The sequence below is a fragment of the Tasmannia lanceolata genome, unplaced genomic scaffold (genome assembly GCF_043159265.1).
Source record: "Tasmannia lanceolata isolate RefF3 unplaced genomic scaffold, GAP_Taslan_0.1 ptg000019l, whole genome shotgun sequence".
In the NCBI taxonomy this organism is placed as follows: Eukaryota; Viridiplantae; Streptophyta; class Magnoliopsida; order Canellales; family Winteraceae; genus Tasmannia; species Tasmannia lanceolata.
The window spans coordinates 20791429-20863517 of record NW_027518696.1 but is presented as its reverse complement, the minus strand read 5'-3'; the positions used below and the strand labels follow the sequence as shown (position 1 = coordinate 20863517).

Below are 72089 nucleotides of genomic sequence, written 5' to 3'. Positions count from 1 at the left end.
TGTTTCTGGGTTTCCAGAAACACATCCACGGTCTCCCGGGAAGCCCAGGTTGACCGGCCCACTTTGTATCGGTATGTGCTGGATTCCAGTCACCTTACCGCGATCGACTGGCCCTGCTTTGAAAACTTGATTTTAAATAAAAATTCAAGGACTTGGGCCATGGTCTTTGGGCTTTTGTCCAAAGTTTTCTAACATATTTTGGGGAGTGTTGATGGTTATCAAAGATGTTAAATTTAATTATAAAAACCATTTGAAAACCTTTGAAAGTGCAAATACATTTAAAACAAGAGGACTTAATGCAATCTAAAAATGTATAATGTTGAGTCTTCTTTGGATTGCTTGGCTCCTTCTCACTTTCTTGGACATCTTCGACTTGGGAGTGAACTCTTCAACTTTCTTCGGATCGTGTGTCTTCCTCCATCTCTTGGAGATCTTCAATGTTGTATGAGAAGGCCTCCAATGCTAGTTCATCTCACCTTGTTAATCAACTTGTGGGATCTTTGTCTTGAGCTCTTGACTTGAACATCTTCCAAGGTTGATGTCTCCAATATATGTGCAAGCTCTTGGTCCTTTGTGCATGTTGATCCGCAAGCCATGTGTTGTGTTGTGTAATGGCGATATGACATGTCAAATTCCTGTCTAAGGCACAACACTCAAAGACAACACATTAGTCCATAAAGACTAATCAATTTAGGTTTGCTAGCATGGGAACCCTTGGGCTTACATTCTCCCCCCTTTTTTTTATAGCAAACCAAATTGATTAGGGAGGTAGGAGATATCAAAAGAGTAGACAAATAAGCATTAAATGATATAACCATAGAGCGTTTCTCCCCCTCACTATGTGCACAAACTTAATATAACAATGTAAAGCAAGAGATGCATATAGAATATGGACTGCCTAATCATTTTTAAAATTCTCCCCCTTTTGGCAACAGCAAAAAGGAAAAGTTTTAACAGTTAAAGTCAAACTTAGTGGCATGATTACTCCCCCTATCTACTTATCATGGATATGAGATGATAAAAGTGAAATAAGCATGATAAGACCAATCAAACATAGACATATGAGATGACAGTGTGAAACACTTCTATGTTTGTGGATGTACATAGGTAAAGGGTATATACTACAAAATACTTCTATGGCCGATGAAACTAATGATGATGTGACATTTAAGCTCCTCTAATGATTATCACAAAGGTTTAAGAAAAAAAATCAACTATAGTGCATGATAAATAGTTTTTTTTTTTAAATCTAAAAGATATACATTCTAATGCAACTAATTGGGCAATGGACATTGTGAGCACATCATAATAGTCTATATAAGTTTACAAATGATACAATTAGGCTCTCCCCCTAAGTATTTGTCATTGGCCTTAGGTAAAACCTATAAGGCAAGGCACGACAATACAAAATGGCTATAGATGAGATAGTAAGTGCATAGCCAATAGATCTTATTATGGAGAATGATGTACTTATCTTCAAAAGGACATGATAAGAGAATGAATTTATAGGCAATGAGATAATCAACTCAAGCACTATCCTATGAATGGTTCTAGAGAGTTTTCAAAAGTGAACTCTAGAACAAGATACTTATCATTGGAAGAGATGATACCATATGAGTCCATCCAAGATAAGTCAGAAGCCTAAGATGATGTGACACTGAGGCTCAGGTTAAGGGAACTTGTCATGAATGAGAGATGATCTCATAATGAAGGCATGAGATAAACCCTAACTACAACACAAATGGAGCAATGTGGCTCCAAATGAGTGTACTTATCATATGTAATGTAGTATACATATCAAACATATTATGATAAGATAGAAGGATAGATATTTACATGTGTTGCTCCCCCTTTGTTAAAGACTCATACAAAGTATGAATCCAAAGGGCTGTCCAACAGAGTCACCAAGGGATTGAGAGGTGAGTAATTGAACACCAACCCTTGGGCTACAATTGCATGATTGTTAGGGGTAATCAAATAATACCAAATGAGATGATAACCTAGCAGACCATGCTCCCCCTAACTATGTGCATATAATATATATATATATATATATATATATATCAATACAAGGCACATTTGGCTTATCATGGTTAAGATGCTGGCAAGAAGCGAAAGAGATTAGATGTTTTAATTAAAGGTGAGGGTACAGTCTCCTTCTTAACAAGTATGAAGGCTAAAAGCACCAATTGAGTAGCTTTTAACTTTAAGGTTCTACGTCTTACCATTCAGCTAATACCATACAAGGGGAATATCACTATAGATTACATATATATATATATATATATATATATATATATATATATACTAATTTAGCTCAAATCTATAGAACTCAGACATATGAAAGATGGACTATAAAGTACCATGTCTGAAAGAGACATCCATGGCTCATGTATATGAGAGTATACCACTATGGGTAATCATGAGCAAGATATGATCCATATTGGAACATCCATGGATAGTCTACCAAGTTTGGACATAAAGAACATGACACATAAGGTACATGGTCGAAACATCTACATCTACATCTACATCTACAAACCACTTATCTAAAGATAAGGCATTAAGCACAAAGTGCATAGGCCCATAGAAATCCAAAATGTGAGGGAGACAAGTGTTCCCATCATAATGTATTGTATGCCAACCACCACAATGAGTAAATGCCCAACAATGATACTAGATTCTTATGATATTTTCAATTTTACTCAGATGAGTTTTATACATTGAATCTAGACACATTTTTAACTTCCCTACATAATATATCCTTATATGAATTAGGGAGAGATCCAATGACTCTTAGAATATATATATATATATATATATATATATATATATATGAGCTTAGTGTTTCTAGTCGGTAGAGCAGATAGCGTTATCTACTCCACCCTTCTTAAGGGCCGTCTGTTTATAAGAAGGGTGATCCCAACCGTTGAAGAATAAATATACAAAACCTCCCTCTCTCTACGCACGGTGGGTTTTCCGACAAAACAAGGTTTTTGTTCTCCCTCTCTCTACGCACGGTGGGAGTTCCGACGCCTCCCTCTTCTCTCCCTCGCTGGGTTTTTCGACGGCTACCTCTTCAACACCTTGCTGGAGATCACGCACGCTCTTCTCTCCCTCGAGGTATGCTTTGGATCACCACTTTTCTTCTCCGTTGGGTTTTTTTATTTTTAACCCAACAGAAACCCATTTCTGTTGGGTTTTTTTTAATTTTTAAACATCTTTGGGAGGCAGAAACCCATTTCAAGTGTTGGTGAGCTATATATATTCTGTTGGGTTAAAAACTTTCCATTTTTTTTTAAAATGAAACCCATTTCAAGTTTCTGTTGGGTTTCTGTTGAAATGGGTTTCTATTGGGTTAAAAATAGAAACCCATTTTAAAAAAAATCGGTTTTTTTTTTAAATGGGTTCTACCGACTAAAAACTTTCCATTTTTTTAAAAAATGAAACCCATTTCAAGTTTCTGTTGGGTTTCTGTTGAAATGGGTTTCTATTGGGTTTCTATTGGGTTAAAAATAGAAACCCATTTAAAAAAAATCGGTTTTTTTTTTTAAATGGGTTTTTTATTATATACCCAAAAAAATGGGGTTTTTTTTTTAAATGGGTTTTTTTGATATACCCAAAAAAAATTGGGTTTTTTTTAACCCAACAGAAACCCATTTCAACTTTCTATTGGGTTAAAAATAGAAACCCATTTCAACTTTCAAGTTTATGCATAAACAGAAACCCATTTCAAGTTTTTTTTTCACCCAACAGAAACCCATTTTTTTTAACCCAACATAAACAGTTTCCTCATTTATTTTTAACCCAACAGAAACCTATTTCTGTTGGGTTTTTTTTTTTAATTTTTTTTTAATTTATCATCACCCAACAGAAATGGGTTTTTTTAAAAATTTATCTTCACCCAACAGAAATGGTTTTTTTTTTCCATTTATCATCGGCCAATAGAGATGTGGGGTTGTTCATTTTTCATTTATCTGAAAGTATATTGTTTGTATGAGTCTTAAATCATTGTTGTATTTGTTATTAAAAGGTGCTGAAGTTGTATGTATGTGATGGATAGTAATGTGTCGCAAATTTGTGGGCATTTGATTGATGAAGTCGACTGTAATGGGTTAGTTGTGGTTGATGACAATGAAGTTGATGGCAATCAATTAGATATGTTGAATGAGGGGGAAATTCCGAATGAGGGTGTTGTAGGTTATGTTGATAACGAGGAGGGGTGTAGTGGTGCCGTTACTACGCCTAATAAGGATGATGGAGGGACAAGTGTAGCTAATGAACCCTTTCTTAATCAGCAGTTTGAAACCCCAGAAGCTGCGTACGAGTTCTATAATGTTTATGGTTTGGCTGCAGGGTTTGGTGTACGGAAAGCCAAGACCAATAAGTCAAAGAAAAATTTGGAAGTGATAACGAGGAGATTTGTACGTGAGAGAGAGGGTTTTAAAAATACTAAAGATAAGAGACAGATAGGAAAAGAAGTGAAGTTACGCCGCTCTGTAAGAGAGGGCTGTGAGGCACAGATGGAGATTAAAAAGAGAAAAGAGAAGTGGGTTGTGACTAGTTTTGAACCCAAACATTGTCATGATCTGACCTCTCCTACCAGAAAAGGAATGCATCGCTCACATAATAAATTCGTGAAGAATATGGTTTGTAAGAATTTGATGGAGAAGCTCAGTGACCATGGGGTTAAGCCTTGTAACATTGCTAGGGTGTGTACTTCGGCATCTAGTGGTGGCAGTGGCGTCACAGCAAATCAGGTGGTGTCCCATTTGAGGGTACGTAGGCCTAACAATATGGGGCAAGAAGCATTCCTAATAGCTCGACAGTTCCATAAGAAACAAGCTGAAGATCCAAATTTTTATTTTGCGATGGAGATGGATGACATTGGGAACTTGAGATCTATGTTTTGGGCAGATTCAAGGGCGAGGAATGCTTACCTCACCTTCGCTGACGTAATTGTATTCGATGTCACATACCAGAGGAATATGTTTCTGATGCCATTCGCACCATTCACTGGAGTTAACCACCACAGGCAGTCTACTCTATTCAGATGCGCGTTGCTAGCAGATGAGAAAGATGACACATTTACATGGTTATTTCAACAATGGTTGAAATGTATGTTTGGGGTAACTCCGGGTTGTATAATTACAGATATGGATGTGGCGATGAGAAATGCTATTAGAAATGTTTTTTCCGAAAACCCGTCATAGGTTTTGCTCATGGCACATTCATAGGCATCTGATTGAGCATTGTGCAGGCATGCGAGATTCTGAATCTGACTTCTGTAAGGATTATAATAAGTGGTTTTATAAGAGACAAATACCCGATTGTGAGAAAGAATGGGAAAATTTTGTGGATAAATATGGGATTTCTTAAAACAATTGGCTAGCGAAAATGTGGGAGCTACGAAGTCATTGGGTGCCAGCGTATTTTAGAGAGACTTTCACTACTGGCATGACTTCTAGTTCACGTAGCGAAAGCATAAATTCATTCTTTGATGGATATGTTAATCAGAGAACTACTCTACCAGAATTTGTGAAACAATATGCTAAGGCGCTTGCTGATCGTCGTAAAAAAGAATCTGAAGAAGATTTCAGGACTAAATCTTCAAATGCTGTATTGATTTCAAGGAACAAACTGGAAGCACAAGGTGGGAAATGTTATACGGGGACAATGTTTAACATTTTCCAATCGGAGTTTAAGGATAGCAACGACTGTTGGTATGACTTATTGGGTGAGAATGGCAATGTCACAGAATACAGTGTTGGATTGAGTGATGAGGAGCCTTGGAAATGGTGCAAAGTTGTCTATGAAGAATCTGACGAAGGTGTAAAGGCTACATGTGCGTGTGAGAAGTTTGAGACCGTAGGGATTTTATGCAAACATATCATTCGCATAATGTCCCTGAAGCATTTAAGTTGCATTCTCGAGCGATATATCCTAAATAGGTGGACAATTGGGGCAAGATTTCATGTAGATGGTAGGGTGGCCATAGGCGAAGATGATAATGATGAAGTAACTCCAGTTGAGAAATGGTACATACTATCAAAGTGTCAGAGAGTAGTAGAAGTACTTGAGAGCAGAAAAACTGTTTACAAGAAGATGGATGAGACTTTAGATGCGTGGCTGGAGGAATGTGAACAAGAGAAGAGAGAGAAGCAAAATGCGTTGTGAAGTAGTGGCAGCAAAGTGCAATCTAATTTTATAACTGAATCCCTTGATATATCTATTCGCGACCCCCTAGTTGTGAAAACCAAGGGTCGGCCGAAAGCTGCATCATGGTTTAAGTCTCCGTTGGAGGTCTCCCAATCCGAATTAAATAAACGGACGTGTAAAAAATGTGGAGGAAAAGGCCACTATTCAACAACCTGTAACAAAAAGAAAAAGGTTTGGACTTCTGCTTACTTATGTATTCATTTTTAAATCACATGAGTTAACATATATCACTTATTTGTTCTTACTGTGTGTGTGCCAATAGATGACCACACCAAATTTTGAAGGCGAAGAAGGGGACCAACAACACGAAGAGGAGCGTATGGAAGATTGAAATAGGTTAGTGTATTTTCACATTGATCAGGGAGCCCATTTATCTCTGTCACATTGTAAGTTTGGATAAACATTGTCTTTCAACTAATACGTACCTTTCTAGAAACATGAACTTGACTTGCTCTTTTCATTTGTACCATGCTTGTGGGTGGTTCGTGTTACTAATTTTGTCTTGTCCATGTAATATATTCAGGGAGCTTTCGAACTTGACTGGAATCGTAGAGAAGATGGTTTTTGGAATTGCTTTGGAATCGCAGAGGAGAGATGGTGCCATCAATGTCATGCTCATGCTCAATTGGGAGTTCTATTTGTTGGAAACATTGTAATGGTGCCATCAGTATTAAAATTCTGTTTTAATATTAATTTAGTTCTTCTATAATTTTAACCAATTCGAAGGAATAAAGGTACTATGCAAGAACCTAGTCACTGGTTTGTTGGGATAAAATTTCATGGTTGATGTTGCAAATCCCCTTTATGCCTCTCCCCTTTATGCCTCTACCCAATGTAATATGTATCTGTTTATTATTTTCTTTGTAATCATGTGGTTACCTCTATTGCACTAAAACAGAAAGGAAAAGGTGTATACTTCTCTATCAAGAAAAAGGAAGAGACTTTCAGAAAATGATTCCAACAGCTGCTGTTTTCCTTAAGAGAGCAAGACCCCTCTTTAATGGGATTTAAAGAGTGGTGGGAAATGCTTAAATTTATGGTTGTTATGCGTGCATGTATGCTATATTGGTGCACTTAAAGTGCGTGCATTTTGTTGCCAGTTGCAAGATTCATCAAATATGTACACATATTAATGGGATTTAATCTGCGAATGCTGCTAAATCTTGATGCCATTAAAGTAGTGAAAATGAAATGCTACTGTATGATTCCTTTAAAAAATTATTGTTCAGAAAAATTGAATTTGTGATTTTTGCTTCCTTGAAATTTTGTAGCCCCAACACTCACAAACTCGGTTCACTGAAGAATTTGATTTTGTAGCTATGAATGAGAAGTTTAAAAAGGATGAATTATGGGGGCATCTTGGTAAGGCAAAGCTAAGGGATAAAACAGGTAGTGAGACCAAAAATTATCCAATTGACTACAATGTGGAGGATGGAGAGCGTTGTGGCCAGGCCTCCAAGATTAAAACCAAAGTAGGTCAGGGGATATTGCTATTTGTGAATGTTTAGCAGGGACCTTGTGTAGACACCCAATTTTGCTCCGCTTTAATCAACAAAGAGGTTAGTGTTTCGTTATGCGTTTTTCAGTGTTTCCAGTTCCCGTGTCCGTCCCTTATGCTTTCTCAATCTTTCCGATCATTTCCGCAATGTTCCACATTTTTCTTTTCACCAAGTGTTGAGAGTGGTTATTCATAAGAATCCGAGCACGAGGGAATTTGGACTCGTGGGTGGGCCCGCATTGAGCATTTTGTTGAGATTTGGATCAAGCAGGGGGGCCCGCACATTGTTTTAATGAGAAATGAGTCTTGAATCTACTTCGATCCAGTGAATAAAGATGTCCATCAAGGGAGCAGTCAAGATCTCAGAGACGTCGTTTTAACAACCAATGTTGTTACGATCATCAAGTTGAGTTATTCGGATAAGCCTACAGAAACAATTTTTGAGGGGCAACCTGTTCACATTGCAGCCTAGCAAATGGATGGTTCGGATCATTACATGAAAGAATTTGGGGTGCCACCCTATTTTTAGTGTGACCCATCACATGGGCGGTCCGGATTATCCTATGGGAATAATTTTTAGAGAACAGGTTATCTATAGAAGGGCCTCATCCATTTGGGTAATTTTGGATCATCTCATGGACGGTCATGATCATATGAAAATAATTTGGGGTACATCAAATTTGCATGGTGGCAGATCAAGTAGACAGCGGCACATCCAATTATAGCTTCAGCACGATGTGGGCCCAATATATATGCATTCTATTTTGATTCAGATTACATTCGATTGAATCATTTTATTCATATAAGGAACGCATGGCAGGAATGAGGCTTGAATGGCCGGTTGTGTCTAAATATATGTGTGGGCCCAACTTTATGCTCAAAGCAGCAATCTTGATTGAAGAGAAGGTTTTCTTAAGCAAGTATACCGAAATTAAAGCATGCCCATGGTGCTGTTCGTTTTTTTTTAGGCATTGAGAAAAGCCAAAAGCAAAGTTGCTGTATTGAGTGGTCTTGAAAATAGCAAGTGGGTAATTTTAGATGGGATGGTATGGTAACATACCACTGGATCAAGTTGAAAAAGGAACGTTCCCATTTGTTTTTCCGGAAGGTAAAGATATAGAGACTGCGGTGGAGGCAAGAAAAAAAGAGGGGGGGGGGGATTCTAAAGAAAAAGAAGAACAAAGAGATAAGAGAAAGGAGGAAAAGGATCTATCTCTCTTACCCATCTCCAGCCCAGAAAATCACGATGGCTCTGTTTGTTTGAAACAAAAGAAAAAAAAAAACCTCACAGCAGCAGCCCTTGCTTTGATCCCCCATCTCTCCCTCTATATTCAGATCCCCTCCTCTCACTCTCTCGGATTCCACTCTGCTCTTGACCTCTCTCTGTTTTCAGCTCCCACTCTCTCTCACCCTCTTCAGCAGATAAGAAAAAGAAAAAGAAAAAAAAAAAAACAGCAGCTCCTATCTGTTTATACGGTTTTTTCATCTTTCCCAATCATCCCTCTGTTTCTATCCATCTCACCCTCTCTAGCTTAGTTCTTCCCCGCTCTCCCTTTGTTTCTCTATCTCCTTCATCTATCCCCCAACCCCTTCAGCCCAACAGCAAGCTATTCAAAAAAAAAAAAAAGCAAAAAAAAAAAAACGAGAAAAAAAAGGCAGAGCACCGTGTGTTTTTGAACAACTCTCTCATCTCCCATCTATCCTCTGTTTCCCTTCACTCATCACCCTTTGCTTTTCATCTTACCTACTCTGTCTCTCTCAACTCTCTCACGTTCATCATCTCCTATTAAAAAAAAAAAAAAAAAAAAAAAGAAGAAAGGAGAGAACGAAAAAAACAGAGCTTCTTATGCTCTGTTTTTCTCTCTCTCTCTCTTTCTCTCTCTCTCTCTCTCTCTCTCTCTCTCTCTTTCTCTCTCTCTCTCTCTCTCTCTCTCTCTCTCTCTCTCTCTCTTCTCCCTCAGTTTCTCTCTGTTTGCTATTCTCCCTACCTCTCCCTCATCTTCTCACGTGAACTCCCTCTCCCTCTGTGTTTCTAATTATCTCTCGATCATTCTCTTAGACTCCCACTCTCTCTGTCTCTCATTCGGGCTCTCTCTTCCTCACTCATCTCTATCTCTCTCTCTCTCTCTCTCTCTCTCTCTATCTCTCTCCCTCTCCCCATCCACAGTGAAGATAACAGCGAGGAAAAAAAAAACAAAGAACAAAAGAAAAAAAGAGAAAGAAAGCGGCGCCGATCGAGCGTCGGCCGGATTTCCGGATTTCTTCGGCTCTCGGATTCGGCGAGGAACTCCATCACAGGTTGGTACACTATTCTCAGATTTTTCCCAGAGGATTTGGCATTTTTTATGAATTTTGCAGGGGTTTTAGCATTTAATTAAATTTAATTCAATATTAAATATGTGAGATAAAAATCATGATCTGCATGAGTGTTTCAAATCCGTTTCGTCCCAAAATTTAATATGATGTTCTACTTAAATAGAGTAAAATAACTATCAGATCGGATCGGACATTGGATCAACGGTTTTTGAGAATTTGAGTGAAGAGTGGTATTTTATTTAAAATATTGGCTAAGTAATTACGAAATTCGAAAAAATAGCCATCTCAGGATGATCTATTTTTTGGAATTTTAAATTTTTCTTGTGTTCACCACATCAGAACAAGGTTGGAGGACGTTTTCCAGAATCGTAATTTTCTCGAAAATCGTGTTTTAAAAATAGAAAACTCTTCAAAAATATCTTTTCGACGAAGAAAAATAAAATATATACTAAACAAATTCCAGAATTAATGAAATTTCGTAGGAAAATAATATAATGCTGATACATTCTGTCATGAATTGTTGAGAATTTTTGGAATTGGTTGGGTATATTATTTTATGCTTTCTTTGAAACTTATCAGATTTTGGGAGACTTTTTACTGACATCAGATCACAGATAAAATTCTCAAAATTTTTACAGTAGTCTTATATTCCATATTTCTAGTTTCTGTAAAATTTTCAAGTGATTTAGATCTTGTTTCATATGGGATGTATTGTTAATTCATAATCTTGTCTGAAAATTAATAAATCCGAAACTGATAGTAAATGGTTTCCCAAATTCATGAAAATCTCACAGCATGCTATATTTACTCATATCTTATTTCTGTAGAAATTTCATTGAATTTAGATTTCTATTTCTAGTAGTTTCTGTGTTATTTTTGCAATCTGATCAATTAATTGTTAAATCAAAATTAAATATGTAATTAATGTAAAAATCTGTAACAATCTTTCATTAAGCTACATTTCATCATATCTTGCTGTTGTAGAAGTTTCAACTCATTTCGAATTCGTTTACAACAGTTTCACTTGTAAAATCACTCATATGTTTAAAATTGGTAAAATTCGTTGAAAATCCGAAATTAATTGAAAATCATCTGAAAATCTCTAAAGAACCTTAAATCTCTGTCACATATTAACTCCTTAATCCATTGAAACAGAAATCTTAGGATCTTTAGATTTTCCTGAAAAAATAGCCAGTGCATCCATAATCGTATCCCTATCGCACTCGATCTTTGACAATTTGAATATTTAAGCTATAGCACATTGTTGGCTCCGAGGTTACTGTCCACGGAAATCCTGAGATATGCCAGGCAATAAGGTGCTATAACCTAAGTATTAAATTGCACAAGGAAAGAGCGCACGATTCCCTTCCTTGGATGCTATTCTGGGCCGAAATTGGTGAACCCTAGAACCATTGGTAATCCTTGAATGTCCAGAAACTGAAAATCCTTGAAATCTGAAATTCATTAACCTCGAGAATTTAAATCGATTTGTCTTGTGTCTTTCGGAACCGTTGGATCGCGGTTTCCGTCGTAAGAACCATTAGAGCCCAATTTAGGAACACTGGTGTCAGGTCGTGTCCTAGGTTTTAGGGAGTCTTAGGTTTTAGGGAGTCCTAGAGTTAGGAGTCCAGCCTCATCACGGACGCTTGCTATGGATAGCAACCGTGCCATAGGTCTAGTTACACTAGTCACCCAATTTTTCCCTAGGACAAGCCTAGTAAACTAGGATGTAGGCTAACCTGCATTAGTCTAAGGAACAACTTGCATTTAGATAAGAATCATATAGCATCTTAGATGAAATCCTAGGATAATAAAATCCTCAACTTGAATTAAATAACTTCTCTTAAAACTGTTGAAACAGTCAATCCCGTCTAGGTCGGTGTCTTAGTTGAGTTAGGCATAAGTAGCTTAGCTTAAGTGCACCGAACTACGTCGACTCTGATCCCAGTGAGGCTTGGGTACGTAGGCAGCTTGGATGTCTGTTGGCATACCAACCGCGAGTCGGCACTATAACAAATTGTGGTGTTTTGTATATTAATTTTCTTGTAAATGCTTAATTAAATCACTTAGGATTTTCCATGAAATTAGAATTTTAGGAGAACTTTCACTTAGATTGAATTCAAACAAATAAAAAAAATCAAGATACACACTTAGGATCTACATTGAAATTAGATCATAGGATGCATGTCACTTAGTTCGCATATTAACAGAGAGTTGAATGAGTCATTTAAAATAAATTTAAAAGAGTTAGCTTTTGGAATCGAAGACCGATTATCAGGCAGGAATGGTGCATGTGGTGGATAACTCCCCATACCTTCCATTCTCGTAACCAGGTAGCGAGTCTAGATTTCTGGTTAATTATGGGTCCTAGATCTCACATCTAGGTGGCGACTCTGTCAGTCTCTTTTATGTGGAATTCGGATTACCTTAGTGATCCCAAGTTCACATAAAAGACGAATTAAAATCAATACTAAAAGAGCACACGCCAATCGCGTGGGTACGAGAGACCAAGAGAGGGAGCGTGGCAGCTCGCGCCCCACCCCTCTCGCGGGATCGGGTCCCACAGTTTGGCTACTCTGCTGGGGACCACCTAACTTCATTAAAATTCCAAAAGATAACTCATTTGAATTTAATTTAACTGGCTCATAAAAGCTCTATACTTGTTAGATTAGTTTGTCTTGTTTTATCTTCTCATTACATTTTACTCGAACTTAATCTAACAAAACCTGAAGGCATCATAGATTGCGCGAACTTATTGCACACACTTACATCACTTGCATCTAAACCCTTGCATCTCACATGCACACACGTCCTATTTTAGGAACCCGGAGTGTTATCTAGCATGGTTGACTGGGATTTCATCACCTGGTGCCTCTGTGCTAGAGAAGCATTCCACCCTTAGCCTAGCACCTTATGGTGCGTAAACGGATCTCTTGTTCACGTACTGATACGCCGGACACTGGTACAGTATATCGAACATGGATTCGCGCTAAGGGAACTCTTGGCCTTACCCCTAGATTAACCCACACATGCATGTAGAATACGAACACATGTACATCACGTGTGTGAGCCTAGTTTAGGATATCTTACCCATTTGTGTCTAGATTAGGCCGTGGTCCATCTTCCAATGATCACGATCGGTCCTTAGATACACGAACAAAGTCATGAGTCGAGATTCTCTCTCCACTCCGATAGATTAGGATTAGGGTTGATGCCTTCAGGTAACATTGTTAAAATGTGCGAAGATCAAAAAACTTTTCCTTTGGGGTTAGGATATAAATCTCATCATTTACAAAGATCTCATAGGATTAGTCATTCATGATCTATCCGTTGAAAGCAATCTTATGCTATCTCATCTAATCTTTTGATCGTGCGTCTTTCATTCTTCTGTCATACGATTCGATCGTATCTTCATGCCATCCCCTAACTGGCAGGAGCAGAATCTCACAATCTTTCGATTATGCAATCTCATGATCTGATCATGCCTAGTCCAGATGATCCAATCTTGCTTGTACCCTTGGTCTCTTCCTCCTCTAGGGGCTACCTTTTTTTAAGATTATTTTGCTAAGTCTTTCAGAGTTCACTCTCATAATCCTTGAGCTAGGGGCATTCCCCACGTGCTATCATGTCATCATTGTTGTGTTTATTTGTTTTGAGGAACCATCATTTTACCTCCCATTCCTTATCTAGTCGTATCATAATTATCATGTCAATCATAGAAAGGAAAAATTCCCTGAATGTCAAGCTTACAGCTCGTGTTTATTGTTTCTATGTCAGGATTGTTCACTGCTGAAAATCCAGGAAAGCTTCTTGGGTTTGACTCTATTCGTGGCCAGTGAAGAAGCTAATTCTCCATTTTCTTTGGAAGTCTCTCTATCCACTTTTTCCTACCTATGGCAGATTCTATGGAAAATTTTCAACTCTTTCATGTCACAGAAATCCTGGCCCAGCTCGTCCAACAGGTGAAGGAATTGAAGGAAGAAAATCAATTCATCAAAGCTCAACTTACTGAGAAATTTGGTCCAACCACTATTGTTTCTAAGGGCAAAAATCCGAGCCTCTCCATGGTTATGGGTTCGGAAGAACTAATTGTGAACCTCTCTAGACAAATGGCGGCGCTAACAGAAGAAGTTCATCAGATGAAGCAACAAATGCAAACCTGGTATTGTCAGTCCCAAGGTTCTGAACTTTTCGCTGGCAAAAATACCAAAGTCCAAGATGTTGTTACCGGAAACTCTGTCTCCCAGCACCAACAAGATTCTGTTGGGCCCTTAGTTCTTGAATATGACTAAGAGTCACCATCTGAAACTCCTAAAAAAGAATTCACTGATTTGCCTACCCCACGATCTGGTATCCTGAAAGGGTTTAGGGAAAAGGAAAAGGGAGTTAATTGGTCACAGGAGCCTATGGTAATCGAATATGATCAACCAAGACCTATACCTCAGCAAAAGCCAGGTAGACAATTCGCCCCCTCCCGCTTCCACCATCTGTTATATTGCAACAAGGGTTGGCTTCAGGTGATGTCTATTTACCTCGCATTAGGGATCCTCCCAATCCACTCCCCAGGACGTGGAAGGCAGATGAACACTGCGACTTTCACCAAGGATCAGGGCACACCACCGATCGGTGTATAACTTTGAGGCGTGTGATCCAAAAATTGATTGATGAGCGCAAGCTATCATTCCAGCAAACGCCAAATGTTGTGTGGAACCATGCCGCACCATCGCCGGATAAGGCTTAGGCGCATCGAAGTTTGAGAAGCTCAGGTCTAGCTACAGTAGAACAGGAAGAATCCAAAATTGAAAGTATCAGCCATAATGATGATTCAGAACGAACCAGCCTTCGCCGAGCCTTCAACGCCAAACAGTTGCAGCAGTTAAAGTTTTAGTCACTTACTATTTTATGTTGAGTCAGTCATCATGGTCAGTACAATTGTTGAGTCCGGTCTTACAGATTTAAGGTCAATGCCTAGTCCAGGCAAGTTATCTTCTGTTTCTCTTTTTATTTAGAGTTGTGAATCCTGAGCATGTTCAGGATAGGTCGTCAGATGTAATAGCTTTTTCTTTAAATAAAAATTTCAGTTCCAATAGTTCACTTGTGTCTGTTTCTTAAGTATGCTTCTGATCTTAAAGTAAGACCCCCTCCTCAAATGAGGACAAAATTGACGAAACTCCACTTGAGTCACAGCAATTACTTGAACAAGAGGAGGAGCGCCAATCCTAGCCTTTCAAAGATGAAATTGAAGTGGTAAGCACTGGCACTAAAACTTTGATTCAGTGAATGCCGATGAAAAGTACATTACCCTCTGAAGAGTGTGAAGAATTGATAAACTTATTTCAAGAATAAGAAGATTGTCCAGAAAAGCTATAACCGATACCAGGGGCAAGACATAGATCGAAAGCTCAAGAGAATGAAGAAAGTGAGAGACATATGCTGTACAAGGGGCATAGAGTGGAAACAACTTTCATATTTCCAATCAATGACCTCGGTTCTCAAATTCATAACATGAAGCCAACAAATTCAAGATAAGAAGTTCAAGAGCAAGTATTGAAAAGTGATCATCAAATACCAAGAGTTACAAATTCACAGATAGAGGATGTCAAAGAACAAGTTTCACTCTATGAAAGTCGAAAACACATATTAGAATCTTGAAAGAAGAAGACCCATTATCTCTTACCTGGAAATGCCGTCAAACTCCGTGAAAAAAAAAGAGAGAAAAAAATAATAATAATAAATAATCAGTACCAGAGGGACTCTAGTAACTTATATCGAGTCCCAATCTGAACATCGGAAGGCCTTCTTTGGCCGAACAAATCCCAGAATCATAACCCAATGTCAAAACAAATACCTGTTTGCAAACCCTTTGAGCCTGAATAAAATTTTCTTGAAAACCCATCAAACTAGGGGCATTCGCCCCGAACTACGCGAGACATGATCCTTATACTGGGGTACGTAGGCAACTCGGTTGAACCGAGTTCGGTCGATTCAAAAAAAAAAAAAAAATTCAATCGTTTCAGAAAAAAAGAGGGACAAGTTCCAAAAGAAGAGAAGTCAATCATTCCAGAAAGAAAAGAAAAAAAGAAAAATCAATTAACCTTCAAACAATTTATCTTCAAACTAGGGGCATTCGCCCTGAACTACACACGACCTGATTCCTACATGGGGATATGGAGGCAACCTGTTCACAGGTTCGGTCGAAATCTTTGTTGAACCTTAAGCCATTCTTTGAAAAACCCTATCCTACCTATAAAGTCCTTCCGGTGTTCAGAATTAACGATATAGGTCCCGAAACACAAAAAGTGAAAAAAAAAAACGGAGCGGAGTTATGAAGATCTGCTAGACTGAAAACCTGAAAGGGCAGTCTAGGCAAAATTTAAGATCATTTCCCTGCTAAGTTGAAAACCCGAAAGGGCGGCTTAGGCAAAAGCTAAGGGGATAGCCTGCTGGATCGAAAACCTAGAAAGGTGGTTCAGGCAAAAGTTAAGGCTAACACGGTCCGCCAAGTTAAAAACCCTGAAGAGGTGACTTGGTCACGGTAAGAGAATCATCATAAGAAAGTTACAGCCGGTATCAAGATTGAAGAAGAGAAAGAAGTTCGAGCAAGCTTAAATGTCATCCAAGAAACTTGGGGGCATTGAAACCAAGCAATCCTAGGAGTGGTAATCAAATTCTAAGAGCATTATTGTTTAAAAAAAATTGCAGTGCTTATCAATTGAGAAACTACTCTTTGAAAGGCTAGACTTACCAAACAAAACAATAACTAAGTCAGGAGCATCACTGTGTATCAGTCCAGTCAGTCCATTCCTGTTCGTTTTAGCTCATTCTTTCAGAAACTTCCCGTTCATCCAATAGTGTCTTTTACCATCTTCCCCTTTTTAGTAGAGTCGATCATTGTCCAGTTAGTCAAATGTTGCAACTGTCTCGGTAAAAGATGCCTGGTGTAGCTAACCCCCTGCAATTGTTCCAAAGCTAAGTTAATCCGCAGGCAAGGATTTCAGGAGTTAAGAAAAAAAAAATCCAGTCCAAGCAAAGTCAGTTCCAGAAGAATACAGAAGCAGAAAAATCCGAAAAACCAGTTCCCATAAGAGGATCATACCCTAGAAAAGCACCTTAAGCTTGGAAGAGCCTTAGATGCAATGGTGGTTGAGCCAGTTTCTCATAAAGATGAACCATTAAAAATCGGAATCTCCCTCCAGTCAGTTGAATATTTGTTTGAATGCTTGTCAAAAGAAGAATTCTCTGTACCAGTGTCCGAATATTCCGAGGTCCCAGTTTATATCCCCAGTAAAAAAGATCTTAATCTAAGAAATTTCAAGCCCTGTGAGACTTTCTTGTTCATCCCCAGTAAACAATTCAAAATGCGAATAAACTTGTGTAAAAAACCAGTTTACTAGTTCATCAATTACCAATTCCTGATTTTCCAGTTCCAGTATCCAGTATTCCAGTTCCATTATCCAGTACTCCAGTTCTAGTATCCAGTATCCAGTATCCCAATATTCCGGTATCCAGTATTCCAGTATTCCAATATTCCAGTTCCAATATCCAGTATTCCAATATTCCAGTTCCAATATTCAGTATTCGAATATTCCAGTTCCAGTGTCCATTATTCAGTTTCAATTCCAGTATTCCAGTTCCAACGTCCAGTATTCAGTTTCAATTCCAGTATTCCAGTTCCAGCATCCTGTATCCAATTTCAATTCCAGTATTCCAGTGTGTCACTATGCCAATTCTAGTCTCCAGTTCCAATATCCAATATTCCAGTATCATAGTTCTAGTGTCTAGTATCTCTATCACCAATATTCCAGTGTTCCATTTTCCAGTACTTGTATTCCTGTTCCCAGTATTTCGGCACTCCAATTCCAACATCCAATTCCAGTGTCCGAAAATCCAGTGTTTCAATACTCTAATTCTAGTATCCGGTATGTCTTCGTTCTAGAGTTCCGGTTCCCGATGTCTAGATTAAGATTCCAGTCTCCAGTTTTCAGTCCTAACATCCAGTGATCAAATTCCAATCCCAAGTGAATCAATCAAAATGTCAATCTAATCTAATCCCCAGTTCACCAATTATCAAGTTTTGACTCTCCAGTTTTCCAGTAATCAAGTTCTACAATTCCCAGTGAACTGGCTCCTTAACTCCTCAGTTCTTTGATTCTCCGGCTATCTGACTATTGAGTCTCTTAATCATCCAGTTCTCCAAATTTTTAGCTCTGTAAATATCCAGTCCCTAAATTTTCTACTTCTCCAGTTTTCCAATTCTTCAGTTCATCCAATCTTCAATTCTCCAGTTCTAAGTCATCTAGTCTTCCAATTCTCCGGTCCACCCATTGTTTGATTATTCAGCTCTCCAGTTCTCAAGTCCTTAAGCCTCTAATCCTCCGATAATCGAGTCCTCCAGTGGTTTAGAATAAAAGATTTTTGATATATGTTCAAGTTCTAGGGTTTCATCTAAGGTCTTGCAATATATTAAGTTGCATTGTGTCTAGAGAGTCCTTTGTCGATTAAAGCCACGCAAAATCGTTCTGTCATTTTTGACTTTGGTATTCGATGACTACGGCATCTCTACCAAAGAGGGGCATCTGTAGACACCCAATTTTGCTCCGCTTTAATCAACAAAGAGGTTAGTGTTTCGTTATCCGTTTTTCAGTGTTTCCAGTTCCTGTGTCCGTCCCTTATGCTTTCTCAATCTTTTCGATCATTTCCGCAATGTTCCGCATTTTTCTTTTCACCAAGAGTTGAGAGTGGTTATTCATAAGAATCCGAGCACGAGGGAATTTGGACTCGTGGGTGGGCCCGCATTGAGCATTTTGTTGAGATTTGGATCAAGCAGGGGGGCCCGCACATTGTTTTAATGAGAAATGAGTCTTGAATCTACTTCGATCCAGTGAATAAAGATGTCCATCAAGGGAGCAGTCAAGATCTCAGAGACGTCGTTTTAACAACCAATGTTGTTACGATCATCAAGTTGAGTTATTCGGATAAGCCTACAGAAACAATTTTTGAGGGGCAACCTGTTCACATTGCAGCCTAGCAAATTGATGGTTCGGATCATTACATGAAAGAATTTGGGGTGCCACCCTATTTTTAGTGTGACCCATCACATGGGCGGTCCGGATTATCCTATGGGAATAATTTTTAGAGAACAGGTTATCTATAGAAGGGCCTCATCCATTTGGGTAATTTTGGATCATCTCATGGACGGTCATGATCATATGAAAATAATTTGGGGTACATCAAATTTGCATGGTGGCAGATCAAGTAGACAGCGGCACATCCAATTATAGCTTCAGCACGATGTGGGCCCAATATATATGCATTCTATTTTGATTCATATTACATTCGATTGAATCATTTTATTCATATAAGGAACGCATGGCAGGAATGAGGCTTGAATGGCCGGTTGTGTCTAAATATATGTGTGGGCCCAACTTTATGCTCAAAGCAGCAATTTTGATTGAAGAGAAGGTTTTCTTAAGCAAGTATACCGAAATTAAAGCATGCCCATGGTGCTGTTCGTTTTTTTTTAGGCATTGAGAAAAGCCAAAAGCAAAGTTGCTGTATTGAGTGGTCTTGAAAATAGCAAGTGGGTAATTTTAGATGGGATGGTATGGTAACATACCACTGGATCAAGTTGAAAAAGGAACGTTCCCATTTGTTTTTCCGGAAGGTAAAGATATAGAGACTGCCGTGGAGGCAAGAAAAAAAGAGGGGGGGGGGGGTGATTCTAAAGAAAAAGAAGAACAAAGAGATAAGAGAAAGGAGGAAAAGGATCTATCTCTCTTACCCATCTCCAGCCCAGAAAATCACGATGGCTCTGTTTGTTTGAAACAAAAGAAAAAAAAAAAAACCTCACAGCAGCAGCCCTTGCTTTGATCCCCCATCTCTCCCTCTATATTCAGATCCCCTCCTCTCACTCTCTCGGATTCCACTCTGCTCTTGACCTCTCTCTGTTTTCAGCTCCCACTCTCTCTCACCCTCTTCAGCAGATAAGAAAAGAAAAAGAAAAAAAAAAAACAACAGCAGCTCCTATCTGTTTATACGGTTTTTTCATCTTTCCCAATCATCCCTCTGTTTCTATCCTTCTCACCCTCTCTAGCTTAGTTCTTCCCCGCTCTCCCTTTGTTTCTCTATCTCCTTCATCTATCCCCCAACCCCTTCAGCCCAACAACAAGCTATTCAAAAAAAAAAAAGCAAAAAAAAAATGAGAAAAATAAGGCAGAGCACCGTGTGTTTTTGAAGAACTCTCTCATCTCCCATCTATCATCTGTTTCTCTTCACTCATCACCCTTTGCTTTCATCATACCTACTCTGTCTCTCTCAACTCTCTCACGTTCATCATCTCCTATAAAAAAAATAAAAAAAAAAGAAGAAAGGAGAGAACGAAAAAAACGGAGCCTCTTATGCTCTCTCTCTCTCTCTCTCTCTCTCTCTCTCTCTCTCTCTCTCTTTCTCCCTCAGTTTCTCTCTGTTTGCTATTCTCCCTACCTCTCCCTCATCTTCTCACGTGAACTCCCTCTCCCTCTGTGTTTCTAATTATCTCTCGATCATTCTCTTAGACTCCCACTCTCTCTGTCTCTCATTCGGGCTCTCTCTTCCTCACTCATCTCTATCTCTCTTTCTATCTCTATCTCTCTCCCTCTCCCCATCCACAGTGAAGATAACAGCGAGGAAAAAAAAAACAAAGAACAAAAGAAAAAAAAAGAGAAAGAAAGCGGCGCGGATCGAGCGTCGGCCGGATTTCTTCGGCTCTCGGATTCGGCGAGGAACTCCATCACAGGTTGGTACACTATTCTCAGATTTTTCCCAGATGATTTGGCATTTTTTATGAATTTTGCATGGGTTTTAGCATTTAATTAAATTTAATTCAATATTAAATATGTGAGATAAAAATCATGATCTGCATGAGTGTTTCAAATCCGTTTCGTCCCAAAATTTAATACGATGTTCTACTTAAATAGAGTAAAATAACTATCAGATCGGATCGGACATTGGATCAACGGTTTTCGAGAATTTGAGTGAAGAGTGGTATTTTATTTAAAATATTGGCTGAGTAATTACGAAATTCGAAAAAATAGCCATCTCAGGATGATCTATTTTTTGGAATTTTAAAATTTTCTTGTGTTCACCACATCAGAACAAGGTTGGAGGACGTTTTCCGGAATCGTAATTTTCTCGAAAATCGTGTTTTAAAAATAGAAAACTCTTCAAAAATATCTTTTCGACGAAGAAAACTAAATATATACTAAAACAATTCCAAAATTAATGAAATTTCGTAGGAAAATAATATAATGCTGATACATTCTTCCGTAAATTTTTAAGAATTTTTGGAATTAGTTTGGTATACTATTTTATGCTTTCTTTGAAACTTAGCAGATTTTGGGAGACTTTTTACTGACATCAGATCACAGATAAAATTCCCAATATTTTTACAGTAGTCTTATATTCAATATTTCTAGTTGCTGTAAACTTTTCAAGTGATTTAGATCTTTTTTCATATGGGATGTATTGTTAATTCATAATCTTGTCTGAAAATTAACAAATCCGAAACTGATAGTAAATGATTTCCAAAATTCATGAAAATCTCACAGCATGCTATATTTACTCATATCTTATTTCTGTAGAACTTTCATTGAATTTACATTTCTATTTATAGTAGTTACTGTGTTATTTTTGCAATCTGATCAATTAATTGTTAAATCAAAATTAAATATGGGCTTAATGTAAAAATCTGTAAAAATCTTTCAGTAAGCTACATTTCATCATATCTTGCTGCTGTAGAAGTTTCAACTCATTTCGAATTCGTTTACAACAGTTTCACTTGTAAAATCACTCATATGTTTAAAATTGGTAAAATTCGTTGAAAATCCGAAATTAATTGAAAATCATCTGAAAATCTCTTAAGAACCTTAAATCTCTGTCACATATTAACTCCTTAATCCATTGAAACAGAAATCTTAGGATCTTTAGATTTTCCTGAAAAAATAGCCAGTGCATCCATAATCGTATCCCTATCGCACTCGATCTTTGACAATTTGAATATTTAAGCTATAGCACGTTGTTGGCTCCGAGGTTACTGTCTACGGAAATCCTGAGATATGCCAGGCAATAAGGTGCTATAACCTAAGTATTAAATTGCACAAGGAAAGAGCGCACGATTCCCTTCCTTAGATGCTATTCTCGGCCGAAATTGGTGAACCCTAGAACCATTGGTAATCCTTGAATGTCCAGAAACTGAAAATTCTTGAAATCTGAAATTCATTAACCTCGAGAATTTAAATCGATTTGTCTTGTGTCTTTCGGAACCGTTGGATCGCGGTTTCCATCGTAAGAACCATTAGAGCCCAATTTAGGAACACTGGTGTCAGGTCGTGTCCTAGGTTTTAGGGAGTCTTAGGTTTTAGGGAGTCCTAGAGTTAGGAGTCCAGCCTCATCACGGACGCTTGCTATGGATAGCAACCGTGCCATAGGTCTAGTTACACTAGTCACCCAATTTTTCCTTAGGACAAGCCTAGTAAACTAGGATGTAGGCTAACCTGCATTAGTCTAAGGAACAACTTGCATTTAGATAAGAATCATATAGCATCTTAGATGAAATCCTAGGATAATAAAATCCTCAACTTGAATTAAATAACTTCTCTTAAAACTGTTGAAACAGTCAATCCCGTCTAGGTCGGTGTCTTAGTTGAGTTAGGCATAAGTAGCTTAGCTTAGGTGCACCGAACTACGTCGACTCTGATCCCAGTGAGGCTTGGGTACGTAGGCAGCTTGGATGTCTGATGGCATACCAACCGCGAGTCGGCACTACAACAAATTGTGGTGTTTTGTATATTAATTTTCTTGTAAATACTTAATTAAATCACTTAGGATTTTCCATGAAATTAGAATTTTATGAGAACTTTCACTTAGATTGAATTCAAACAAATAAAAAAAATCAAGATACACACTTAGGATCTACATTGAAATTAGATCATAGGATGCATGTCACTTAGTTCGCATATTAACAGAGAGTTGAATGAGCCATTTAAAATAAATTTAAAAGAGTTAGCTTTTGGAATCGAAGACCGATTATCAGGCAGGAATGGTGCATGTGGTGGATAACTCCCCATACCTTCCATTCTCGTAACCAGGTAGCGAGTCTAGATTTCTGGTTAATTATGGGTCCTAGATCTCACATCTAGGTGGCGACTCTGTCAGTCTCTTTTATGTGGAATTTGGATTACCTTAGTGATCCCAAGTTCACATAAAAGACGAATTAAAATCAATACTAAAAGAGCACACGTCAATCGCGTGGGTACGAGAGACCAAGAGAGGGAGCGTGGCGGCTCGCGCCCCACCCCTCTCGCAGGATCGAGTCCCACACCTTGTTAGCCTTTAACAGTAGTGAGTAGCCACAAAAGCTCACTTTTTCATGCAAACTGAAAGGTGGGCCATTGAACCCTCACTTTTCTTCACAGAGAATAGGGAAAAAAAAGCAACAGGAGAGAATTGAACAAAATTGAGTGCCATTGCATTTGGTCTACATGATCACATTATCTCTTAGTAGAACCTATAAACCAGGTAACACAAGTGTGCGAGAGAGAGAGAGAGAGTTCAGCTCAGAATTTCATTCTAGAGAGTGCTAATATCATGCCGAAGGTGAAGGATTGAGAGAGTTCAGCTCAGAATTTCTATAATTTTAGAGAGTGCTGAAATCGTTCCGAAGGCGCAGGATACAATTCCTACAACAATAATCAGAATACAGAGAGATCTCTACATGGAAACAAGCATTTTAATGTCATTAGAAAGTAATATTAAGAAGAAAAGAGAATTGAGCATGATCCAATGTAATCTGCTACTATGTCTTTTGAATGTAAGCAAACATTTTAATTTACAAAAAAAAGCAACTACACAAATCTTGATTGAACAATATGAAAAAAAGTAGTGACAAAATCCAAACAGAAGAATCTGGAACCATATTGGGACCTATTTGGATGCCACCAAATTAAATCCCTGTTTGGAGGATATTTTTTCAGGGATTTGCCCATTGCAGAAGGCATTTCGTGGGGAGCAGCCACATAGGCTCACTTTTCAGCAGATTGTCTTATTAACGAGGTGGCTGCTCTCTCATGCAACAGCCGCCCCACGAAATTTTTGGCAACAAAACATAAGCAATCAGACTGAAACACCAAATTTTTTCAACAATTGAATACTCTAGCAAAAGCAAATCAGAAAACAGGAAGCCATATATGCAAAATTCACACGATTAAAGCCTAAATCCTTATACAAGTGACAAAAATCCTAAGTGACAAAAATTCTACTCTCAATTAGTACTTCGAAGGAAAAAGAAAAAAAAGAAGAAAACCCCTACTACTACACAAACTTTATACATGGAATTTTTATTCTTTAGCATCATAACATCATTCTTAAGTTCGTTGTTGCGGTCTTTAAGCATGGAATTTTCAGTCTTCAGCACCATAACATCATTCTTAATTTCGTTGATGCGGTCTTTAAGCATGGAATCTTCATTCTTCAGCATCGTTACATCATTCTCAAGTACGCTGATGCGGTCTTCCATCGTTCTGCCTTCGCGTCTATGGTGAAAACTCGACTCCCAGCCTGCCTCGTTCCCATCAAACGGAAGGTCAGCCCAGACGAAATATTTACACGTGTGGCCCTGCATGTTATTGACGTTGTTTAGAATTTCAACAACTTACCAAAAAACTTATCAAAACAATGAAAATCTCATATGTAACTGTGGGACCCGATCCCGCGAGAGGGGTGGGGCGCGAGCCGCCACGCACTCTCTTGGTCTCTCGTACCCACGCGATTGGCGTGTGCATTTTAATTATTGATTTTAATTCATCTTTTATGTGAACTTGGGATCACTAAGGCAATCTGAATTCCACACAAAAGAGACTGACAGAGTCGCCACCTAGATGTGAGATCTAGGACTCGTAATTAACCAGAAATCTAGACTCGCTACCTGGTTGAAAGAATGGAAGGTATGGGGATTTATCCACCACATGCACCATTCCTGCCCGATAATCGGTCTTCAATTCCAAAAGCTAACTCTTTTAAATTTATTTTAAATGGCTCATTCAACTCTCTATTAATGTGCTAACTACGGGACATGCATCCTATGATCTAATTTCAATGTGAATCCTAGATGTGTATCTTGATTTCTTAATTGGTTTGAATTCAATCTAAGTGAAAGTTCTCCTAAAATTCTAATTTCATGGAAAATCCTAAGTGATTTGATTAAGCATTTACAAGAAAATTAATATACAAAACACCACAATTTGTTGTGGTGCCGACTCGCGGTTGGTATGCCATCAGACATCCAAGCTGCCTACGTACCCAAGCCTCACTGGGATCAGAGTCGACGTAGTTCGGTGCACCTAAGCTAAGCTATTTATGCCTAACTCAACTAAGACACCGATCTAGACTGGAGTGACTGTTTCAACAGTTTTAAAAGAAGTTATTTAATTCAAGTTGAGGATTTTATTATCTTAAGATTTCATCTAAGATGCTATATGATTCTGATCTAAATGCAAGTTGTCCCTTAGACTAATGCAGGTTAACCTACATCCTAGGTAACTAGGCTTGTCCTAGAGAAAGATTGGGTGACTAGTGTAACTAGACCTAGGGCACAGTTGCTATCTATAGCAAATGTACGTGATGAGGCTGGACTCCTAACTCTAGGACTCCCTAAAACCTAAGACTCCCTAAAACCTAGGACACGACTTGACACCAGTGTTCCTAAATTGGGCTCTAATGGTTCTTACGACGGAAACCGTGATCCAACGGTTCCGAAAGATACAAGACAAATCGATTTAAATTCTCGAGGTTAATGAATTTCAGATTTCAAGGATTTTCAGTTTCTGGACATTCAAGGATTACCAATGGTTCTAGGGTTCACCAATTTCGGCTCAGAAAAGCATCCAAGGAAGGGAATCGTGCGCTCTTTCCTTGCGCAATTCAATACTTAGGTTATAGCACCTTATTGCCTGGCATATCCCAGGATTTCCGTGGACAGTAACCTCGTAGCCAACAACGTGCTATAGCTTAAATATTCAAATTGTCAAAAATCGGTTGCAATTGGGATACGATTATGGATGCACTGGCCATTTTTTCAGGGAAATCTAAAGATCCTAAGATTTCTGTTTCAATGGATTAAGGAGTTAATATGTGACAGAGATTTAAGATTTTCAGATGATTTTCGATTGAATTCGGATTTTCAATGAATTTTATCAATTTTAAATATATGAGTGATTTTACAAGTGAAACTGTTGCAAACGAATTCAAAATGAGTTGAAACTTCTACAGCAGCAAGATATGATGAGATGTAGCTTACTGGAAGATTTTTACAGATTTTTACATTAAGCTCATATTCAATTTTGATTTAACAATTAATTGATCAGATTGCAAAAATAACACAGAAAATACTAGAAATAGGAATCTAAATTCAATGAAATTTCTACAGTAACAAGATATAAGTAAAAATCGCATGCTGTGAGATTTTCATGAATTTTAGAAACCATTTACTATCAATTTCGGATTTTTTAATTTTCAGACAAGATTATGAATTAACAATACATCCCATATGAAACAAGATCTAAATCACTTGAAAATTTTACAACAACTAGAAATATGGAATATAAGACTACTGTAAAATTTTGGGAATTTTTTCTGCAATCTGATGTCTGTAAACATTCTCTCAAAATCTGATAATTTTCAAACAAAGCATAAAATAATATACCAAACCAATTCCAAAAATTCTCAAAAATTCATGGTAGAATGTATCAGTATTATATTATGTTCCTATGAAATTTCAATAATTTTGGACTTTGTTTAGTATATATTTTATTTTTCTTCGTCGAAAAGATATTTTTGAAGAGTTTTCTATTTTTAAAACACGATTTTCGAGAAAATTACGATTCTGGAAAATGTCCCCCAACCTTGTTCTGATGTGATGAACACAAGAAAATTTTAAAATTCCAAAAAATAGATCATCCTGAAATGGCTATTTTTCGAATTTCGTAATTACTCAGCTAATATTTTAAATAAAATACCACTCTTCACTCAAATTCTAAAAAACCATTGATCCAATGTCCGATCCAATCCGATAGTTATTTTACTCTATTTAAGTAGAACATCATATTAAATTTTGGGACGAAACGGATTTGAAACACTCATGCAGATCATGATTTTAAGCACACACATTTAATATTGAATTAAAATCATTTCAATGCTTAAAAACCATGCAAAATACATAAAAAATACCAGATGATTCGGGAAAAATCCGAGAATGGGGTACCAACATGTGATAGAGTTCCTCGCCGAATCCAAAAGCCGCAGAGTCCGAAAAATCCAGCCGACGTGTGATCCGCTCCGTTCTCTTTCCTTTTTCTTTCCTTTTTATTTTTATTTTCTCACTGCTGTGGATGGGGTGGATGAGAGAGAGGCCGAGAGTGATTGAGAGGCGAGTGAAATAGATGAATGAGATAGATGAATGAGATAGATGAGAGTGTGAGAGAAGCTGAGGGAGAGAAATCAAGAGAGAGTGAGAGAGAGATCTCGAGAAAGATGCAGTGAGATAGAGAGAGTTGCAGATAGAGTGAGAGACGACCGAGAGAGAGTTGAGAGAGTTAGATGAAGAGAGAGAGATGGAGGGAAAGAGAGGAAGAGAGAGAGAGAGAGAGATGGAGGTAAAGAGAGGAAGAGAGAGAGAGAGAGAGAGAGAGAGAGAGAGAGAGAGAGAGAAACGTGAAAAACAGAGTATGGAATACTCTGTTTTCACGTGAGTTTTTTTTTTTTTTTTTAAATAAGTGATGTTGATGAAGGGTTTAGAGGGAGAGATAGAGAAAGAGATAGGTGATGGGTTGTGGGAAGAAGAAGGAGTGAGATGGGGAGAGGGGAAGAAAACAGAGTGTGATGAGGGAGGAGAAAAAGCTGTTCCTCTGCTTTCTGTATTCTTCTCTTTTTTCTTTTTTTTTTCTCAGAGCTATTGGATTAAAGAGGGTGAGAAAGAAGGGTTGGGCGAGAGAAACAGAGTGAGAGGGATTTCAGAGAATGAGAGAGGGAGGCCGATCACTCGATGCTATTCTTTCCCAAAAACCACAAGAACAGAGCCTCGGTTTTTCTCTTTGCTCGCTCTTTTTTTCTTTTCTTTTTTTTTCGATGGGCTGCCCCTCGGTTCCGTTCCCGGGAGAGATCGAGAAAGGTCCTGGAGGAGTAGCCAAGATCCAGAGAGTGAGGGAAATCCTCGGTGCTCTTTTTAGGAAGGAAATAAGAGCTGCCTTTTTCCTTTTCTTTTTTCTTTCTTTTCTTTTTTCTTTCTTTTATTTCTTCTTTTAGATAACAGCCGGCTCCTCATTTTAGAACCTCCCCTCTCTCTGCAGAAACTTTCCTTACCTCTTAATGAAATTATAGCAATTGTTATTCAATAGAAAAGGAATTTTAAGTGTCACAAAGATCCTAATTTAACCTTCCCAAAAGTTACTGATTTACATAAAGCAACTTCTACTTTTCGAGAATCCCAGATCTATCCATTCCAAACCCAACGTTTATTTTGATAAAATGATCTGAACCGTCTGATCGATGGACCAAGATGTAGAATAATCGTGCCCAAAAATCATTTCCATGAGATGATCTTAACCATTCAATTGATGGGCCCACAGAAATTGCATCCCAAAATATTTCCATTGGATGATCTTAGCCGTCCGATTTATGGGTCACGGCCCAAATAGATTGCGCGCCCCAAATCACTTCCATGGAATGGTCTGAACTGTTCATTTGATGCAACATAATGTAGATTGGCTGCGCCCCTCTAAATCATTTCTGTAGGCTTATCCGAATAACTTAACTTGATGATCGTAACAACATTGGTTGTTAAAACAACGTCTCTGAGATCCTGACCGACATCTTTATGTATTGGATCGAAGTAGGTTTAAAACTCATTTTTCATTAAAACAGTATACGGGCCCCCCTGCTTGATCCAAATCTCAACAAAATGCTCAATGCGGGCCCGCCCACGAGTCCAAATTCCCTCGAGTTCGGATTCTTATGAATAACCATTCTCAACACTTGGCGAAAAGAAAAATACGGAACATTGCGGAAATGATCGGAAAGATTGAGAAAGCATAAGAGACGGACACGGGAATGGGAAACACTGAAAAACTGACAGCGAGACACTAACTTCTTTGTTGATTAAAAGCGGAGCAAAATGGGGGTGTCTACAGTAAATCAACTAGGTATCCAGCACATTTGAAGTATGGCCGGCCTTGGTTATTATTTATGTTGCTCCGTGTAATTTTTCGAACTGCTGGCTTATTACAAAAATAATTTATGGTTGTTGGTTGTACGCCATGTGAGATGCCACTAGTGTTGCTTGAAGATGCCATGGTTGATGCTTCTGTAATTAAACAAAAAAGATTTCAGAGAGTAAAAGAATAATTTAAGCATAAAGCAACAGAACACCAATAAAAAAAAAGAGGATTCACAGAGAGTAAATCCCCAATGCCCTCCTACGAAATCCCCAAAATGCCCGACCTTACCATTCGCCGGCCGGATTCTCCTCTGCAGAGACTCTAGTAGGGACATTATTTGTCATCCCCTTGAATGTTTTTTTCTACTAATTTTGAAACCTGAACTGCTACTCTTCTTCACAAACCCAATAAGCATCCATATAGAATTCATGAAAACAAAGCCATATATTAAGCATCCACATACAGTACTTTCTAAAAGAAAACAAAAAAAGAGCAAAACATCCACAATACGAGATAAAAAATGTAAAAAAACATTAGTCCAAACGCCCCAAACCGTACAAAGAAAAGCCCAGAACCAACACAGAACCCTTACTAAAAGTAACCCTAATGAAGAGAACCCAAGAACCATGAATCTTGAACCCAATGAAAAAATCAAGATAACACACATCGTTTAAACCCTTGTGCAAAAAGCCAGTGTGTTCTGTTGGCCGATGATAAACGATTTGGGTTTTGTTTGTTCGAAAACCCACAGCTCTGTTGGCCGATGATATATGAAAAAAAAAAAAAAAAACACATTTCTGTTGGGTGAAGATAAATTTAAAAAAAAAACCCATTTCTGTTGGGTGAAGATAAATTAAAAAAAAACCCCATTTCTGTTGGATGATGATAAATTAAAAAAAAAAAACCCAACATAAATGGGTTTCTGTTGGGTTAAAAATAAATGAGGAAAGTGTTTATGTTGGGTTAAAAAAAATGGGTTTCTGTTGGGTTAAAAAAAAACTTGAAATGGGTTTCTGTTTAAAAAAAATGGGTTTCTATTTTTAACCCAATAGAAAGTTGAAATGGGTTTCTGTTGGGTTAACAAAATTGGGTTTCTGTTGGGTTAAAAAAAACCCTTTTTTTTTTTTGGGTATATAAAAAAAACCCATTTTTTTTAAATGGGTTTCTATTTTTTTGGGTATATAAAAAAAACCCATTTAAAAAAAAAATCGATTTTTTTTAAATGGGTTTCTATTTTTAACCCAATAGAAACCCAATAGAAACCCATTTCAACAGAAACCCAACAGAAACTTGAAATGGGTTTCATTTTTAAAAAAATGGAAAGTTTTTAGTCGGTAGAACCCATTTAAAAAAAATAACCCATTTAAAAAAAAACCGATTTTTTTTTAAAATGGGTTTCTATTTTTAACCCAATAGAAACCCAACAGAAACTTGAAATGGGTTTCATTTTAAAAAAAAAAATGGAAAGTTTTTAACCCAACAGAATATATATAGCTCACCAACACTTGAAATGGGTTTCTGCCTCCCAAAGATGTTTAAAAATTAAAAAAAAACCCAACAAAAATGGGTTTCTGTTGGGTTAAAAATTAAAAAAAAACCCAACGGAGAAGAAAAGTGGTGATCCAAAGCATACCTCGAGGGAGAGAAGAGCATGCGTGATCTCCAGCAAGGTGTTGAAGAGGTAGCCGTCAGAAAACCCAGCGAGGGAGAGAAGAGGGAGGCGTCGGAACTCCCACCGTGCGTAGAGAGAGGGAGAACAGAAACCTTGTTTTGTCGAAAAACCCACCGTGCGTAGAGAGAGGGAGGCTTTGTATATTTATTCTTCAACGGTTGGGATCACCCTTCTTATAATCCGACAGCCCTTAAGAAGGGTGGAGTAGATAACGCTATCTACTCTACCGACTAGAAACACTAAGCTCTATATATATATATATATATATATATATATATATATATATATATATATATATATCAAGTGATAAATACCTTGGACACATGCATTCCAATTTGACTCTTTTATGACTATTTGGATGAAATACATATAATATCACCTTTAAATTTTCAAGGTTCATCATAGCCATTATATCCAATTAAATCTTTTAGAACACACATACTTTAACCCATTAAGATTTCTTATTGCATTTAATGATAACTAGGTGCATAATAATTTAAAAACAAATTAGCTCACCTAGGGCACAAAAGATATCTAAGAAAGGATTTGAGTTGTTTTTCTTAGACATGGCTTTTAGTTCCTTAATTTTGTTAGATATGATATCCTAAGCAATTTAGGTACCCTATGATCTAGCTAATGCCAATTTTGTCCAATATGAGTTCAAATAAGAAGGAAATGTACTTGTTAGTTTAAGTTGAACTCATGGGCTAATGGTGTGGTTGATTTTCATGAGGGCACAATCATGGTTTTCACAGTGAATTCTTATTTGTGGTTGTCATGTGGATGAGTACTAAGTGCAAGAAAAGTTAAAAACATAATGTGTGCACTTAGACTAAAAAATCTAGAATGATATTCAATTAATGCAATATGTCAAAGTCATATAATGATCAAGTTTAAGCATATAGACTTTGAATTTTTCAAAAAGATATTAATCAATTAAGCTCATACGCATATAGATACATAAGAATCAATCAAGAATAGGCACATAGTATCTATACAAGTAAATTTTTAATTTTAGCATATACCCCAAACTCTACTAGGATCAAGAGTAGATCAAGTAGGGGATTTTGGAACCCAAACCATCTTGGGTCCAACCAAGTTTGTGTGATGTAATAAATCTTTTCTAACCCACACAAACTTAGAAGATTTCACAAATCTAAACCTACATTTAGATTTGTGATGTCCTGATCTACCACAATAAGTACAAGAATAAGAACTAGTAGATGAGGAGCAAATAGAACTACAAGAGTGTGAATGGGAACATACATGTGTATCTCTTTCTTCTTGTAGTCTTTAGTTTTTCAATGAGAGTTCTTCATTTTTCATCTTCATCTCATTAATTTCTTCTTTTAGAACATGTAACTCATGAGATGAGTTTAGCTTCAGTTCTTCTTCTTTTGATTTCAAGTCCTCTATTTTCTTCTCCAATTTTTTTATTGTTTTCAATTAACTCTTTTTGTTCATCTAATAAATCTTGATAATCTTTTTCGGATTCTAACAATTTATTGGAGATAGAGGCAAGTGAGTGTTTGAGTTTTTCATTTTTAGATACTTCAAGGTTAAGATTATTTTTTAATTTTTCACATAACTCTAGAAGTTCATTTACATTTTGAGATTCAAACACATTTTCACCATTATCTTCAAAAGCTATAAGACAAGTAGTTTTAAAATTGTTTTCAAGTAAGTCTCAGCATTCTTGCAAGATGAGATTTTATCAAATAAATAGGAAGGTAAAGCACAACATAATGCATTCATGGCTTTAGAGTTTAGAGCAAAATATATTTTGTCTTACTCATTAATTCTTTTAAATTTGCATAAGGTGAAACCATTTTCAAATATTTTTATTAAGTCATTATTTAGACCCTTTAGATAAAACCTCATTTGGATCGACCAAGATCCAAAGTCGGTTCCATCAAAGCTAGGAAGCCTAGATGCCATTAGGTTGCCAATGATCTTTTCTCTTGTAGATTTTTAAATTAAAAACCTTTTTAAGAGCCTAAGCTTTGATACCAAATAAAATACAAGTAGGCAACCCAAGAGGGGGGTGAATTGGCTAATTAAAATTTTTGTCTTAGTTAAAAGGGTGTGTGAAATTAATCCTAGATTATTCTAACCCTTGTTCAAATATGCTTATAAGATTAAAACGAAGAGAAATAATAAATTTTTACCAATTTATATCTAACCCTTATTCAATTAAACATAAACACACATAGCGTTAGAGACTACCAATCACCATAGACAAGAAGATGGGGAGAAGAAGAGCCACACCACAATGAGAACACCAACTTTTATAGGTTAGGTCTATCAACAAGACCTACTCCACGCTTCCAAGTTTAGCTCATTAGGTACTCCACTAATGGTGAGATTTTATGCCTAATCTCCAAGCTTTACAACTCCTTCTTCACCTCCAAGGGAACAAATCCTTTTTGCTCCGGATTCTCCTTTGTTATCCTGCCAAATCGAAGACCCTCTCACAATCAAGCTTCCCCTTAAGGCCGAAGCGAAAACTTTCTTCTAGATTCACCTTTCTTACCGGGCCGAATCGAAGACCCTCAATACAACTCCAAGATTCGCCTTTCTTAACGGGCCGAATCCGAGACCCTCAATACAAATGAAGAACAAAAAGAAAAAAACACTCAAAGCCTCTTGATTGGCGGATTACAAAGTTGATAGCTCACAAACTCTCCAAAGAAAATAATAAAATGTAGAAGCCCTATGTAGATCCTCTTGATAAATGTAAAATACGAATTCAAAGCATGAAAGAAGAATAACCTTTGATTTGAAAGTGTAGGTTCAAAACGATGTCCAATGATCTTGCAAAAGGTTGTTTAGTTGGTCTAGGATAGTATATAAATAGCACATTGAAAGATATGACCGTTTGGAGGTAAAACATTAATAAACTGGGCTAGAAAAATCTAGTTGTTTGAGCCTCAATGGCTACTTTTCGATACCGGCGCGATCGATCGAGGTGTCGTGGTTGCCCTTCCTATCGGGCGCTCTCTTTTTTATTTTGAAATTTTTATCGCCGTGGTCGACCAGGTCTATCGCGGTCGCTCGTCGAGAGCAACCTGGACTTTTTTATTTTTGTTCAGATCCCTATCCGCGGTCGCCCGGCCGTATGGCGGTCGACCGGCCGTATGGCGGTCGACCGACCCGACCAAGCTGGATTATTTCTAGGTTTTTATAAACATATCCGCGATCGCCCAGGAAGCCCCGGTCGACCGGCCCCCTTTGTATCGGTAGGTGCTGGATTCCAGCCACCTTACCGCGGTCACCCGGGGAACCCCGGTCGACCGGCCCTGCTTTGAAAACTTGATTTTAAATAAAAATTCAGGGACTTAGGCCATGGTCTTTGGTCTTTTGTCCAAGGTTTTCTAACACATTTTGGAGAATGTTGATGGTTTTCAAAGATGTTAAATTTAATTATGAAGACCATTTGAAAACCTTTGAAAGTGCAAATATATTTAAAACAAGAGGAATCCAAATACAATCTAAAAATGTATAATATTGAGTCTTCTTTGGATTGCTTGGCTCCTTCGCACTTTCTTGGACATCTTCGACTTGCGAGTGAACTCTTCAACTTTCTTCAGATCATGTGGCTTCCTCCATCTCTTGGACATCTTCAATGTTGTATGAGAAGGCCACCAATGCTAGTTCATCTCACCTTGCTAGGCAACTTCTGGGATCCTTGTCTTGAGCTCTTGACTTGAACATCTTCCAAGGTTGATATCTCCAATATATGTGCAAGCTCTTGGTCCTTTGTGCATGTTGATCCGCAAGCCATGTATTGTGTTGTGTTGTGTAATGGCGATATGAAATGTCAAATTCCTGTCTAAGGCACAACACTCAAAGACAACACATTAGTCCATAAAGACTAATCAATTTGGGTTTGCTAGCATCGAAACAAGAAGGTAAAGGTGAATGATTGAACCCATGGGGACCCTTTGGCTTACAGATCAACATGCACGAAGGAACTAAGTGAGCTTGCACATATTGGAGGCTTCATCCTTAGAAGATCTTCAAGTATAAAGCTCAACTTAAAGATCCCACAAGGTAAAGGTGAATGATTGAACCCATGGGAACCCTTTGGCTTACAGATCAACATGCACGAAGGAACTAAGTGAGCTTGTACATATTGGAGGCTTCTTCCTTAGAAGATTTCCAAGTATAAAGCTCAACTTAAAGATCCCACAAGCATGTCTTGCACAATGCCAAGAGGAGCTTGAAGATGAACAAGCGTTGGTGACTATCTCAAGCATTCAAAGTGAAGATGATTGAAGAAGAGGAAGTCACACGTACTAAAGCATTCTTAAGTGTTCATTTACAAGCCAAAAGCCCAAGGAAGACCTTTGAAGCTAATACGATCAAGGTGCTAAGTAGTTTAACTTTATAGATTGTATTGGAGATCTTTTTGAAGTGGTTTTGCATTTCAAAATATTTTTCAATCCTCTTTCAAAACCAACCTTGAAACCTATTTTTATTTCATATAAACATTTTTAAAGGTCTTAAATATTATTAAAACAAAAGTCCATAGCCCAAGAACGAAAGCCCAAGTACTAACCAAAGTTTATAAATGAAAAGGAATGACATTAGCACTTGAATTGTGAAAATAACACCTTAAAACTGATTTAAATGGTTCAAGATATTTTCAAATATTTTTGAAAATATTTTTAACAGATAGCTCTCATTTTTCTCATATCCGTAGAGTATAAGATTATCAAAATCCGATAAGAAACGAGGGAGATATGAATTTTACAAGAACCGGCTGAAAACTGTTTTTTGCTGGAATTCCAGCAGACCAGCGGCGGGCTACCGCCCTACCACGGTCGACCAGGCTCCGTGGACCGCCCCCTGCTGGCTACTGCGGCTGGGCGAAAAACTAGCCGTTGGGGCATAACGGCTAGTTGCTTTTTTGAACCGTTTTTTGTCTTTTCTTGCCCAAAGTACCCCCAAACATTGAGCAATCATTACGGGCTATAAATATGATGTTTTCTCATGGATTCTAAGACTTTTGAGCTTATTGAAAACCTCATTTGAGCTTTAACCTTCCAATCCATTGATTTCTTCAAAGAGCTTTGAACTTGCATATCTATTTGAAGAAGATCTCCTTAGGCTTCATTATTTTCTATTCTTGAAGAGACTTGTGAGCTTTCATTGTTAATGTATTAAGCCTAACAAGAGGCTAAAGAGAGCGCTTCAATACTCATTCTTCATTGTAAAGAGAGTCTTCGATTCGGCCCGGTAAGAAAGCCGAATCGAGATTTAGAAGAGGGTTTTACGCTTCGGCCATTGAGAAATGAGAAGCTTGATTGTAATCGATGGTCTACGATTCGGCCCGTTAACAAAGGTGAATCCGGTGCAGAGAGGGTTTGTTCCCTCGGAGGCGGAGAAGTGATTGTACGGCTTGGAGATTCGACTATAGTGGAATCTCACCTTTAGTGGAGTACACAAGGAGACAAACTTGGAAGAGTGAAGTAGGTCTTGTTGATAGACGGAACCACTATAGATTTTTGTGTCTTCATTGTGTTGTATTTCTTTCTACATCATTTATTGTTTCTTAATTTTTGTTTGGTGATTGGTAATATCTCTTTCTTTATTTTCCACCAAGTATATTTGAACAAGGGTTAAAATAATCTAGGATTAATCTCACACACCTTTTTATTTAGGGCAAAATTTTAAATTACCCAATTCACCCCCGTCTTGGGTTTGCCACTTTGGGATTTCAAGCAGGCTCAAGTACACGAGTGAGGGAGAGATCTCCATGGGGATGAACCACAATCAATAGGGAAAGGGAAGAGCCTCCGGTCCGCAGCGAGTGATACACAAGCAAGACTGCAAGTGAACCAACCAAGACAATCCTTTTTCCGCTTTGCACTGGTTCTTGATTTCTTTTTAGGCCTTTCCAGCCATGGATTATAGCACTCCTTACCGGGGACAAATTCAATGGAATAGATTTGTTACAAGAAAAGGGGGCCTTCTTCTCCTTATCCTTATCGTTACCAGAGAAGTTGTAATGACACCCGTACCACTACTCTACCACTATTCTATGAGTTTGACGTAAACATTGCTTACCACTATTCCACGAAGTAACTAGTAACTACGATGAAACTCTCTAAGGCTTGTCTCCCCACTGTTGACTACTTCCATCAAGGTAACTACTACAACCTCGAAATCCAATACATCTTTTCTTGTTTTATCTTTTTGGACAAATAAAAGTTCCATCCTCTTATGCATCGTTTGGATCGACATCTTCCTTCCTCACATTTATTGATACTAAATTCCAAAGCCTTTCCCTTTCTCTTATCTGTTTATCCTAAAACAACATCCAATAAACACCAAAACCTCTCAATGACTTTTCATTTTCGTACATAGATGAATACACCCATCACCAAATTCATTGGCACTATTTGTCTGATTCAAGAGACGGAATTATGTAATCGGACAAACCTCTCATTGTCATTGGATAATACTTCCAAAGCTCTCGTTGTCTTTGTAAAATGCTTCCAGCCTTCCAATCTGTCATGACTTCATTGCCATCCAACCAACACTTGTACTGCACACAATTGTTGCATATTTTGAGGGCTATAATTGTGACACGGGCTATAATTATGCTTCGCTACGATGAAATTTTTTCCATGGAAAAACCTTTTTCTATGATTTTTTCTAAGACAATTTTTTTTTCAAAGGAAATTAAGAAAACAAAGGCATGGGCTGTTTTTTTTTTCAATGTACTTCATGAAAATTTTTACCTGAAAACCATTTTCCGAAAATTTGGTTGGCAAGCCAAACATCGTCTTTGAATGCAAGGAAAATATTTCTTGAAAATATATTTCCATGAAAATTAGTTTTTCAAGATTTTGGGTATGCTTGTTTACATGTTTGGGAGACACGAAAGTTTTTTCCAATGAATATTTCATTTATCAAGTGGTGGGAGAGGGGCGAGGAGCCTGGGGGAGGGAGAGAATTGAGGGGATGAGTGAGGAGTGCGTGAGAAGTGACTGAAAAACAGGAAAAAAGAGAAACTCCACTTTAAAAAAAAGATTTTGTTTTCCGTATTGTCCAGTCACTTTGCATAACCTCCTAACCCATTCCCTTTGAATTCTCTCCTTTTCCCACTCTCTCTAGCCCTCTCAAATACTTGGTAAGCTAATATGCCATGAAAACATTTTCATGGTTACCAAATATGGCCTTGTATGTAGATATTTTTCTAAAGTTTAAAAATTTTCATGTTCTGTAGGAAAATTCAACCTTACTAGTCCATGCAATTTTTTCAATAGATTTTTTATGAAAATTTTCTTTTTCCCTAGATCTACTCGAGTATGTGTATAGGGTAGTGACAAAAGTATCAAAGTACGAATATCCTCTGAATTTGTAATCACATCTTTTATATAGGGTATGGGGGCATAATTAACAAGAATATTTTATAGCCTTAGTAAGAGAAGGAAGTGAGATTCACTTGGACGATGATCAAAATCTTTTATTTCTTATGCCTTTTGTTCAGAAAATCCACCGTGCAAATCCGATCCGATCGTGTACAAATAAGCGAAAAGTAAAATAAGAAGCAAACGTGAAGATGAACACCGAAATTTTGCGTGGTTCGGCCAAACCTACATTCACCGGCAAGAAAAACAATCTTTCACAGTATATAAGGATTACAATAGATTAAACCTGTTAGGCCAAAAATCAGTAATAGATACGGCAGTGACGTAAGAGCTAGGCTTGTGGACCTGAGGAGTGGAGGGGAAGGAGCGGAGCCCTGCACAAGAGCAAACGAGGTCAGAATACCAACCCGGAGATGTTACTCCGGACAGGCCCTTCGACACTCAAGTCAGTACGAGCAAGAGTGCACCTTCCCCTCCACTCCTCGGGTCCACAAGCCTAGCTCTTACGTCACTGCCGATTTTTGGCCTAACAGATTGGCGCCATCCGTGGGACCCGAACTAAAAGCTGTTCGAATCCCCTATACAAAATGGCAGGGCGGAAGAGTGCTCGGGTACCAATTGCCCGAACTACCCGAGCCATAGTGCCTCGCAGGACCCGGAGCGAGCGAATCGCCTCGCAGGTAGTGGCTCCCTCTGCTACAGCAGAGCAGAGCCCAGCTCATTCAGAACACCTCAATCCCACCCCCACTCCGGATCAAGTTCAAGCTCTCTTTCAACAGATGACGGCTTTTGTTGATCAGTACCAACACCTGATCCAAGCGCCTCCCCAACATCCTCCAGAAGCTCCACGACCTGTACAGGAAAGGTCGAATACCCACAGGGGGGAGCCAACGCGCCCCAGTGGAGACCGGACCCACCATTCCTCAAGGCGAGTCCATCACTCCAGAACCAGGCATGCCCATACAGAGCCTCACCACCGTCGGAGGTCACGGTCCCGCTCCGTACGAAAGCACCGAGCCCAGGAAGACCGCGCACCGCAGGAAAAGTCCCGGCCTCATCGCAGGAGTCCGGAAAGTCAATCCGGCTCTGCTGCGAGCCCATCGGTGGAGAGAAACAAGTCGTTGGACCGAGCAGACTGGAGGGCTGGCCCAATGCTGCGGAGAATAGAATAAATAGATCACCGTATAGAAGAGCTGGCGAAAGATCAAGGCCGGCCCCCTGCAAAGACGTACTCGAGCAGACCTCCGTTCACGGATAATGTTATGAACACGGCAGCGCCCAGAGGGTTCAAAATGCTGACGGTTCCGCAATATGACGGAACCACCGACCCTGTGGACCACCTGAAAACGTTCAGAACTATGATGCTCCTCCACGGCGTCTCTGAAGGATTCCTCTGCAGAGCATTCCCAACCACACTGACCGGGGCAGCCCGGGACTGGTACTCAAGGATCAAGCCAAACTCCATTAGCAACTTTGAGGACTTTGGGGATGACTTGGTCCTCCATTTCATGAGCAGCCGGAGGCCAAGGAAAACAACAGCATCCTTGATGGCCTTGCGACAGGAGGATAATGAACCTCTGAAAACATTCGTCAGCCGTTTCAACAGAGAGGCTCTTCAAGTGCCAAACTTGGATCCATCGGCCGCCATGAATGCGCTCCTCACAGGCGCCAAATCCAACGACTTTCGCCGATCAGTCGCTCGCCAAAACCCGCACTCATTGGCGGATCTGATGGCAGGGGCCGAGGAATATATAGCCGTGGAGGAGACTCTAGCGGCCTTAGACTCAAACCGGAGGAGAACCTCCGAAGAAAAGAACCCTACCAAGCAGCGTAGGGATGATAAGGCCCCCAGAAGGGAGAGGTCCCCCCAGAGGAGGGAAGAAAACTTTACCCCTCTCAACACCTCCCGGAGACACATACTGGCCGCAATCAGAGGGGAAGAGTTTGTAAGGTGGCCGACCAGAATGATCTCTAAGGGGAATAAGAGAGACAAGTCGAAGTATTGTAGGTTCCACAGGGACCACGGGCACGACACAGACGAGTGCTGGCAGCTCAAGGAAGAAATCGAGCGTTGATTGGCCGCGGATACTTGAAAAAGTATGTCAAAGATGACGGCCACAGAAGAGAGCGGAGGGAGAAGAGTTTCCAGGGCCAGAGCCCCCGACGGTCACAGCTGCCCCATGCGTGGAATCAATCTCCTCCGCCATCCAGTCCACAGCCAGAGGCGCGCAGATCCCAGCCCAAGGGGGTCATCAACACGATTATGGGCGGGCCATCAGCCGGAGGCACATCATCTGCTGCTCGAAAAGCATACGCACGCCGAGTCGACGCCGTGCACACATGTAGCAAAAAGATGAAGACGGAGAATGAAATCTCCTTTCCAGATGCGGATCTCGACAACTTGATACTGCCTCACGACGACACTCCGGTCCTAACAATGCTCGTCACGAACTGGGAATTGAAGAAAATCCTTGTCGACAACGGGAGTTCGGCAGATATCCTGTACTATCATGCTTTCAAGAAAATGATGATAGGTGATGACCGTTTAAGGCCGGCGAACTCCGATCTGTTCGGTTTCTCAGGAGAGGTCGTGAAAGTGGAAGGACAGATTGAACTCCCAGTCCTCGTCGGAGAGCCACCCTGTCAAGCCTTCGCAATGGTCAACTTCCTGGTAGTAAGGGCCACTTCGGTCTATAACGCTATCTTGGGACGACCCGGCCAGAATCTAATCCGCGTCGTCGCTTCAGCATATTACCAGAAGATGAAGTTTATAACGCCAAACGGCGTGGGAGAAGTCAGGGGAGATCAACCACAGTCCAGGGAGTGCTATGCCATGGCACTCAAGGGAAAAAATACACGGGAATCGCTGTCGATTAAGCTACTCGATCTAAGAAACGAAGCCCAGGGGACTCAGCCCGCCGAAGACTTCATCTCCATCCCTCTGTGCAAAGGCGATGATGAGAAAGTCGTTCAGATCGGCTCCTCTCTAGACAGTAACACCCGGCATAGCCTCACCCAGTTTCTTCAAGACAATGTAGACGCCTTCGCATGGGCTCCCGCTGACATGCCCGGCATAGACCCGGAGGTCAGCACGCACAGACTTGGTGTTCATCCGACCTGCAGGCCGGTGAAACAGAAAAGAAGACATTTTGCCCTCGAAAGGCGGCAGGCAATAAAGAAAGAAGTGGAGAGCTCTTGAGAGCTGACTTTATTCAGGAAATTCAATATCCGGACTGGCTGGCGAACGTGGTCTTGGTAAAGAAATCCAGTGGGAAGTGGAGGACCTGCGTTGATTTCACCGACTTGAACAAAGCTTGTCCCAAGGACAGCTACCCGCTCCCAAAAATCGACCAGCTGATAGATGCCACCACAGGTCACGAACTGCTGAGCTTTATGGACGCCTTCTCCGGTTACAATCTAATCAGAATGTATGAATCGGATATACCAAAGACCTCCTTCATAACAGATCAGGGAACATACTGTTACCGCGTCATGCCTTTCGGCTTAAAGAATGCCGGGGCCACCTATCAAAGGCTCGTCAATAAGCTTTTTCAGAAACAGATCGGCCGTAACATGGAAGTCTATGTGGACGATATGCTGGTCAAAAGCCGAAGTGCGCAAGATCGTGTCTCCGACCTAAGAGAAACATTCCAAGTCCTAATAGAGCATAACATGAAGCTCAACCCCAGCAAGTGCACCTTCAGCGTCAGTTCGGGAAATTTCTTGAGGTTTATGGTAAGCCAAAGAGGGATAGAGGCCAATCCAGAGAAGATCAAGGCCGTGGTGGAGCTTACTCCACCGAAAACCATCAGAGAAGTACAATGGCTAACCGGGATGGTGGCCGCGCTGGGACGCTTCATCTCAAAGTCCGCAGAAAGATGCCTGCCTTTCTTCAACCCCGTCAAAGGGATCAAGACAACACCTTGGATGGAGGAGTGCCAGATCGGGTTTGAGGAGCTGAAGCAGTACTTGTCCTCCCCACCGCTGTTGACAAAGCCAAAGTCGGGGGAGGAGCTGCTCATGTACCTGTCCGCAAGCCCCATGGCATTGGCAGCCGTGCTAGTTCGAGAAGAGCACAACCAACAGAAACCGATCTATTATGTCAGCAAGGTCCTGCAAGATGCTGAGACCAAGTACCAACGGGTTGAGAAACTGGCGTACGCCCTGATCATGGCGGCCAGAAAACTGAGGCCATACTTTCAAGCCCACACAATAAAGGTTCTAATCGATCAGCCGCTCAGGCAAGTTCTCCACAGACCGGACACCTCGGGGCATCTTGTGAAATGGGCCGTGGAGCTAAGCGAATTTGATATCCAGTACCTACCTAGGCCATAAAAGCTCAAGTGCTGGCGGACTTCGTGGCTGAATGCACCATCCCCCGGCGGAGCACCGAATCTGAAACTGTCCAAACCCCGGTTGTGGAGAAGGTAACAACAGGGGAACGAACAGAAGCCGAGACTGAACCAATAAGCACAGAAATCATCCCTGTACCGACAGAACAGGATCCATCGATCATCGAACCACTCTGGGAAGTATACGTGGACGGATCTTCAAACAAGGGTGGCTGTGGAGCTGGTTTGATTCTTACCGGGCCTGACAACTTCGCTCTAGATTGCGCCCTAAGGTTCGGATTCCATGCGTCCAACAATGAGGCAGAATATGAGGCCCTCCTCCCCGGAATGAACCTAGCGGTCCAGACCAGCGTTCAAAGACTGAAGGCATACTGCGACTCCCAGCTGGTTGCGAACCAGATCCAAGGTGTCTATGAAGCCCGCGACGAGCGCATGATTAAATCTCTCCAAGGTCCGCCAGTTGGCTAGTAAGTTCAAAGACTTCGAGGTCGTCAGGATTCCTAGAACGGAAAATGCAAAGGCGGATGAGCTATCTAAGCTGGCAGCATCCGGTTACACCACTCTAGGAAGTATATGTATGGAGTTTCTGCAGAAATAGTATCGAGAATGAGGCTGTCGAGGTAATGCAGGTCGAATGCGAACCGTGCTGGATGGACGAAATTATCGCGTACCTACGTAGCGGGAAGCTCCCCGAAGCGAAGAGGGAAGCCCGCAAAGTAGTACAGAGAGCAGCCCGATTTTCCCTCGATGGTGAAAGCCTGTATAAAAGGTCGTACACCCTCCCATACCTAAAGTGCCTCTGGCCAGGCAACGCCGCATACGCCCTACAAGAGACGCACGAAGGGATTTGTGGGGAACACCTAGGGAGCAAGGCCCTGGCAATCAAAGTGCTGCTGAGAGGCCTGTACTGGCTAACCTTAAGGCAAGATGCTCTGGATCTAGTCAAGAAGTGCGAGAGATGCCAGAAGTTCTCTCCCACTATCCACCAACCTGCTGTATCCATGGCCCCGATCATCAGCCCACTCCCTTTTGCAGTATGGGGGATGGACATCCTGGGCCCCTTTCCACCAGCCTCCAGAAGACGTGAGTTCGTCGTGGTGGCCATTGACTATTTTACCAAGTGGGTGGAGGCCGAACCTCTAGCTCAGATCACAGAGCAAAACGTACAGACCTTCTCCTGGAAGTCGGTCGTTTGAAGATTCGGGATCCCCCGCGTCTTGATAAAGGACAACGGCAGACAGTTTGACTGTCGAAACTTTTGAAAATTCTGCTCTATACTCCTGTTCATACTGACTTGAGTGTCGAAGGGCCTGTCCGGAGTAACGACTCTGGGTTGGTCTTCTGACCTCGTTTGCTCTTGTTCAGGGCTCCGCTCCTTCCCCTCCACTCCTCGGGTCCACAAGCCTAGCTCTTACATCACTGCCGTATCTGTTACCGATTTTTGGCCTAACAAAACCCAAACACACAACATGTAACCATTTCCTTGTTTCTCTCACCCAAGACCGTATACCGAGAGTAACCCAAGAGAAAAACCCACAAGAGATAACCAGAGAAGAAAACCCGTGGAGAAAACCCAAGAAGAAGAACCCGAGATGAAACCCGAGATGAAACTCCTCTCTCCTCTCTCCTCCTTTCTCTTTCACTTTCTCTCTCCCTCTTTAGACCAAGAGGTAGCAGACACACCTCTTGCCTCAACTCATTGTTTTTTTTTATGATTAAGCTGGGGTTCGGCAGGACCCCTACCAGATATCATTGATAAAAAAAGAAAGTTACAATTGGGGGCACTAAGGCCAGCAGGAAGGGGCTAATCGCCCAACAACAAACAGAAATTTACCAAAATTAAAGATACATCAGTTATGTGCGATAGTAAATCTTTCCCTCACTGTCTTCCTAGAGGGTCTCAAGAAGGGGCTGAGGGATTTGGTCAAGTTGTATGTTGGTTCCCTTGCAAACACAATCCCTCTTGGAGAGGAAGTCAGCAGCTCTATTCCCTTCTTTCCAAGAGTGAGTAATGTGCCATTTTCTGAAAAGCTTAAGGGCCACAGAAACCTTTTCTAGCAAGTTCTTCTTTTTCCAAGGAGTTTTGGCTCTACCTTTGACAACATCTACATCAAATTTTGAGTCAGACTCAATCCAAATCTGATCAAGACCCATCACTCTAGCCATGGCAACACCTTTTTCAATCGCTAGCATCTCCAACTCGTAAATTGGTTCAGATTCTACATTAACAGATAACATGGCCTGAACAGTTCCTACACTGTTTCTGATGATAGCTCCAAGCCCCCCCCCCCCCCCCCCATCATCATACTAATTTTGTGTTCTCCTTCAACTGGTTTATCCCAAGTGCAGCAGTTGGAGGTGCAGAGTTGCCTAGAGAATCTGTATCCGAAGTTTTTGGCAATTGTGATGTCCCTTTCAGTGTGCTCACTACTCTGCTGAAGGCTGTTTACCTTTTGTCTTGTGGTCAAGAGTATGTCATTTAGGATATACTTCTTATGGGTTGATTTTTGTTCAAAAATTCTAGTATTTCTTTCAGCCCAGATTTTATGGACAGCCACAGTGAAGGCGAACTTGATGGTGATTGTAGGTTGGTTGTCGCCCATGAAATGCTCTCTGACCCATTTTTCTTCTTCCGTGATACTTTTGAGAGGTTTTCTCCTAATGCCAATTCTCCAAAGGATGGATCGCCAGAGCCATGCAGAGAAACTACATTGGAAGAAGATATGGTTAATGTTTTCTGGTTCAGCCTTGCAAAGGATACAAGTAGAGTCAACTTGTAGACCCATAGCAATTAAGCGATCCTTAGTGTTGAGCTTGTTTTGGAGGTCCTTCCAAGCAATTGATGAAAACATAGGAACAAAGCCTTTCATCCATACTGTTTTTGCCCAAGGGACCTTCGGGGAGTGATCTCGGATAGTATTACATCCACTCTTAGTTGAGTAGTTTCCTTCAATAGTAGGCATCCAGATTGGAATGTTGCCTGATTCACTTGTAAACAGTGTTTCCATGAGAAAGTTTTTTTCTTCGGAGAGGGATGGATTATCCAGACAAGGGTGCCAAGTTCCATTGTTAGACAAGGGAATTGTCAGTGCAATTTCTAGGTATGAGATTGGCAAGAGTTCCTTTTGGATGCCACGGCTGATTCCAAAAATCAATGTTCCTGCTATCCCCAATCTGGTAGCAGCAGTGTTGCTGCAGAATGTCTCTTGCTTTAAAGATATTTCTTGCCCCTCAGGATGGTTTAGATGGCATGGGAATTGTCCAAATGTTTCTGTTTCTAATGTACTTGTAATGAAACCAGTTACACCATAAAGAGTTGTTGCAATTGAGAATATTCCACAAAAGCTTGAGTTGAAGGGCGTTGTTTACATCTTTTAATTTCCTGATTCCCATTCCCCCTTCACATAATGGCTTGAAGAAGTGAGACCATCCTATTGAGTGGAATTTTCTAAATTCTTTGTTCCCCCAAATGAAGTCTCTAGTCTCTCAGTGTCTTCAAGGATTCTCATCGGGAGGCTGAAAGCAGAGGACCAATAGATTTGGAAAGCTGAAAGTACTGTCTTCACAAGCTCACATCTGCCAGCTTGCAAAAGGCTTTTGCTACTCCAAGAATTGATCCTGTTTCTAATTTTGCAAAGGAAGGGAATGCAGTCTTGAGCTGATAGCCTTGAGGAGATGAGAGGGACACCCAGATATCGTATCAGGAGCTTTCCCTCCTTAAATTCGAGAATGTTAAGGATATCTCTTCTTTTGCTAGCTCGAGTTCCAGAGAAGAAAATTTCACTTTTGTCCACATTTGCTTGAAGGCCAGAGGCTTCACTAAATTTCTTAAGACAATCTTTTAATCCAGCAGTTGTAGCAATGTTTGCTTCAGAAAATAACATCAAATCATCAGCGAATAAAAGCTGGGTAATTGAGAGAATGCCTCTAGAGAAAGGGGTGGAAATCAAGTTTTCTTGTAGGGATTTTTCAAGGTTTATGGATAACATTTCCATGGCAATACATAAGAGAAGGGGGGAAAGGGGGTCTCCTTGCCTCAGACCGTTTGAAGAGGAGAAGTAACCTTGGGGAGAGCCGTTGACAAGAACCGAAAAATGAGGGGTTGAGATGCATTCATTTATCCAATGGACCCAGACTCTACTAAATCCTTGCATATGCATGAATTCAAGTAAGCCTTCCCTATTGTTATTATCAAAGGCTTTGGCTAAGTCAATTTTTAAGCACATGGAAGGGACTTTAGAGGGGATATGGAATTAATGAAGGACATCTTGGGTAAGGAGAATGTTTTTATGAATATTTTTGCCCTTTAAGAAAGTTGATTGGGATGGGCTTACAAGAGAGGAGATGACATTTCTGAGTCTTCCAGCTAGGATTGAGGTAATGGTTTTGTATAGGAAATTACATAAATAAATTGGTTTGAACTGCTGGGGGGGTAATGGCATCGGGACTTTTGGGAACAAGAGCTATGAATGTAGCATTTACAGCACTTAAGAGCTTACCAGATTTAAAGAAGTTTGCACTGCTTTCACAAAATCAGGGCCAAGGATGTACCAGAAGGATTTGAAGAAGGAGGCATTGAAATCGTCAGGACCCGGGGGGCTTTGTCTCCATTGGCCTTCCATACAGTATCACGAATTTCTTCCTCACTAACCAGTTTGCAGAGAGTGTTGGCTTCCTCTGGAGTTAGAATTTTCAGAGGGTCGGGGATGTTGTTACCAGCCTGGTTCCCATTATTGAGGATTTTTTCAAAATGAGAGACAAAAGTTGAGGAGATCTCTCTAGGATCAGTTAGAACATCACCATCAGTGGCATGCTTCAGAGCCATAATATGATTTCTGTTCAGTCTGGTTTTGAGTGTAGAAGAATTTTGTGTTGGAGTTTTCTAACTTGAGCCATTGGACTCTACTCTTTTGCCTGTAGAAAGACTCCTCCATTGCAGCCAAATTAAGAAGTTTCTAGCTGAGAACTCCTTCCCTTTCAGCTAGCTCAGTATTTGTGGGGTCTGAATGTAACATCACTTGGACGTCAAAGAGTTCTTTCCGCACCAGTGGGGTTTTTACGTCAATTCGACCAAACACATTTTCATTCCAGGCTCGAATATGGTTCTCACAATCTTCAATTTCTGGGTGAATTGATACATAGGATTGCCTATTATCTCCGTGGCCCAAGCCCTTTCAACAATTGGGTATGTTAGAAGGTGTATTGCATAGCCTAAGGGCATAGTGGTCTTTCTATGTTCTCTTTATATATAAATACTAAAGTAAGGGAGAGTAAACCCCACTTCTTCCTTTTCTCTCTAATCTCTTCTCCTCTCAACATGGTATCAGAGCCCTAGGGGTTTTTGTGCCCTAGGGACCATTGGAGAAGCTCCCTTTCTCCTTCTCTCCTCCCTCCCTCCATCACGCTCCTCCTTCTTCTCCTTCTTCTCGCCCACCCTTCCCACTCGCCCTAGCCAATTTTATTTTATTTTCTTTTTTTTCCGCCCCTGCTCCTCCTCTTCCTCCCTCTCTCTCTCTCTCTTCCACCCCAATCTCTTCCTCTTTCTTCCCATTTTCACCCTTCCCTTCCCTTCCCTTCCCTCATTAAAACCCTCATTTTCCCTACTAATCCCATTTCCTATCCCTCATGAAACCTTAAATCCCTAACCCTCCCACCCTAAGTTCTAACCCTCTTTCTCTCTATGGTCTAAATTTCTTCCGCCCCTATTTTCTTCTTCGCTCCGCCACTCCGACCTTTCATCTTCTCCATTTATGCCCTAGAGGCCCTATTATATTTTTTTTCTCCTCTCATTCATTAGAGTCGCGCCACATTCTCTCACCACACATAGTGGTCTCTTTATGCCCTAGAGGCCTTCTCATTTCTCTTGTCTCTTACTTTGACATCGTGTGTTGTCTATTTCGCCTTTGTTCCTTCTATGGATCCTCCTATTGTAGACAATCCCTCTCTCGGGCAAACCTCTTCTTCTACCCCTATTTCTCCTTCATCGGGTGATGCCTCCTTCCTCCCGATGACCACGGTCAAGCTTGATGGTTCCAATTACATGAATTGGAAAGTGGAAGTGGAAGTTTATCTCATTGCCAAAAGGAAGGTCTACACCATACGTCGTGACCCTCCTGCGGCTTTGGATCCCACTTATGAGCAGTGGGAAACGGATGATGCTCATATCCGTAGTTTACTCTGGCAGAGTATGATCCCACAGATTTCAGGGACTATGATGCAGCTTCCAACTGCAAAGAGGATTTGGGATCATACTGCGGTTATGTTTTCAGGCGTCGGTAACCTCTCCCGTATTAGTGCCACATATTCTGAGTGGATGCATCTTCGGCGTGGTGACACCCCTCTTTCTACATACTATGGTCAGTTCGTCTCTCACTGTCAGCAGCTCGACATTTTTCTGCCCTTGACGACAGACTTAGCCGTCGTCGCTCGGCAGCGGGATCAGCTTCGAGTTGTTCAGTTTCTCGACACCTTGGGCCCCGAGTTTATATTTTTTCGCCAGCAGATTTATGGTTCTGGCACTATGCCTTCCCTCGATGAGGTCTATCAACGGGCACAACAGTATCTAGGTGGAGCCTCTCTTACTCCTGCTGTTTTTTATGGTGATGCTACCGCGGCACATGCAGTAGGAGATCGTCCTGCCCGTGGTGGTTGGATGTTTGGCCGAGGCCGTGGCCGTGACTCTAGCCGTGGCGGACGTGCCATGGGTACGGATTTCTCTAGTGGCAGGGGATATGGTGGCCGACCTCGTCCATATTGTACACATTGCCGGCGCGAGGGCCACGTGATGAGACCTGTTATGTGCTACATCCTGAGTGTCGTCCCCCGCCGCCATCTCAGTTCGGGCAATCAGCGCACCTTTCTACTCTGGAAGACTTTGATCCTCGAGCATCTTCCTCCGGCTCCAGCCCAGCTGTACCGTCTTTCACTCAGGCCGACTATGATGAGCTCCAGCGCCTACGCTTGGCTGCCCATGCTCCCAGTGCTGGCTTTGCACAACCAGGTAGCACTCCTGCCTCTCTTCTCAGTAGCTCAAGCTCCTGGATCATTGATTCGGAAGCCTTGAACCATGTGACAGGTACTCTATCATCACTCAGGTCTTTTCACTGTCTTTCCTCTCAGTCTATGACCCTCGCTGATGGCCGTACTACTCCCATTTCTGGTACAGGGAGTACCTCTCCCTACCCTGGTCTTACCCTCTCCTCTGTACTTTGTGTTTCCCAGTCTCCCTTTAACTTAGTTTCAGTCAGTCAGCTCACTAAATATCTTAACTGCTATGTCTCATTTTATCCATCTTATTGCTTATTACAGGATCTTACGACTGGGAGGACGATTGGTAAAGGACGTGAGGTAGATGGGTTGTATCGTCTAGATGGAGGTCCCCCCCGTACCATTTTACACAGTTATGTCGACGCCTACCAGTGGCACTGCCACCTTGGTCATCCATGCATTGAGCGCTTACGGCGCACCTCTATAGTTTCTGTTCATATTCAGTCTTTTCAGTGCGAGGCCTGTGAACTTGGAAAACACCACCGTGTGTCTTTTCCCTCTAGGCTTGTTAGTCGGGCCTCGCACCCTTTTGCTTTAGTGCACTCTGATGTATGGGGTCCCCTGAGAACTCCTTCTATTTTTGGATATAGATATTTTGTTGTTTTCATTGATGACTATTCTCGCATGACTTGGCTGTATTTGCTTCACGATCGTTCTGAGGTTTTCTCTGCTTTTCGTACTTTTCATTCTGAGGTTACAAATCAGTTTGATTGTACCCTCAAATGCTTGCGCACAGATAATGCTAGAGAATATTTCTCCACTACCCATGGGTTCCAGGATTTTCTTTCCAGTTGGGGTATTGTCCACCAAGTCTTCCTGTGCTCACATCTCTCAGCAGAATGGTATGGCTGAAAGAAAGATGCGCTCTTTACTTGATGGGGCTCGCTCTCTTCTTATTCACATGCGAGTTCCTAAGAGCTATTGGGGTGATGCTGTTCTTACTGCATGCCACCTTGCCAACCGGCTTCCATCCTCGGTTCTTGGTGGCTCTTCCCCCTTTGATGTGTTATACCCTGGTTGACCCCTTTCCTATCACCCCTAGGGTCTTTGGGTGTGTGTGCTTTGATAAGCTGGACCCTCGGGCTGAACGATGCATCTTTCTTGGGTACTCCCGTACCCAGAAAGGTTATCACTGTTACAGTCCTCGCCTGCGTCGGTCCTTTGTGTCTGCCGATATCACATTCTTCGAGTCTGAGTCCTACTTTGTATCTTCTCATGAGACTCCTTCCACAGTTCCTTACTCGGACCTTCCTCTTCCTCTCCCCACCCTTCCAGCTCCTCTCCTCTCCCCTCATGTATTAGTTCCTGAGACTATTCCTGTTTGTGATCCCTCCTCTTCACTACAGGCTCCTGAGGCTACTGAGGATCCTCCTCCTGCTCCTCCGCAGACATATCCTCGTCGGCCGAGATCTACAGCTCATCCTCGTTGGCCGAGATCTACAACTCATCCTCCTCCGCCTGAGCCATCGTCCTTGTTGCTGGAGATCACACCCCCACATCTCAGGTACCTATCTCTCCTACTCATACTTCAAATTCTTCCATTGCTTCTCGTACTCGTTCTCACAGTACTGCTCACCCTATTTCCTCTGTTATTTCATATGATTCTCTCACCCCGACGTTTCGGAGTTTTGTTTCCTCTTTGTCCTCTGTTTCTTTGCCACAGTCTTTACCAGCTGCACTTGATCATTCGGGATGGCGTGCGGCCATGAATCTTGAGATGGAGGCCCTCCAGACCAATAAGACATGGGAGTTAGTTCCTCTTCCTCCTGGGGCTCGACCAGTTGGTTGTCGCTGGGTTTATGCCGTCAAACACTTACCTGACGGTACTATTGAGCACCTTAAGGCGCGGTTCGTGGCAAAAGGCTATACTCAGACCTTTGGTGTTGATTATTTAGAGACTTTTTCATCGGTCGCTAAAATTTCGTATGTTCGTGTTCTTCTATCTCTTGCAGTTACACATGACTGGCCTCTGCATCAATTAGATGTCAAGAATGCCTTTTTACATGGTGAGCTTACTGAGGAGGTGTATATGGAGCAACCTCCTGGGTATGTTGCTCAGGGGGCGATGTCCTCCTCAGTATGTCGGTTGCGGAAGTCTATATACGGTCTCAAGCAGTCTCCTAGAGCCTGGTTTGGACGATTCAGTGATGCTATCATGCACTATGGCATGAAGCAATGTGCAGTTGATCACTCCGTCTTCAGTTCTCATTCCACTACTGGTTGTGTGCTATTGATAGTATATGTCGATGACATCATCATTACAGGCAGTGATTCAGAGGGGATACGCAGGTTGAAAACCTTCTTGCAGAACGAGTTTTCAACCAAAGATTTGGGTCGTCTCAGATACTTTCTTGGCATTGAGGTTGCATATTCTACTAGAGGTCTCTCCCTCTCACAGAGGAAATATGTACTAGATCTTCTTGAGGAGACAGGTCACCTTGGAGTGAAACCTGCGTCTGCTCCCATGGACCCAAATCGGAAACTTCTTCTAGAAGAAGGAGATTTATTAGATGACCCTGGCAGATATAGGAGGCTGGTGGGTAAGCTCATATATCTTACAGTCACTCGTCCAGATATATCATTTGTTGTTGGCTCAGTCAGCCAACATATGAGCTCACCCCGTACTTCTCACTGGGCAGCAGTGATTCAGATTCTTCGCTACTTGAAAGAAGCACCAGGGAAAGGACTCGTATTCAAGAAGCATGGTCATACCCGGATAGAAGGCTTCTGTGATGCAGACTGGGCAGGATCTCCAGCAAATAGGAGATCTACCACTGGATATTGCACCTTTGTTGGTGGCAATCTAGTGTCATGAAAAAGTAAGAAGCAGGACATAGTCTCCAAGTCGAGTGCCGAATCAGAGTATCGTGCTATGTCTCATACCAGCGGGGAGCTTATTTGGTTACGTTCTCTCCTTTAAGAGATTGGTTTCTCTTCATCTGCTCCAGCTCAGCTGTATTGTAACAATCAAGCTGCAATTCATATAGCTACCAATCCGGTCTTTCATGAGAGAACCAAGCATATAGAGGTTGATTGCCACTTCATTCGCCAAATGATACAAATAGGCGAGATTCATGTTTCTTTCACGAGATCTGCTGATCAGTTAGCAGATGTGTTCACAAAGCCCTTAAGCTATACAAAATTGAGTGACATATGTAACAAGCTTGGAATGTACAATATATACATTCCAGCTTGAGGGGGAGTGTTAGAAGGTGTATTGCATAGCCTAAGGGCAAAGTGGTCTTTGTATGTTCTCTTTATATATAAATACTAAAGTAAGGGGGAGTAAACCCCACTTCTTCCTTTTCTCTCTAATATCTTCTCCTCTCAACAAGGTATAATGATGCGTCCTCTAGTTTAGGACCCTGAGGAGTGTGGGGGTTGAGAGCAATTGTGATAGGGCAGTGATCAGAGATTCTGGGGGGAGGAAATTTGCATAGGGTTGGGGGTGCTCCTAAAGCCAGAGGTTATTCACCATTGCCTTGTCTAGTTTTGATTGTTTCCTAGCTTCTCCTTTGGACTTATTGTTCCAGGTCCAGGAATATCCAATGGACCGGATGTCAGTTAAAGAACAATTGGAGATGCAGTCATTGAAGTCAGTCATATCAATAGGATTATAGTTCTGACTTCCCCATCTCTCATGGGAGGATTTAACAACATTGAAATCTCTTACAAGGATCTAAGGGAGCTGAGTTCTGGATTCGATCTCCTCAAGATTAGACCAGAGGGCACGACGTGAGATATAATAATTATGAGCATAAACACATGTGAGATTGACTCTCTGGTTGGTTTGCAGAACCTGCACTTCAGCATGCACATGCTGACTGCTTTCTTCGTTGATGGTGATGTGCACTAAATTTGGGTTCCACATCATCCAAATTATGCCTTTAATTACAGAGGAATAGTTGCCATACTTCATCCAGCCTTCACAGATACTATTAGTGATTTCATTAAATTTATGAATTTTCGCTTTTCTCTCCAAAAAACAGTAGATTGGGGCTTTAGATTTTTGGACAAATTCTTTTGCCTCTCTGATTTTGGACCTCGAGCAAAGGCCCCTGATGTTCCAAGTAGCAACAATCATTGGGAGGGACGGGGGTTGATGGGGGGGAGGGGGGGCTCCCATGGAGGCTTGGGTCTGGAGGCTGGTGTCAACTATGGTTAAGGGAATTGGAGATATTATTGCATCAAAACTAGGATGACAAAGGGGAGGGGGGGATTTGCTGATATAGGTGGTGAAGTGGCTTTCGGAGTATTGCATTGGAGGGTGGGAGGTTTGAAGAAGGGGTTGACACTTGTGGAGAGGATTCCATTTGGTCAATGGTAATGGTAGTTTCTGAGAGGGGGGAGGACTTTGGGTTTTTCTTTTTCTTTGTTTTTTTATGTTGTGCGGTTGAGGTTTGTGGAGTATCAGTGTGGGAGGGGGAGTTTTGAATAGCAGGGCTGACCAGAGTTTTTGTAGAGCTTTCTAGCTGGGTAGTTGGTTGAGGTTCAGGGAGAGAGGTTTCTGCAGTGCAGATTTCTTCTTCAAGATTCTCAAGGATGTTGAAAGCATTTGAGGTGGGAATGATATCTTTTGCACCATGGTTTGTTCCTTCTGGTTCTACCTTTTCTTGCTCCAACTGACTTTTTTCCACCCATTCCTTTTTTTGTTTTTGTTTTGGAACGACTTTGCTTTGCATCAGGCCACATCTTTCCGGGGAGTGGCTGAAATCCTTGCAAGTAACACATGCTCTAGGCTTCCAGTCGTTTTCCACAACTTGGGTCTCCAAACCAGTGGGGGTCTGGATGTGGATGATCTCTGGAAGGGGATCTCTGCCTCTATCTCTACACATACTCTTGCAAATGTGAGTCTGGATCCTTCTGCTGTTTTGGTATCCATATATAGGGGTTTGCCCACTAGACTTGCTAGTTTTCCCAATCCCGTCGGCGTCCAGTACTTTAGGTGCAGCCCAGGGAACTTAATCCAAAGAGGGATGGATGATAATTTCATTCTTTCCATTGCACATTCTGGTGACCATCTTTGGATGATGAGGTTTCTGTTGGGTATATAATATAACCCATGTATGTTCTAATATAAGCCCAATAAGATAATGGACCGATGTAGTGGGCCTATTTGGGCTAGAGCCCACTAACCTATTAAAACCCTAGTGTATCTCTTTATATAGGGGCTGGAGGCAACAAACTTGGTATTCCAAACTAGATACCTTGGGTGTAATGCTTTAAACATCCTTGCTTAAACCCTAATTACTCTAACAATCTTAAAGCATTATGCTTTAGGGTTTTAATTTATTTATTTTGGATCTCTCTAACTCCTACAAAAGAAAACGTCTGTATTTTTTTTTGCCTCTCTTGGATCGATTTTTGTGGCCGTCTCTAATTTCCGCTTGTGGGTTTCTACAATCCATCGATTTGGGCGAAAAGGGGATTGCCTAACTCTCGTGAAAAAGGAAGGACATCTCTCTTGCTTGGAAATACGGCAACCCTAGTTGTCTGCCTATCTCACTCGTTTTGTTTATCTCACTCGTTTTGTTTTTCCACCGATTGAAGAAGGAATTATCCCCAAAAAGAGGACGTCTGCCTCTATCTATCGTTTGGGGAGATTGGATTCATCCAATGATATGGGTTTATTCCATCGGGTTCTCTCGCTTGGCAAGCACGTGGATTTTCCCCTCCTCCATCAACATCTGCAAATCCAACTTTGTTTCGGGGATTTTTATCACTAGACACGATTTTGGCTTCTCACCACAGATTTCGATTTGGGGTTTTTTAGTAGTGGGTTTCCTCTCCACATCAGTTGTTTGGAAGCGGTGGTGACTCTCTCTCTCTTCACAAGAGTGAAAAGGTGGAACCCTCTCCAATCTAATTGATATCAGCACCCCTCTCTCACACATCTCACAATGGAGGTTCAAACGGAAAAACTGAGCTCTCATCTTTCAATTAGTGGAGGAGACATCTAGGGTATCTGTTGATTTGGGTCAAAATTAATTTGGTGTCTGAATCCCTGCTTGTGGCTACAAGTTCTGGTGGCCTAAAACTACTTATTGGTGGAGGCCGACACTTTCTTGGAGATAAATTGTTGGGGAGAATTTATTTTGTTGGATCTAGAACCATCCAAATCTGAGTTCATGGATCAAAGCTACTGTTGATACACTCTTTTGGAGGTTGTGTTGTTGGTGGGATCATTGTGTCATAGTCCCTTGTGGCCACAACTGTCACTTTGCCGAATCTTGGAGTCCAAATATTCAACGGAATAATTTGGTGGAGGAATCGTTGGTCCCGAATTTCTCTTGGATTTGTGGGCGGTTCACACAATTCGGTTCTTGCCATCGGTTCTTGGATTCGACTTGGATTGGGTTCTCGCGATTCGCCAATAAGGTGCACTCTTTCCAATTTTTATTTCCTTTTAAATATACAATGGAAAAGAACACTATGCCGTTTGAGATGGTCAAACTTCAATCCTTTGGTGGATCTGAGTTTAATTCCTGGAAGCGAAAAACTCAATTCGGTCTGACATACGTGAATTGTTTTTACACCGTTTTGAGTACCTTTGCTGAGACGGATGAAGAAGTTGATGAATCTCAAGGGCTTAAAGATGAGGATTTCTGCAAAGACTACTTGTTGAATTGTCTTTCAGACCGTCTTGCAGAAACCTATAATAATTATAATACTGCTAAAGACATGTGTGACAACTTAGATGCTCAATTCAAGAAGGAGGAGGAATTGTCCAAGACCCATCTTGTGGACAAATTCATGGATTTTAAGTTTCAAGAGGACAAGGAAACCACTCCTCAAGTAACTGATCTAGAAAATTTGATATCTAAGTTGCATAATGAAAAAAAAAATAGTAGTCTGTGACTCATTTCTTGTGGGTGCAATTATATATACGTTACCATCTGCATGGCACTCTTTTAAAACTGAAATGTATCGAAAAAGGTGCAAATGGGACTGGATGATCTCAAACGATTCATTTGAATCGAAGATGAGAATCGAGCCAGGAATAACTTGGAGATGGTCAGACAGCAATAGTCTGCTGCTAACGCGGCATATATCCCAAGAAATTTCCTCGAAAATCCAAGTCACCTAAAAGTGAACATCCCAAGTTGGAGGCCAAAAACCGTATCTTTCAGAAAAAGAAGGGCAAGTGCCACAGCTGTGGAAAATGGGGTCACTTTGCTGCTGAGTGTAAACACCCTAAGAAGGCTAAATCTGACACACCACAAAAGGAAGCTCATATGATGGTGGGTAAGACTGAGCCTAAGAGTTTTGTTGCTATGTTGGGTAACAATAAGGCCAGTACTTCTTCAGATTGGTGGTTAGATACAGGAACCACTTGTCATGTTTGCAACTCCAAAAAACTACTAGTTGATGTTGTTGCCGCGAAAGAGACCGTTACAGTGGCCAGTGGAGAAGAGGTAGAGGTGCCTCACGCTAGTACTGCGAACTTGGTCCTTTCTTCAGGACAAATACTAACTTTAAAAATTGTTAAAGTAGTTCTTGCTCTTCAAAAGAATTTAAGTTCTATTAGTCTTTTAGACTATGTTTTTTTAGACTATGCTGGCATATGTACTTCATTTATGTGTGGTAGAGTAACTTTGATTGTTAACTCATACTATTTTGATTGTGCATATTTGATAGATGGTATGTTTGATTTGAGTTTAGATAATGAGACTGTTAGTTAGGCTAGTTCACCGCTAATTGCTCATAAGTTGTTACACAACCGATTGGGACATGTGCACTATCAGAAAATGGTCTAACTTACTAATACTCATAAGATACCATTATATATGTCAACTACATTTGACAAGTGTGAGAGTTAGGGGTGATAGAGAAGGAGAAGATACACATTGACAGGGTTCAAGGAATTCTGTGCCTCTCAGGGCGTAATCCTTGAAACTCCTGCTCCTCTCTCGCCTCAATCAATTAGCATAGCTGAGTGTAACAACATGACGTTAATTTCAATGTTATACTCCATGTTAATGTTAGCTGGCATGCCTAGTTGCATTTGGGGAGAGGCAACTTTGACTGCAAATCACATCCTAAATCTCTATATGCTCCTCCACGTGATAGAGTACCCAAGAATTTGGTGAGGACTTTGTGACCTACCAATTGGAGAATGATCCATCATACTATCAGGACGTGATGAGATCTATGGACTCTATATTGTGGGTAGAAGCCATTCATGATGAAATGAGCTCTCTGTTAGCAAATCTAACTTGGCAGCTAGTCGATTTGCCAAAAGGGGCTAAGACTATGGGCTGTAAGTAGATATTTGTCTGTGATTATACACAGTTTGTTTTGGTCTTAAACAAGCACCTAAATTGTGGCATCAAAAAATTTGACAAGGTAGTAACGAGCTTTGATTTTCAGACCAGTTACTCAGATAAATGCCTTTACTTTTGTTCTGTGTCGAATAAGGTTGCGATTATTTGCTTGTCTGTAGACGATATGTTCATTCTTGGTTCCGATCTCTCTGTAGTGAGTGACGTGAAACCCACCTTGAGTAAAGAATTCGACATGAAAGACCTGGGTGTTGTTGACATCATTTTTGGTATAAAAGTAAGTTTTGGAAGGCAAGGGATTTCCCTTAGCTAAGCCCATTATATTGAAAAACTATTTTCTATATGAGGATACAGTGAGTGCAAACCGATTGAGACACCATTTGATTATACTAAGAGGCTGATTTCTAATCAAGGAGACAGTGTGAATCAGTTAGATTATTCTAAACTGATTGGTAGTCTCATGTATTCTATGAGTTGCACTAGGCAAGACATAACCTTTACAGTTGGCATGCTGAGTCGTTTCACTAGTAGTTCTAGCCATGAGCATTGGAATGCCCTTATGAGGCTGATGAGATACCTTAAGGGTACTCAAGATTATGCTCTTTGTTATCGTAGCCATCCTCCTGTACTGGAAGGATATTCTGATGCATCATGGGGCTCAGAATCAGAGGACAGCAAATTTATTGCTGTTGTGTGAAAGTCGAATTAGAACTTTATGCTCTAACTTCAGCTATAGATGAAAGCTCAGGGATAAATAATCTGATTATGGTTATGACATTCCACTGACCCGGTTAAAGATTAGTTCTTTAATGGGTTAAGGATTAGTTCCTTATGTGTGTTCTGTGATAATCAAGCTACAACAATGGTTGTGAAGAACTCACTTTTTAATGGTAAGAGGAGACATCTTAGGCTTAAACAAGCCATATGCTGAATTATCTCAAGAACACGGGATTATCACTTTGTTTGATACGAAATCGAAGGATAATAGGCCGAAGCTCTCACAAAAGGGACTGACCAAAGATTTAATATTCAAAATTGTGGGGGAGATGGGGTTAACGTCTGTATAGACAGGACTTAACCTACATCCATGTTATTTTGAATCTTCGAATCTCCATTTTGGCCAAGATAGGCACTTAATATGTTTCGACGATATTTACAGTTGTTGTGTGTCATTCCACATTTGATGACATGTCCTTTTTGAAAAAGGTTGTACATTTCAAACTTGATGATACAGCTTAACTCAAATATGGATAAGATGACTGTAACATTCCAAAAAAGAAACATGAAATGGTTCTTTGCAAAAAAAACTATTTGGTCTTGTTCTTTAATGAAACTTTACAATTATGAATGGTTATTTGCAAAAGAAGCTGTTTAGGTCTTGTTCTTTATTGAAACTTGACAATGATGCTTATGGTGAGAATGCTATTGATACTTTTTCAGCCATTTTGAATTGTACTAAGTTCTTCTTCAGGTAGAACTAGATACTTTCGTGAATTATGGAATTGTACTAAGTTCTTCTTCAGGTAGAACTAGATACTTTAGTGTTTTACACAAATGATTGGATTCATTTTCATGAAATCCATATTTGGTAATTCACAGGGATTGGCGAAAAAGGAGGAGCTTGTCTTGATTTGGACTTTGATGAAGATGACTTACTTGATGAGTAAATCTTCTAAAGTCATAAAGACTGTATTTACATTTCAGTATGCATAGAGTTCACTTTTTGTGGAACTTTATTTTGGATCTCGATGAGAATCATACCTCATGAATGAATTCATCTAAGATCAGTGGGGTTCACTTATACGTGAAACTACCTTTTGGTTGAATTTAGCTTGTTGTATATTTAAAACTCTTGGTTTGTCATAAAATGATTCATGTTTTCTGTTGGATTACAGATCTTTTATGATATAGACCATATGGTGATGTGGATGATTCAATATTTTGTTTTGAACATTACACTATCTATCTATTGGATTGTGCTATATGTAGAACATAGGAGGAGATTGTTGGGTATATAATATAACCCATGTATGTTCTAATATAAGCCCAATAAGATAATGGACCGGTGTAGTGGGCATATTTGGGCTAGTGCCCACTAACCTATTAAAACCCTAGTGTATCTCTATATATAGGGGCTGGAGGCAACAAACTTGGTATTCCAAACTAGATACCTTGGGTGTAATGCTTTAAGCATCCTTGCTTAAACCCTAATTACTCTAACAGTTTCTACCCCCATATGTTATGGGGGTTTCCAACACCTTAGTGCAATCTTCTTCATTGTTGAATTTAAAGAGGAAGAAGCTGTTAGACAAAGCTATAAGATTGAAATCTCCCTTGAGTTTCCATTTCCGAGTTAAGTGGTCTTTTAGAGAGAGGTAGTATGGCCTTCTCCCCAGAAAGTACCCCAATAAGCAATAGCTCCACATGTCAGATGCTTTTTGAAGTCTGTCACTTCAAATAGAGCTCTTTTTGGACCATAATCCATATCTATAGGAGAGTGAAATTCGATTTTGGTTTCAATGGTTTGGGATTTCTGGGAGGTGAAGAGGGAGTTCCACAGAGGGTTTGGGTTTGGAATGATGGTGGGGTCTTAAAGATCTGGTTTTGGGGGGCTTGGGAGGGAAGGCCAGTTTTCTTCAGGAGGGCTGTTTTGCACTAGGATGGAGGGAGTTGTCTCTAATAGAGGTTGGAGGGTCACAGTTTAGGTAGAGGAGCTTGGGCCTGTAAAGGCAGTACACTAGAAAGGAGTGGTTGAGGGGGTGGTTTGGAGAGTAGAGTAGATCTTTTGAAAGGGGCGGGAAAGCTGGGCTTTTGATTTTCAGAAAAGAGCCATTTTTATCTTCAAAGACACTTTGCCGCCCACTTTGGAGCCCTGTCAAAATTTCAAAATTTCCCGCTCGAACCAACTTTTGGTTTGGCGGGGGTCCCGAGGAAGGGGGAGACCCAATACTGAGTTGAGTCAGCTGGGCCACAGAGGAAGGTTGAGTTGACCCGGTTTTTTGAATTATTGAGTTTGGTGAGTCATTACATTCCTAGTTTGGGTTTGGGTTTGGGTTTGGGTTTAGGATTCGGAGTTCCGATAGTTGCCATCACCAGCAAGAGTGATGATGGATGAAATTGCTAAGGGTTGTTGGAAGAGGAGTTTTTAAGTATTGCCCTGAGTCAGAGTCCAAAGGAAGAAAGGGTCTTTGGTAGGGGTGGAATATTTCAGGCTTTTTCTTTTGGACGATGGATTTGTTGGATTGGGGAGGTTTTTCAAAGATTTTGTGTGTGCGAGTTCCCCTCTTGTAGTGTGTAGCAGGGGATGTATCAGGTGAAAGGTTTTGTAAAGCAGAGAGAGAAAGCATGGAAGAGGAGTTGGATGGAAAGCTATCCAGATGCCAGGTTTCTTTTGGCCAATACTCTTTGAGTGTCTCCCAGGGAGTTTGATTTTGGGGGGATAAAGATTTTTCCCCCGGGTACAGAAGAGGTTGGGATTGAGGGGGGAGGGTTCCATAGGGGTTTTTCAAGTGTTGAAAGAAGCTAGGAGATGGTTCAGATTGTATCGGTCATCCCCCATGTTCCTTCGAGGGGGGAATCAGGGATTGCGGTGAAGGTTTTCCGGGGTCAGGAGGTAAAGCTTCCATGGTTTTCTTTCTTTCCTGGTCGAGAAGGAGAGCTTGCATCAGTACCTTCTCCAAAGTAACTCTTGGAAGAAGCTTATGAGCTTGGTATTTGTTTTGGTTGAGGAAGTCTGATCTCTGCTCTTCTCTTTGGAGTTTGGCGCTCTTGTTTTGCTTCTAGAGATTCCTACGCTCTATTGTTCTTCACCATCTGAGCATGGTGGAACCAAATGACCAAAATACCCTCAACTCACTTAGTCACGCAAAGAGAGCCTTTTATATCACTCGTTTTTCCAAAACCTAAACTACTGCTTTCTATTTTATTTTTTTTGTTGGTTTCACCGAACCCCGTTACTTGGGAATCAAGGTAACTTTCCCAACACCTTTCTATGGATGGGACTTCATTGGACAATTTTAACCCCATCAATTTGTTGAGGACGAAGAAATAATGGTGATTGTGGCCTTTTTATTTTATTTTCTCACGTCCACTTATTGGCTACAAATTAAAGAGTTGTACTTTTTTCAAGCTCATTCATCCCATTAGAGAGGAACTGATACCTGCGTATTTTTTGGTAGGTAAACTAGGATTGAACACCCCACCCACCTCTAGGTCAAAGAACAGAGCCTTAACAATTGAGCTAGAGGCTCTATCTCTCGTTGCCATAGACATTACTTACATTCATTTGCACTTTTTTAATTAGCTTTTAAGCGGATGTTGTGATACTCAAGATGCTATCAACATCCAATAGGAAAAATGTAAGTGGCCAGTGTCATTATCAAAATATGGTTGCGTGGATATCTTTTCCCTACAAAAGTCCATTAATTAACTCTATTGTTTTATCTATTTCTAAGCTATTGGTAATAAGTAAAATTTAGTTCTATCACGTACTACATAAAATAACTCTTCAATGGATTGTACGTGTGGAGGACCCACATGTACAGTGTATGAGCTTGCATGTACGATACACTAAGCTTATGGTCCATCTTTTTTTGATGGGTAAGTAATGGAAATCATTATAAATAAAAAATAAAAAAATAGGGAACTAATAAATTCACCCCTGAAAATTTTCTCATTCGGCCTATTTATTTAATTTTTTTTTATCCTACTTTACTTTTTTTTTTCTTTTTTTTTTTTTTGTTTTTGTAGGTAAGCTGGGTTAGGCAGGACCTCTACCAGATATAATGAAAAAAGAAAGGATTACAAATTCAAGAGGGCTTAAAGGCCAAGCAAAGAGGAACAGGCACCCCAAGGCATCGAAGGAAAAGAGAAAGGGCTTTTAAAGAAGCATTAAACATGGAAAATTAAATTACAATCTAAAATAAGGAGCTCCAACATTAATAATAGTTCTTTCTCTTATTTTTCTAAAACAAAATAACCAACGTGCCCTTTCGTTTGTTTCGAGCTTCCTAAAAAAAAGCATGTATTTATTTCTTTTTCTAGTTCATTTGTTTTTGTCTTTATGTAGGAATTGAATTCAGAGTCCATAAAAGTTACAAAGTGTATGTAATGAAATTTAAAATAGGACCCATTAGAAAACAAGAAAGTTAACGTTATGATTTGGGCGTTGTTAAAGTCGAACAATCCCATAATGACTCTAAAATTGTTGAGCATTGGCAAAATTGTCAATGAGGGATAACAAAATACGAGAATTGCCAACGGGGGACACACTTTCGAACAGAGCAGTGGTAATGAGAGAGACCAAAATAGAGCGGTGGTGACCAGCATAGGAGAGAAGAAGAAGAAAATAGAGGATGGGGACCGAGTTGCTGAGATAAGTAAGAAAAAATGTAAAACAAAATGAAGAAGTAAAAGGTGAAATGGGCAAAACATTATTTTGTCGCATACATGCCAATCTGGTGATTTGATTTGAAAGTACCACCTATTTGTCACCTGCATTTTGTAATTATCTCATCTTTTTCCTCAATATCAATACTGCTCAATGAATAAGCAAATTAAGGTTGTTTAATTATCAATGGCTAATTTCTAATGTTCAATAAGAGGAATAATAAACTCAAAGGTGCCATTGCATAAATAAGATAAAAGGGCGCCCCCATTGGTTGAAAGTCACCAAAGTGCATGTATGCACTTTGGTGACTTTCAACCAATGGGGGCGCCCCTTTCATCATATTTATGCGAGAACGGCCTTGAGTTTAGCATTCAAGTCTATCTATTGCGAACAGCACGGTTGTTCGTATTTCATTTTCTTCTTCACCCTTCTTACAAAGCACTCACTGAGTTACTGAAGAGACTCTCTCTCGCCAAGTTCTGATTCCTCTCCGACTCATTCCTCGTTTAATAAATAACCATTCTTATGTCGAATAGAGTTGGCTGTTATCCAATTGAAATGTATATATGTTGGAAAATAATTTTTTGATAATATGTCATTAATCCCAGTATTCTTTATATTGATCTTCCTTTTCTTTGTGATGGTCTCGGACGAATCTCACTAGAATGCTTTTTAATCCCAGCCCTTCGCAAAGAAGCTGAGGCTGCTACTTTGTGGACCCACTTGGTCACTACAGAGGTTAACCATGCCTGCCCTTTATGTCTTTCCTAGGTATTCATTATAGAGAAATTACACCGTGCCCTCAAGTGTAGATGTTACGATAAAAGTACCGCCCTTGATATTTGATCCAACAACACTCTTAAAAAGTGGTCTGCTATTTGTTCAAATGTCAACGGTGGTACCGCCCCACACTAGACTTCACGGCCAGGCACCTTATAAATCTCTCCTTTATATCCTTTCGGATGCTAGTATAGAGAAGTATAATACATGTACAGAGATAAAGATAGTGAAGATAGGGTTTGAGCTAGGGATTTCCTTGGAGAGAAGACCATGGCCAAAAAATCTAGTGGTTAGGTTTTTCTTTTTCTCCAAGACTGCCTGCGAGCCATCATAGTCTTTCCATAGCAAAGGTTAAATGTGGGTAGCCAGGCCTTGGCATTTTCCTCAACCTCTTTGTCTCTTTGTCTTTACTCTCCGGATAAGCACAAATGTATGGTCTTGCCTTTGAATATAAAACAAAGCAAGAGGTTTGGAGGCATTCCAAGAGGCTTCCTTGCAATCTCCCACAAACCCTCAAAAACAAACAAAACAAAGGTGTTTGTTTTGTTTTGTTAGGGCATGTTTGGATGAGAGTGTAGAAGGGGAATATCAAGGGACCACACTTTTATATTCTCCTCTCTCCAAATAAAGACAAAGTGAAGAAAAAGAGGAGTGTGAAGGCGCCCTCTCACACAAATTCCATATTCCTCTGCTCTGCAAACCACACCAAATCGATCACGACAAAACCCTCATCTCTCTTGTCGCCAACACACAACAAAAGACTCCCTTTTCTTTCTTTGTTTGATGCCCCAAGTTTACTAAATTCCAAAAACCTTGATAGCTTTCCTCTTTATTTCTTTCTTCCCTTTTTGAAATCTCTGTTTTTCAGACCTCAAGGAAGAGAAGAAAACGAGGGTTTCTTTAGCCTTCTTTGCTCTCTGCCTTGGTTTGATTTTGGTAAGGTTTAGAACCCATTTGGGTTTTTATGTTTTTCCGTTTTATTGCCTTGCTTTAGATTCCCCTCTTCTTATTTCTCTGAAGCCTGTCTTTCCAGAAGAAAAGAAGTCTGGAAGGTTTGTTCTGATTCTGCTCTGTTTCTGCTTTGTTTTCTTTGAATTGTTAGAAACCCTAGTAGGAAAATAGGGTCTGTTCTCTTCTGGTTTTTCGAGAAATCGAAAACCCACTTGAGGTTTTTCCTTATACTGATTCCCTGCAAAATTTCTAGGTAATTGGCGGTTTTTTTTTTTACTCTTCTTTGCACTTCAGTTGATCATTCTGTGAAACATATACCCTTTTTTGTCCTTTCTGTGGGCTTGATTCCCATGAATTTTCTCTGGATTTGGCTTTTTCTTCAATGAATTCCTTCAAACCCTAAAAGAACAGCTCATTTTAAGTCTAATATCCGCGTGACCCTTTAGTGAAATTTTTGACTTGTATCAACTTTAGTGAAATTTCTCTGCTTATTTCTCTGCAACTTAGCTCAAACTTTACTGAAATTTCTATGCTTGCATTCCAACTATTTCTGTAGCTCTTTACTGGTAATTCTCGCCTCCATCTGTCTTCAAAACGGAGAAACAATTGCCCTCTCTAATGACAAAAATGGTTCAAGATGACGGATCTTCGTCTGTAACGTCATCGCCTTTACAGTTCTTTTCCTTAATGTCTATCTCTCCAAACCTAGGATCGCCATATCCATGGCTCCGCGAGCTAAAATCAGAAGAACGCGGGTTGTTCTTGATCCAACTCCTCCTTTCTTGTGCAAACCATGTAGCCGCAGGTAGCCTTGAAAACGCGAACCTCTGCTTAGAACAGATCTCTATCCTTGCCTCCTCAGAGGGTGATTCTATGCAGCGTATGTCAGCCTACTTCATGGAGGCCCTCGGCGAGCGGATCCTCAAATCCTTGCCTGGTCTCTACAAAGCCATCAATTCAACAAAGATTTCATTGGTTTCTGAACAAATTCTCATTCGCAAACTCTTCTTTGAGCTCTGCCCATTTCTTAAACTCGCGTTTGTGATCTCAAACCAAGCAATTTTAGAAGCCATTGAAGGGGAGAAGATGGTTCATATCATTGATCTCAATTCGGCTGAGCCCGCACAGTGGATTGCGCTACTCCAAGCCTTGAGTGCGCGACCGGAGGGTCCCCCCCATTTGAGAATTACAGGCATTCATGAACAAAAAGAAGTATTAGAACAAACTGCCCTTAAACTAACAGAGGAAGCTGAGAAACTAGATATCCCATTCCAATTCAATCCCATTGTTAGCAAATTAGAAAATCTAGGCCTAGAAAGTTTGCGGGTCAAGACCGGCGAAGCCCTAGCAATCAGTTCAGTCCTCCAACTACATACCCTTCTAGCTTCTGATGAGGATTCCCTGCGAAAAACACCACCATCCTCGAAGAATTCGAACTCAGTTCATTTGCAAAGAGTAGTCCTACAAATGAACCAAAGCACGTTAGGCGAATTGCTAGAGAAAGATGTGATCAATGGGCTAAGCCCAAGTCCCGATTCGACCTCTTCGGCCCCATTTTCAGCTAGGATGGAAGGTTTTCTTGCATCTTTATGGGGTCTTTCGCCGAAAATTATGGTGGTTGCTGAACAAGAATCGAATCACAACGGGGCGACATTGATGGAGAGGCTATTGGAAGCTCTGTATTTCTATGCGGCGTTGTTTGATTGCTTGGAATCGACTGTTTCGAGGACTTCGATTGATCGAATGAAGGTGGAGAAGATGTTGTTTGGCGAGGAGATAAAGAGTATTATAGCGTGTGAGGGAGCGGAGAGGAGGGAGAGGCATGAGAAGCTTGAGAAGTGGGTTCAGAGGTTGGATTTGGCTGGATTTGGAAGAATGCCTTTGAGTTATTATGGGCTTTTGCAGGGGAGGAGATTGTTGCAGAGTTATGGTTGTGAGGGGTATAAGATCAAGGAGGAGAATGGGTGTTTTGTAATATGTTGGCATGATAGAGCTTTGTTTTCTGTTTCTGCTTGGAGGTGTAGGAGGTATGACTGAATTGGATTTTAAGTTCTTTTTACTCTCATGTTTGTGTAAAAGATTTGAATTTTTGTTTATCTATAAATGCATTACATTTTTGGAAATATTGGAGGATTTTGTTCCACTGTTGCCTTTATCCTTCTCTAATCAATTGTTGAAGTCACTTTGTAATTCGCAAAAGCTATCATCAGCTGATTTCCACCTATTTTTGTTATTTCGACCCCTTCTCTTTATCTTTACCTAACGACAAAAAAAAAAGGTGTGGATGCAGCTAGTTTCAGGGGTTGGAAATGGCGTAAGGGAATCATATTTCCACCGCCTTTGTCAGTATCCGGACACTTTTGTTTGTCTTTTCCTGAGAATAAATAAAAAGACAAACGAAGGGAAATCATATTTCTAGTTTTTATAGGGCGATGATATTTTCACCCCCTTGCAGTATGCATTCGCCCCCTTATAACGTGATTTTGACATAAGTTGGCCACTGTTCATGTTATCAGGGGCGACTGCGTACTGCAGAGGGTGAAAATATCACCTCCCTTTTTATACTCTTTTTCTTTGTTTCCATCACCTCTGGTTCTTTTCCTAAAAGTCAGCACTACTGTATTTTGACTAGGGCACTCATCACTTTATTAAAAGTACGGTATGGACAGCACCATAGGATGATCCAAACCGTCCATTAGATGGGCCACAGCCTAACTAGGTGGTGCCCCAAAATCATTCCATAGATTGGATCATCCTATGGTGCGGTCCATACTGTACTTTTAATAAAGTGAGGAGTGCCCTCATCAAAATACAGTAGTGCTGATAACATTTCCATTTCCTAAAACGAAGTAATTATATTTTCACATTCTTTGCTGGCACTTACACCTGTTCTGCTTTAGATGACGAACATAGGAGAAAGTGTAGGGGTTCTAGGGACGGATCCACCTGTGTCTATGTCTGGGTCATTATTGGTTCGGATCCCTTATTGGTCACATCCTGTCAGGAGTATTTTTCTAAGCCTACTTTTAGTGTAGCCCAAATGTTCTATTTATAGAGTTTAGGTATAATTTTTTACCCCCATTAGTTGCTAGGACACCCCCAAAATGTGATATTTTGACTTGGCTTTTTGTTAATTAAGGTGGTCTAAGGTAAAAGCTTTAATGAAAAATTAACATAAACTATTCCCCCTTTGGTTACCCTAAGATACCCCCTCCTAGGTATTTTATACATGGTTTTGCCGACATAGGGGGGTCTCGAAAAGAAAATGGGCCAAAAATTAATGTGCGATAACTCACCCCCCTTTAAAGGTAGCTTACATCCAAAGCTAAGTTTTCTTAGTGTAATTAACTAAATCATCCCCCTTTCACTCTAGTGTAAAAGGTAGATTGATTAATGGCTAATACACTCCCCTATTGCACCACTTGCTCTAACTCAACTCGTCTTATTAGGTATTTTTGCTCGAATTTTTACAAATTTTGCAGGGACCTTCCTGGGACCTTAATCTACTAAGGAGAAATTTGGGGCTCTAGATCACATATTTAAAGGATTTTCTATCCTAACAATGTTAGTAGGGTTCGGTCAAAATGGGGTGTCTACAGATGCCCCTCTTTGGCAGAGCGTGCTTGTCACACGAATGTCAAAGCTGAACAGACAACACATTTTGATCGAAGCAAAGCAAATTTTTGGGTTCTTAGTTCTAAAAATAATATTCACAAGAGTAAAGCCACAAAATGACTCTTAACAAAACTTTAAACTGCAAGCAATAGGGAGATAACCTCTCACTGACTCTTAACGTGGTAACTATGACATCTCAAAGAGATAGCCTCTCTCTAACGCTCACAACTCAACTATCTAAACCAATCCACAAAGACTATTATTGAAGCAAGTAAACACAAAAACACAAACACACATTTTATTATTAAACCGAGGCTTTACCAAAGAAAACACAAAATAATCACTCAAAGAATACAAACCAAACAAGTACAAACCAAATCACTCAAACAAGCACAAACCAATCATTCAAAGAGTTTTTTTTTATGACGTTAATATTTTTCTAAAACAAATATAAACCCAAACACTCAAAAAGTTCTTTTTTTTATCATTACATTGAAAATTCACTAAAACAGGTACAACACCAAACACTCAAAGAATTTTTTTATATCATTGTTATATTGAAGCTTTGACAAAACAAGTCTAAACCGAAACACTCAAAGAATTTTTTTTATATCATTGTATTAGAACTTCACCTAAACAAATACAAAACCAAGCATTCAAAGAGTTTTTTTTATCCTTGTATGAAAACTAAACACTCAAAGAGTTTTATTTTATCCTTATATGAAAATCAAACACTCAAAGAGTTTTTTTTATAAGATGTTAAAACTTTTTCTAAAACAAATAAGGTGCTGCATAAACCAGCTTCAGGTAAATCTAGATTCGTATGGTTCCGAAAAAACTAGCTCCATATGAACCCTTTACAGATATACCAAAACAAACATAAAACCAAACACTCAAAGAGTTTTTTTTTATATAAATACCAAAACTTTCTCCAAAACAAATACGGTACCGCATAAACTAGCTCCATATATCGTATGGTTCTGCATAAACCAAATCCATAAGACCAAGCATAAAACCAAACACTCAAAGAGTTTATATATATATATATATGAGATAACCAAACTTTTTTCAAAACAAATATGGTGCCGCACAAACCAGCTCCATGTAATTCCATGTAAAATTCCATGTAAATCCAGATCCGTATGGTTCTGCGTAAACCCGATCCATATGAACAAGCATAAAATCAAATACTCAGAGAGTTATTTATTTTTATATGAGATAACCAAACTTTTTTCAAAACAAATATGGCGCCGCACAAACCAGCTCCATGCAAATCCAGATTCGTATGGTTCTGCATAAACCAGATATATATAAACAAGCATAAAACCAAATACTCAAAGAGTTTTTTTTTAATATATGAGATAACCAAACTTTTTCCAAAACAAATATTGCGCCGCACAAACCAGCTCCATGTAAATCCAGATTCGTATGATTCTGCATAAACCAGATCCATATGAACAAGCATAAAACCAAACACTCAAAAGAGTTTTTTTTAATATATGAGATAACCAAACTTTTTCCAAAACAAATATGGCGCCGCATAAACCAGCTCCATGTAAATCCATATTTGTATAATACCAGGGCGATAGCTATACAGACCATTGTTGAAAATCCATTTGTTTAGCTATCCGGGTAACTCTTACTCCTCTTTTTCAAGATAGCGAATCACCCCAGATTTATATGGTACCGCATAAACCAGCTCCATGTAAACCCAGATTCATATGATTATGCACAAACCAGTTTCATATGAAAATCTTCGCAGACATGCATGACTCCTAACCAGTTAGGTAGCGACACATTGCGGATCATCCTTGATTTATATGGTACCGCATAAACCAGCTCCATACAAGTACAAAACCAAACACTCAAAGAGTTTTTTTTTTATCGTTGTATGAAAAACTTCACCAAAACAAGTATAAAACCAAACACTCAAAGAATTTTTTTTTTTTTTTGAAATTTTACCAAAACACGTATAAACTAAACACTCAAAGAGTCCTTTTATTATTATATTAAGACTTCACCAAAACAAGTACAAATTAAATACTCAAAGAATTATTTTTTTTGAAAACTGAAGAAAAAGACCAAACCGCGCATCATGGACTCTAGTAATTTTCTACTTTATTGAAAACTTCTCAAAAACGATGGAAGAAGAAAAAACAAACTCCGAAGCACAGAACCGTCTGTTTCTATCCTTATTAAAAACTCAAAAGATGGAAAAAAGGCAAACTCCAAAGCACGGAGCTGTAAATTTCTATCCTTATTAAAAACTAAAACAGATGTAAGAAAACGAAACTCAAAAGCACGGAGCTGTCAATTTCTATCCTTATTAAAAACTCAAAAAAAATGGAAGAAAAGGCAAACTCCGAAGCACGGAGCTTTTAATTTCTATCATTATTAAAAACTTAAAAAGATGGAAGAAAAAGCAAACTCCGAAGCACGGAGCTGTCAATTTCTATCCTTATTAACAACTTCAAAACAACGGAAGAAAAGACCAGACTCCGAAGCACAGAGCTGACAATTTCTGTTCTTATTAAAAACTTTAAAGAAATGATTAAAAATTTGCCAACTTTGATTGGTTTCACTAATGGATTAGTTATCTCTTGTCAAGAGTAACTAAGAGTGCATGATCTTTGTTGAAAGCAAAACTTAAGTAAATTAATGAGATTTTTGGATATTGAATCTCTTTAACAGGTGAAAAGCATTTTGCTGAGGTTTGAAGATTGCAGGAGTAGACTCTAGACTCCGCTGGGAATTCGAAGTTTCTGAAACTTTGACTCCAAAAGAGAGAATTTGATCAAGGAATTAAACTCAAAGAGTGTGTCCAAGCTTCTCTGGTTTCTATTTGCTGAGAATAACTATCCCAGTTACCATTGTGTTTGATATCTTTTATGACGCAAGTCATAAAAGATGCTCCTAGTATGATGTGCTTCAATGACAAAGTCTTAAGAAAGCAAAACCAAGGTAAATAGGAAAAATTTGAGTTTACATGAGTTCTTTCTTTGGTATAGTGGTAAGACCATCTCCACAAAGGCTGAATCAGAGAATTCTTTCTTTCGCTCACTGCTTGAGGCTTTAATATTTCGTGCAGGTCTGAAAAGTAGGCCTCTTGCCCTTCTTTGATTCTTAGGGGTGTCAATGGATCCAGACGGTCCAATGGATCGTCCGAATAATGAACGAGATCTAAGCATATGAATAGGATCCATGGGCATATTTCGGATCATCAAATCTGGGATCTAAAATTTTTTGGATTGTGTATGGGCACGCCACAGATGCCCATTGGATAGTCACGATCCGAAATGGTTTACAAAAATACCCTCCAAATTTTGTTAATGTTAACCGTTC

The 72089-nt window shown here is 40.1% G+C and overlaps 3 protein-coding genes across 4 annotated transcripts; all 3 read left to right on the top strand.

Moving 5' to 3' along the window:
- The first annotated feature begins 4055 nt into the window (after positions 1-4055).
- Positions 4056-5213, top strand: LOC143852404 (protein FAR1-RELATED SEQUENCE 5-like). Its single transcript, XM_077361784.1, has one exon. The coding sequence runs from the start codon at positions 4056-4058 to the stop codon at positions 5211-5213; it is 1158 nt and encodes a 385-aa protein (XP_077217899.1).
- A 43384-nt stretch (positions 5214-48597) lies between these two features.
- On the top strand, positions 48598-58709 carry LOC143852403 (uncharacterized). Its single transcript, XM_077361783.1, has 10 exons — positions 48598-49683; positions 49803-49886; positions 49992-50237; positions 50467-50706; positions 50852-51295; positions 51394-51681; positions 51790-52419; positions 54416-54604; positions 58149-58303; positions 58496-58709. The coding sequence occupies exons 1-10, from the start codon at positions 48598-48600 to the stop codon at positions 58707-58709; spliced, it is 3576 nt and encodes a 1191-aa protein (XP_077217898.1).
- A 6158-nt stretch (positions 58710-64867) lies between these two features.
- Positions 64868-67293, top strand: SCL3 (scarecrow-like 3). 2 transcript variants are annotated; one of them, XM_077362822.1, is made up of 2 exons: positions 64868-65117; positions 65689-67293. In XM_077362822.1, exon 2 carries the CDS (start codon positions 65751-65753, stop codon positions 67167-67169), a length of 1419 nt encoding a protein of 472 aa, XP_077218937.1. In that variant the 5' UTR covers positions 64868-65117; positions 65689-65750; the 3' UTR covers positions 67170-67293. The 2 variants fall into 2 exon arrangements, with proteins under 2 accessions (XP_077218937.1, XP_077218936.1); XM_077362821.1 differs by having other exon boundaries at positions 64868-65233.
- The last annotated feature ends 4796 nt before the right edge of the window (positions 67294-72089 follow it).

What these genes read in the sequence shown, in the direction of transcription:
- LOC143852404 (XM_077361784.1), top strand. Translation starts at nt 4,056, where the DNA reads ATGGATAGTAATGTGTCGCAAATTTGTGGGCATTTGATTGATGAAGTC.
- LOC143852403 (XM_077361783.1), top strand. Translation starts at nt 48,598, where the DNA reads ATGGATCCTCCTATTGTAGACAATCCCTCTCTCGGGCAAACCTCTTCT. An exon ending in CCAACCGGCTTCCATCCTCG is followed by an intron (nt 50,707 to 50,851) that starts GTTCTTGGTGGC and finishes TCCCGTACCCAG; the next exon opens with AAAGGTTATCACTGTTACAG. An exon ending in TTCTCGTACTCGTTCTCACA is followed by an intron (nt 51,296 to 51,393) that starts GTACTGCTCACC and finishes TCTTTGCCACAG; the next exon opens with TCTTTACCAGCTGCACTTGA.
- SCL3 (XM_077362822.1), top strand. Translation starts at nt 65,751, where the DNA reads ATGACAAAAATGGTTCAAGATGACGGATCTTCGTCTGTAACGTCATCG.